This window comes from Scomber scombrus, chromosome 13, assembly GCF_963691925.1.
Source record: "Scomber scombrus chromosome 13, fScoSco1.1, whole genome shotgun sequence".
Classification (NCBI taxonomy): Eukaryota; Metazoa; Chordata; class Actinopteri; order Scombriformes; family Scombridae; genus Scomber; species Scomber scombrus.
Window position 1 is genome coordinate 1,041,975 of NC_084982.1, and position 72,089 is coordinate 1,114,063.

Sequence of the window (72,089 nt, forward strand, 5' to 3'; positions counted from 1 at the left end):
GCCTTTCTACGTAATATACAAATAATGATAAGTGCAGCTTTCATTTCTAATATCATCATTTCAAATAAGTATTATTCACCACAAAATGACTTTATCAAAAGTGCAACGTATCATAGCTGATCATGTTTTTATTATAACTTGACATCTGCAAATAAACCAGAAGCTACAGCTGCCAGATAAATAAAGTGGAGTAAAATGAAGTGTAGAGGAGTCGTGTCAAGTAGTGTTAAATTGAAATAAATTCAAATCGGGCCTATTCAAGTAGTCAAGTATGTATTATGTTTATAAAGAAGTAACTCACTTACTTCAATGGTTTATTAAAAGATGGATGATGTCATTGTTGCAGTCAGTAGAGCTCTCACTTAGTTCAACAGATAGAAGATCAGTGTGCTGCTTCACTCGTAGCCTTCAAGGTGACACTTCACTGCTAAGCACCTGGTCCATTTCCCATGATCCCCCTGTGCATCGAGGTCCCTCTGATTAGAGCCTTAATCAAGGACAAATTTCCACTGTGATCAAATGACATGAAGGCTGTGTGCCTGCTGTGACACCTGATACTGTGTCAGTCCTCTGGGGTGACGACTACAGACACAGGATCATATGATGACTCAGCATGGCAGCATCACTACGTACAAGTGAACAAATAAAGTGGCCAACAGTCAGCATGTAAGTTCTCATGAATGAGCTGTGTGACAGTAAAAGAAAGAGATGATGGTGATTTGTGAAAATGAAGTCATTAGTGTGTTGTGGGATTTTTGTAATTAGGATAGATTCACTAAGAGCAACTGTGTCCTTCAGAGTTTTAATGTGGAGTCACACATGTATGCACTGTAAGTCTGCATTTAGACAGAAACAAAAAGGTGAAGTCAACACTCAGAGCATGCTGCCTCCCTTACAGTATTCAACCTTGGTATTTACTTGTTACAGCAGTTGGCCCTGTGTTCATTACTAATCAGTGTTTCTTTCCTGGAGTTGTGCCTCTGCATCCATCTGCTCGGAACTGGAAGTTGAAGGTTGAATCACACGGCTTCACTTCTGATACACTTTCTCACTCAACTGTTATTATCAAGGTTGCTTCTTCCAGTAAACATCCTTATCTGCTTTTTGTTTTCCCTTCTGTGTTAATCCTGCTACTCTCTGAGGAACCATGATCTTTCATAATGCTCTTACAATGTAAGTGATGGAGGACTAAATCCACAGTCCTCCTTCTGTGTAAACATGTATTTAAAAGTTGACCTGAAGCTAATATGAAGCTTCAGACGTCCATATGAGTCAAATCTTCATCTTCTATGTTTCAACGTTACAGAGTTTTTAGTAGCAAAGTCTTTTTGTTACTATACTTCCACCACAGCTCAACAGGGAAACACTAAGAGGGAATTTGATGCTAAAAAGACTGTAAATGTGTCAGATATCACTTGATATGACTAACTCACACTGATGAAGCTCAATAGAAGCTGATCATCTACTTTATAATGACTGTGTGGACACACTGTGGATACAGTCCTCCATCACTTCCATTTGAAGGAGATCTTTTAATAGTCAGTATGAACAGCAGGAATGATGACAGAGAGGAAATCCTTTCTGAAATATTGTGAAGCTATTCTTAAAAACTTCCTGAACTGTAACAGGAGAAGCTGCAGGTTCACAGAGGAGATAAATATGCTTTCATATGTTGTAAACATGTAACAATATTGAGAAATCTTGACCAAAATTATGATTATCCTGCTACTGTAAAATAGTGTAAAATATGCCTCCATTTTGTTCCCTGCTGTTAAACATAGTGTGCATGCTTGTGTGCAGGAAGTGCCAACATTTTTCAAGTTGACCACTTCCTGCTTTATAAGTATAACCTCAACCAACTGTGGTGTGAAAGTCAGCCATGCTAGCAGCTCTGTGAGGATGTATATGAGCACAGCTGTGCTTTGAGATAAACACTACTGTCAGTTTGTCAAAGTAGAGCTGAGGCTGATGGGAATGGTAGTATTGCAGGTGTTTGGTCATTAACCAAATTATTGAACAATTAGGGAGCTACAGGAAAAGTCAGGGACTGGATTCATCCTGAGGGGAACATGACTGTCTGAACCAAAGAGGTGGACTGACTCCCTAACACCGTCATAGCACTAGTTGATGGGCCTTGCTCATTGAGTTTGTTTGCATCACCGTGGACTCAGAGCAGGACTGGATGAAGGACTGGGAGCAGGACTGGATGAAGGACTGAGAGCAGGACTGGATGAAGGACTCAGAGCAGGACTGAGAGCAGGACTGGATGAAGGACTGGATGAAGGACTGAGAGGAACCACAGACAACAGAATGGCTTGTGTTTTCTCTGTTTTGTTTATTGGTTGGTCTGGTCATATCTTCCAAGAGATTATATACACAAATTAGTAAAACAAGAAGAGTTATCCAAAACGTACACATTCAAAAAAAGACCCTTTTGAAAAAAGACTTTAATATAAGTGTGTTTTCACGTGCACAAAAAAAAATATCAGTGAATTATATTTTTTCCATTTCTTTTTCTTACTTAATCTTTTCTTACTTACATTTTTAAAGCTAAAAAAAAGAAGAAACGTGTCCACACTCTTATTTTAAGATCAGTTTCCAGTTAGAAAAGAACAGGTGCAGTGTATTAATAGCTACAGCAGACGAAATACAAAAATGAAAGTCTCCCTGGGTCTGTTCCAAAAACCAGAGAGTGGTACAAAAAGTTGCCCTTTTTCTTGCTACTTTATACTTAAACTGACTGTATGTATGTATGTATGTATGTATATTAAAATAAATGTTCAGGCTATGCTTACTATGATTTTGATTAAAATAATTTAGTAATCAGAACTCAGAGTCTGAATTTTAACTAGTTATTTTCTGAAAAGATAGCATGAATAACAAAGATCCCCAAACACAAAGTGGAAAAATACTCTTCACCTTTTTTTCACAATCACTGAATAATCATCAAACAGCTTCACATTTCACTCCTCTCACTCACTCAAACTAACCTGAAGTAAAGGACAGAAACAAAGAAGTGAAGATTAAAAACACAATCTCACTGCACGCTAGTGACATTAAGAGTATCAGTGAGGCGACGAGGCTTCTTAAGGGAGACAGATCTCGGTCATCACCACAAACGTGTTCTCGAAGTGGCGAATCTTGCGGCAGTTCCGAGCCTCGCGCTTCTGCATGCCTGTAACACGAGCAGAGAGTTAACGTGTTGAAGTTAAATACACACACAAGTCTCAACTAAAGGACTGATTTGCTGTCCCTACCCAGAATCCTGTCTCTGCGCTGCAGCTTGAAGGTCTCCTTGCCGCGGCACAGGTTGTAGATGAAGTAACCCAGCTGGTCGACGTGCTCCAGGCGCTCCGTCACCACCATCTCCTCATGGATCAGGTAAGACTGAGGCAGGTAGGTGCCGGCCTGGACAGAGACATGAACACAGCAAAGTGTTGGCAATCATTGTTGGTTCTTACTTTTAAAAAAACAACAAAAACAAAACAATAATGCAAGAATCTGAGGGACAAGTGTATTGCTGATTCTTGCTCTTTACTGTCTCTCTGTAGGAGGAGAAAAGGAGGAGCCTGTTTACTCGTTAAAACCGGTTGATTTTGGTCCCAGCTTTGTTTATTCAGAGAGGAGCAGTCTGTTACCTTGACGTTGACAAGCAGCTCCAGTAAGTCTTTGGGAGGCATGACGATGGAGGTGTTGAGCGGGATGACGTAGCACTTGTTCAGACTCAGATCCAGGTAGGCGGTCAACCTCTGAGACACAACACAAACATTCACAGAGTAAGAAAACAACTACGGAGCACTGTGTGTTTTTTTCTTCATCATGAACTGCATTTTTGTGAAAATATAAATAGAAGTCTTCAGAATTCAACTGTAATTGTTCACACAGATCCTCTGTTTAGCTTTTCCTACATTCATTTCTGATAAGATGAGGTCATGAGTGATTCAGACAGGAAACAGAAGATCTGTAATTAAAGGCTGGGGGTGGAATCCAGGTATTTGCATGTGTATGTATGTATATGTGCATGTGTTTATATGTGTATGCGTGTGTGTATTTTTTTTCTAGTTCTTTCTTTCTTTCTTTCATTATAAGTTATGTGGTTATAATTTGTGCATTCAACATGGGCCTGTGATATATAATGAATAATATATAATGTTCAAGTATATCAAAATAAATATAAAAAATGATGAGGAACAAAAAGAAAGGCTGGGGGTAGGAGCTTCCTCCTCTTTGTTTCTGCTGACTCAACTATCTCACCCTCTGGAAGTCGTGGACGATGTCAGCAGGGTCTCCGTCATCAAAGTCAGGCACCGGGACGCTGATCAGCTCCACCTGTTCCCTCTCCAGCACTCGGATGGTCTCCTCCAGCTGGCGAAGGCGGAACTGGTTTGGCAGCTCAACATGCACCTACAAACCAGTAAAACCAGTTAATCAACCGGTCGGTCAGTCAGTCAGCTGATTGGATGAGCGGGCAGCTGTTGGTCAGTCACAGCCGCCATTTAATTCATTAAAGTACACATTGCAGTTTTTTGTACAGAGAGATGAGTTTGACATCAGTGAAGTCTTAAAGGGACAGTCTGACAACTCATTATTGGTGTGTGGGACTGTTTCTTGGTTGGGAGCAGTGACTTCCTGGAGTCTCGTCAGTGAGGTTTCTAAAGCATCCACCTACTGCAGTTTCATATATGTTATAGAGACATGAAGGTGGTATTAATCCTCTCACTTAACTCTCAATATTTCCTAAAATGTCAAGCTGTCCCTCTCAATATTTCCTAAAATGTCAAGCTGTCCCTTTAAGATCCTGTACTCTGAAGCCTCTTTTAGCTAAACCATGTGAAATAATCTCTTTCAACACAGTGAAGCTGAGAAAGTTCATAATAGCAGTTTGGTGTTTGGAAGTTTTAGCCCATTAAGTAAAATGTGTTCAACTTTACATCCCAGATAACCATAAAGAAAACGGTGTGTTGTTCCAGGCAGCCGTTGGTTTTCATTCAGCTTTTAAAAGCTTATTAACACAAACTTGTTGGCGTTGTGAAATCCAGCACAGTTTACACTTTATATGTGTGTATTGGATTATATATGGGGTAAGAATGAATGGGAACAGCAGGAGGATACATGAATGTACAGCTTTACAGCATACTGTTTGATAATGGTCCACAAAAAGGTAAAATAAACATGATTTGAACTTTAATAAGGAGTCAAACTCAATAAAATATAGCAGAAATAGATTTGAATGCAGTGATGTGACCAGTTAGTCCATCAGTAACTGACTCTGTGATTAATGGTTAATGATGAATGATGCTGGAGTGACATGACAAACTAAACAGTGGAATGTCAGTGTGATGTGACAGTATTGTTTTTTTGTATCATACCTCCTCTTCCTCACGGATCATGTAGTCCTCCTCACGGTAGTCCACCCCACACACAAACACCTGGCCCTCCTGCACACGAGAAGGAGGGAAAGTCAGGATATTATTAATCTGTGTGCTCTGGATTTTTTTATGAATGGCTCTGTCGTGTTTGTGTTGAACATTTGCACATGGGTGACATGACAGAGTGTACTGACAGTGGATTCACACACACACACACACACACACACAGACACACACACACACACACACACACACACACACACACACACACACACACACACACACACACACACACACACACACACACACACACACACACACACACACACACACACACACACAGCAGTACTACATAACCCTGTGCAGGTAGTGTAGGTGGAGTCAGCAGCCGATATAAACCCGGCTCACAGTGTGAACCTGCACCAACCTGTCAGGCTGTTCACGTCTGATCCTGCAGGATGTCATTTACATTTCTTTTTGCTGTGTCACTGTGCTTTGACTGCAGAGGAGAACTTATGTGTTTGTTTTCTCTTTGAAAATAAAACGTGTGAAAATGCAGCTGACAGGTGAACCGACTCTGACCACAACATATAAAGTGTTAACCTGTTAAAGCATTACTGAATTGTATCTCATGTATTCTGATGCTTTCACACCTAACATGTCTGTTTGCTCATTTCATGTTTCCTTTAGACTGAAGTGAAATCCATCAGTCCAATTGTGAACAACCTTTGAACAACACACTGGCTAAAAAGCTCATCTGTGGTATAAATGCAAAGTGTACCAACCATAGAACTATATCATAAATATCTCATCTATCATGATCCTGAACTGTTCACTATAATTATCCACCTATCCTACAATGATGTAATTGGATCAATGATGTGATGCAACCCAGTGTCAACTGGTATAAGCCTTAGTTTTTCATAAAAATTAAAGTTAAAAATGTTTTAACAAACCTGATGCTGCTTTTAAAACTATCTTTTCACCCTCATTGTCACTGACCCAACTATCAACATAATCATGTCTATATGGACTTATCATATGATACATGGACGTGACTTTGATCATTTTTTGACCTCAGTATTGCAAGTAACAAGTGTCCTCCATTCCTCACTGTGTACGTCCTGATTGGAGATTGTAGAAGAATTAAAGGTAAATAACTCTGTCCCCAACCATAATGGCGGTCTGCCCACTCTTGTATTATCTTTCATAATTATATTATCATTATATCAGTGGTATAAAATGATCTTCAAATGACAATAATATTGTTTATCTCGATTATTTCTGAGATGATATATCGTCCAACAGAAGTAGTTATCATGGCAGGTCTATTCATGAAGCAATGTAATGAGTGATTTTAAAGCTACTTTAAAGGAGTCAATCAGGAAGTCAGAAGCAGTTACAACCAGGGTTATTATAGTTCACTAAAACTAAGACCAAGCAGTAAAGACTAGCAGTGAAGAAATCATTTAGTTAACTGAAAGAAAAAGAAAAAAAAACAATGAACAAAGCAAAACTAACTAAAACTAAAGTGAATAACAGATAAAATCAGCTTAGTTTTAGTTTTCTTTTCATTGTCTCCATTGTGACTGTATTGTATCAGTAATGGGCTAGTACCAGTAGAGAGAACACAAACACAGTGTCTTTACTTAGTGTCCTTACTTCATCACGTGTTAAACTTACTAAAACTAAACTGAAATAAAAAAGAAAATTGAAAAACTAAATACAAATAAAAACTAATGAAAATTTCAAAACTATAATAACCCTGGTTAGAACACAGACTGATAATGTAAAGTTTTTGGGCCTCAAACCTGATTTTAATAATGTGTATCAGATAATAGCAATCTAATATGTATCTGACACACTGCAGTAACACATCGGATTCCCTGGTTCAAAGCATCATTTACTGATCTGATAGGAATTCAAACTTCAACTGTAAGAAAGTGATGAGGTCACCTAGAGAGAAGACGTATGACTCTGTAGGAGTAATGGGAAGTACAAACACCATGGTGATGATACAGAGTGGAGGATTCATGAACATGAGCTATGAATGATTTAAACTGAGAAACATTTCAACTTTTAAATAGAAGTGACTGAATGTTGGGTACTTTCCTCTGTGCTGTTTAGGAGGATTCTATCAAATACACATTCATTTAAATATGCATGATACAGTCTGGGACATCTAGTAGTATTTCAGTGCTGCAGGACTTGCTGTCAGTAAGATTGGTGATGATGCAGGATGACATCACCATAACTGTCAGATGAACACGTTACCTGTCACTTTATATGACTGCATGCAGCTCTCGGTTTATCTATAATATGTTGAAGAAGATTAACTGGATACATTGACAGGCTGATTTTAATTGTACATAAAGGAACATCAGTGTTTATAATGTCTGATAAGATATGATATTCAAGTAATAGAAAGCCAAAGATAAATGTTTGAGATATTTTATTACCATAATTGCTATGTGTATTGCCAACAGAGAGCGAACGTGTGCTAATGTGTCACAGATCAGCTGACTGCTGCAGAACACACTGGAGTGTGTGTTAGTGTGTGCGTGTATGTGCGTGAGTGTGTGTGTGTGTGTGTTACGTGTCTTCATGACTTAATGATAATATATATTTTTAACCCTTACATACTGTTCGGGTCAAATCTGGCCCATTTTGACATTTGACAGTAATTAAAAACAACCTAAACTACATCCTTGAAGTCTGAAATTTGATGACTTTTCATCAAAAGTGGCTCAGAATGTTCAAAAAATGCCAATATTTTAAAATGATGTATTTTTGTGCAGCTGGTATACATTTTTGCACATAGAAGTAGTTAAAGGTTACTGTTAAACCTACCATTCAAATGTTATTGCATCCTTTACTTTCAGTAAATAACATAAATAATTATTGCTGTTATATTCTCATTTTAGATAAGATAAGATCATAATATAGTGTGATTGTATTTTCACTGTAATAGTGTCAAATCTAAAGAAGACATGAATGCAAAATATATATGTGGTACTAATCACAAAGGAATATGACCAGTATGTAAGGGTTAATGAGGTTTTCCTACTTCTCCATAGTAATCCATGGGTTCCACTTTGTCTTCGACTCTCTATAGATGGAAACAAAAGATATAAGTATAAACTAAATAAATGAATACATGGAAATTAAACAGTCACTGATGCACAGCAACTTCCTTTAAATGTACTTGTCAATTATATTATTTTGTCTTTAAAGAAGAACCTCACTTACCAGCCAGATATTATTAAATGAATAATAATAATATCACTAATAAAACTGTCAATGTAGTTCATTGTTGTAGTTGCAGTAGTAGTGGGGGCCCATATATTGCTCTCTGAATCTTTAATTCCTCTATCATTGTAATCCACATGAGCCTAAAAGTCGGAGTGAGCCTCTAATGTACAGTATATTTATCACCATGCTCACCTCCAGGACGTAGTAGCGGTACAGGTAGGCTCCTCCAACCACCATCCCAGACAGCATGAGGGCCAGACCCAGACACATGCACCAGCACCAGGCCCGAGACTGGTGACGCACGGCAAACACTGCCTCAGGATCCTGTGGGGGGGTGGGGGGGAGAGAAAATGTCTGATCAGATATGATGAGGTTTGGAATGTTTCCACCATATTTACACATTGAGGAATGAGACAGGCCCAACATGTCAACTCATCATCATCATCATCATCATCATCATCATCATCATCATCATCATCATCATCAGGTCACCACTGTTAACTACACAAGTATCCATTCATTCGATGATTTTGACGGCTCCTCTTTTCTTAACATATTATAAAAACAGTTGTTCTTCTCTAGAGGTGATTTCATGCTGCACTAGTCCAATCATAAAAGCTCCTCACTAAATATAATCCCACCTTGCTCCCCAAATCCAGCTGCTTTTCTCTCCATAACTAATAGTCAGGATTGATCTTTGAGGTTTAATGTTTTAACTCAGCATCCTGTTTAAAAAGGAAACACATTGACTTGTGGTGTGGTGTGTGTGTGTCTCATCATTCACTTCTCCTGCTTCCTCAGGAGTAGAATGAGGTTAAATAATGAAGACCTTGCTTCACAGCCCCAAATAAAAGAAACGTATACAGTTATAAGCTTGTTTAAATCAACTGTTCACCATTCTGTATTTACACTATCATACAAAACTGTTTTATTTACTGTAGAAATATCCAATTCTTAGAGAGAATTCTGAAAGTCCCACAAAGAAGGAAAACGATGACAATGAGGTGTAGTGAGTGAGTGGATGAAGGCCTAACCCTAACCTGCTGGCTGTCACCTGCACTGTTTATGTAAAAACACTCACTGCATCATTAACCTCATATCAACAGCAAGAAAGTCACATTCTGCCAAATCTTTGCAATCAAACATACTGCAGGTGTTTCCAGGTGTTTCTGTGAGCAGCCCTGACAGCAGCATGCAGAGATCATTCTAACCAGCAAACAGCTACAACACTAAAGCAGGTAGATTAACTCCAGCAGAGTGAATGTGACACTGATAGTTATGTAGCTTTTTAACACACTGCTAATGATGTCACTTACAGTCATGCCTCCATCAATCTGAGAACTGAACTCTTTGAAATCATGATTTCCATATCAAAACAAACAAACAAACGGGTGTTCTCTCCGCTGGCAGCCAATCACAACGGCCCGCCGTGAGCACAGCGCCGGATCAATACAGAGCAGCCGGTCCTGCCAGGACCCTGGCTACTCTCAAGAGTCATGACAACCACAGGCCACACTGTGGTGTGAGCCTAGAGTGTGTGTGCAAGTGTGTGTGAGTGTGTTTGAAAACAAGGCTCTGTTTAGTTGAGATGAAGGAGGCTCCACACACACAGCAACACAGTGACTCATCACCATGCAAATCAGACAGACAGACACAGACTAACAGAAATACTGAAAATCAATAAAGAATTTAGACTGAAAGACAAATTTTAACTTGGACTTTATTACTTACTAGTACACAATTTGTATATTTCATTTTTTAATGACTTGTATAATAGTTGTGCACTTGAATGTCTGCTTGCCATTATGTTTCATATAATCCTGCTGTCAGAGCTAGTTATTAATAGTTAATAATAATCCATTGCAGAGGCAGCTGTAATAGGACAACACACAGACACATTTATATAGTGTTACATTAACAAGCCCAGGATGAAACTGAATTTAACACTCCTGCTTTAGGCTGTGGCTACCCTGTGACTGACAAGTTGTTACCACGGCGACAACATTGGTTATGTATGTTAAAACTGAAACCCCAGATCAGAACAGGAGTATAAGTGTAGCTGTTACATAAAACAGTGTTGTTCAGCTGTTCAGGTTTTACAGGAAGTGTTTTGTTTCAAGACTGTAAATGCACCATGCTAACCCAGCTAGCAGCTAGCATTAAAGGTCAGCTTTACCCTTTTGTCCACAAGTCCAACATGGTGATGCCCAAACTGCCAAACTGGAGGCTAACAAACTAGAGTCCACAGAGCAGCGGGTGACGTCACGGTGACTACGTCTGTTATTTTTTACAGTCTATGCTTGAGACTTTGAGCTGAGCTGAATGACAGGAAAAGAGGATTGAGGGTAAATATTGAAGAAGCTGGAGCTTATCAGCAGACAAACATGAGTCTGTGGACTTTGGCCAAGCAGATGAAGGCACGGCTTCTTCCAGAAAACTCTGCTGTCTTCTCCTCCTGCTCCAAAACAAAACACTTCCTCTGACTGAGAGAAACTGTCTGAGGTCAATGTGAAGATAAAACAATAATCATTTCTCAGTTTCAAGTTTTGACTTCATGTTAACTAAAAACTAAAGCTGTGGCTTCAACGAAGAAACTGAAGAAACTCTTCCCTTGAATTGAAGATATGTATTTAAAACAAAGAGTTATTTCTGTGGATGTTGTGTCACAGTCAGCACACATTCCTGACATCAGCAAATAACAGCTGACCTCCAGTTTAACATTCACATTCCAGCCTTGTGTTTGGTCAGTAAAGCTATACCATCTGAGGAAAATGCACTTCAGCCTGTCCACAGATTTTACAGCGTGATGAATGTGGGACATGAGTCAGCTTTTTCTGGTCAGAAGTAAAGACAAAACATCTTGAAACAGGAAGACACTGCAGCAGATAACACAGACACAGTTCAGTGACCGCCACCTCTTCCTCACACACAACACAAGTTACCGACAGCACGTAAAAACTGACAGTTGTGCAACAGTTGTAAGGGAAGCTGTAAGCACGCTGAGCAAGAATAACGTTAGAAAAAGAGGAACCAAACAACAGTTTGTTGAAACCAGCTGAGACTAAAAAATGAGAAAAACAAGAGGAAGTGGCTTTAATGAGAACTGCTAACGTTCATGGTGTCAGCAGTGTGTGTGTGTGTGTGTGTGTGTGTGTGTGTGTGTGTGTGTGTGTGTGTGTGTGTGTGTGTGTGTGTGTGTGTGTGTGTGTGTGTGTGTGTGACAGCTCACTGGCTCATAGCAACAGTAAAAGGGAACTTTTCCTCAGGCTTTTCTGCATCAGCTGTAAAGCTGAGGTCACCTCTGCTGACCAGAGCTTTGTAACTGTCACTGAAGTCTTTTTACTTTAAGGAGAGAAAAGATGAACTGATGAAAAACAGGACAGGAAGAGAAGAGGATGTGTCCACTTAATGAACAGAAGAGAATATTAAACAGCTCACTTTGATTTAAAGACTTTGTGGTCCTGAATTTGGACTGACAGGTTTTGTACGTTCAGCAGTAAACATAAGCCACTAAACAGCCTTTCATGATTTTCATCATTAGTTGATTAATCAGCTTATTATTTTTAGGTGGGTCAGTTGTGGCTCGTCGACCAATCAGAAGGTTGAAGTCATCTCTGGCTCTGGAAAAACATACAAACTTTTTTTTATTTTTATTTTTATCTTTCTGCTATTTTAAAGGCTTAACAATGACTTAACCCTAACGTACTGTTCAGGGTCAAATTTGACCCATTTTCACAATTGAGATATTAAAATATGTATTAAAAAAATTATAATTATATATTTGTTTTTTTTTGTTTTGTTTTTTTTGCCTGAAATTGGATGAATTTAACATACAAAGAAGGAAATATATTCATAATCATCCAGAATGTCAAAAATATTCATTCTTCACATTTAATATCATTTGTTGAAATAGTTTTTCCTGTCTTATGAAACATTGGACCATTATATGTTGTTTTTATATAGTTTTCTCCTCATAAAAACAAAACATTAACTTTTTCTGCTCTCTGAAAGCTTCATTAAGGATTAATCTCACATTTATCTGTGAGAAGTTTGTTATTGAGACTAATTGTGAGGACATCAATAACAGAATATGAATAGTATGTGATCACTGATGGAAATCTGTCTATACATTTTATGCCCAGATCATTTCATCATTAGTCCAGAAATGTTTTGTAGCACCCAGAAATCCCAGACTGTGTCTGAGCTCATGTTCTGAAACACAGTTTGACTGTTGAGCTGGAAAAGCTGTAGTAGAAGAAGAAGAGGCGTGTTTTAGGTTAGTAAGTCTGGGCGTTCTTAGAGGTGATGAGTCATGCTGTCAGTTTGACATTGTCCATAGTTCCCTGACTGGTTGGAGACATGTCTTCAGGGCTGTATGAAGGTTTGTTAACTGAGTTATTAAGATGTGAGCAGACATTACAAAGCTGCTTGATGGAATGTGTCTCTGTTAGACTCAGTGATCAGAAGAAAAGAGTCTGTGGATTCAACTCATGTCATTTTTCTAAATTGTCATGAAGTGATCTTTTATATTTCACAACAGGCCGCAGCTCTTCACTAACAAGACACAACAGGCCCTCAGACCAACGTTTCATAACTAACACACACACACACACACACACACACACACACACACACACACACACACACACACACACACACCCTCATTAACACCCACATATGTCAACACGGCTAACACAGTGAAGAATGCAGACTTAGACATCATAAAGCAGGAACAACATGTACACACTCACACTGCAGCTCAGTATCACTGACATTATGAAAAAGTAATTAAAGAGTATAAAAACATCTTGCACAGTCATGTCCTGTTGCAACAGCAGTAACCAGGTCTGTTTACTGTAAATCCATCAATACTCCTCTAATGCTGACTTTATGTTGGAGGAGTGCCTCTCTGGTTTTTGGAGGGGTTGACAATAACTGTAGACATTCTAAATAAAGCAGCATGTTTCATACAGGTGTCAGAGAAGTGATTCTTAACAGTTAATCAATCACATGATCAATAGTTGGTGGAAGACATTTGCAGTGTGTGGCTGCTGTGGGGAGGATGGAGGCTGCTGAGGTGACTGTGTGTGTGTGTGTGTGTGTGTGTGTGTGTGTGTGTGTGTGTGTGTGTGTGTGTGTGTGTGTGTGTGTGTGTGTGTGTGTGTGTGTGTGTGTGTGTGTGTGTGTGTGTGTGTGTGTCTCTCAAACACAACTAACAAATGTTTTCCACTAAATAACGTCAGACTCTCATATGGTTTGAGGGCCATTATGTCAGTGTCATCAGATTAAAGTGGTGCATACTGAGGGATTGATCGAACAAGAACACTGTGTCAATATATATATATATATATATATATATATATATATATATATATATATATATATATATATATATATATATATATATATATATATATATATAACATATGTTACTCTACTGTTTAGCTCAAATATGAGGACGTTTTTGAGGTGGCCGCCTTTTTTTCCTATCACCCAACTTGCATATGTTGCTCAGCCCTACATCACTTTCTTTAGATTTATTTTGTGCTTTTCTGCCTTTATTGAGACAGTAGTTGGCAGAGAGGCTGACAGGAAAGAGAGAGAGAGAGAGAGAGAGACAGAGAGAGAGAGACAGAGAGAGAGAGAGAGAGAGAAGACCTGCAGCATAGGTCCCTGGCTGTATTCAAACCAGGGATGCTGCCATTATGTTTGTCCTTCTGATTGATTGTAGTGTCCAGAGTCATGTTGGGCTACACACACTGATAACGTTCCTTGGATCCAGCCTAAGACAGAGACAATCAAGTGGTGCAGTGAATACACCAGCTCCCCCATTCACTTGAATGTGGGTAGTACATTTAGGCTGCAGCCACAGTGACGCTGTACCAGTGGTGAGAAAGTTGATCCAGAGTTAAGTTGTGGAGAAATGCAACCTAATGTCATGCTGCAGTGATCAATGACAGCTGTTCAGGAGGAGCGGAGGACATTTCTCTTTGTTTGATAACACTAAAAGTAAAGTTAGGCTTTGTGTCAGCTAGTAATAAGAATGTATCTAAACTCCATTTTAATAATACCATATTATGTATAGAAAGTTTTTACATTATATAAAAATGATTCTTTATAATCTTACACATCAACGTTTGCTTTGAAACACAGTTTGTCACCATGTTGAATTCTGCTCTCTGTTCCTCTGTTACTAATTCAGTAGTTACTTTAGTTGTCATAGTGACCGTCTCATTATGTTCATCACTGACTGTTCTGAGCTGTTTGATTTCACTAAGACAAAAGTCTCTCCTCTAGTCAGGACTGAATCAATGTTCTCATGTTGAATCAGTGTGTTAATGCACAATACTGAACTATGAAGCTCATCAGGGTGCTGAGCATCAGTCCAGCTCAGAGCAGCTTGTGTTAGTGTCTGTGAGACAGAGCAGTATCAGTGTCCAGCACAGAATTAAGTTTCAGTGACACATGAAACTCCATCCTCCTCTATGAGCTGCACTCACTGCTGTGAACTCTGAACTGCTGCTTCACTTAGATGGCATAGACACTACACAGTAACCTGGCACACACTCAACTTGACCCAACCAAACACTTTCTCATGTGTGACATGCACACAAGCTTATAAGAGTTGAAAAAACCAGACATTTCAACTCAAATCACATAAAAAGAATGAAAGTGAATCTAAAATATTTAGTCAAAACTAACTGAAACCTGACTGACCTAAAATCCTAAACCACCAGTTCAGTTTGGAAGAATTATTTTACAAATGAAGCAAAAACTAAAACTTAAGTGGAAAAGTTTCATCAGTTCAAGTGAAACAAGTTTCAAAATAACTCCTTCATAATAAAAAGAGAAGTTAAAACAGCTGTGTGGTAGCTGTAAATCTACCTGTGTGCATTATATTATGAGGGAGTTCTATGTGTTAGGTTATGAGGAGCAGTAACTGTGCAGCACTGGGTGAAGGGTGTGAGGGGGGGAGGTCATCCTCTGCTCCTCTAATCTTCCCTCTAGTGGAGTTTTAGAGCTCGGCCCTGTGGGAGGCAGCTAAAGCTCCCGGCTGAGTCTCTGTCTTACTGATTAGTTCTTAATCCTTTTCAAGAGGTCCACGTGCCTCAGACCACACTCACACTACACACAGACACAGAGAGCAGAGGAGAAGCTTTGACCTGTCATATTGTCATTATCACTGTATCTCTAGTTTCAGTGACTACAAAGTGAAACAAAAAGGTGGATGTAAGTCGACCACTGAAAAAATGCAGCCACCAGCAAAGCTTGGTGTAGCTGAGTGATTTGCATAAAGGAAGTGGCAGCCACATATGAAAATACTTTCCATTTATTTCTATCTAAACCAACAGCTGATAGAACAAGCCCCCACTAGTTTGCACCATTATTCAATATAATCATTATCATTAATCTGACTATTACTCTCTACATGAATCATTTGGGCTGGACTAAACTACTGAGAGGCCAGTAATAGAGAGTGTTTGTCATTCTGCATTAACTAATCAACTCAACAGCGAAGCTTTTAGCTCTCACTGAGTCATTATGTAGTTTAGTTAGTGCTGCACAGAGCACTGATGGAGACCTAGTGACTGCCTGCTCTGTTTTAATGCAGTGAAGTCAGGTAAAGTAGTTCTGAAGCAGACACTGGTACGACCTCCTCTCCTCTACTGCACAGTGTCATCAACTGTTTAGCTGACAGTGCTCAAGTCCTGCAGCCAGCAGCACAGACACCTTTCATTCCTCTCACTGTGTGACAGGTAATGAACTTCCCATTCATTTAAATGGGGGCAGTGTGTCCTCAGGATGGAGACCGCATTGGGCTCAGCAACAAACTGCAGCAATAAAGTTAAACCAGGCTCAACTTTTGCCAGAATGCATTTTGATGTCATTAGACAAGGTGCTGCATTGACTACATCACAGAAGATAACGATCAAACAAGAAGCTTGATTACCACAACCATATGTAACATTGTAGCATTCCCGTTTACCGAGGAGCTGTGAAGATGAAGAGACTCATCATCACTGCAGTGATCTTCACAGAGTTGTACCTCTGTCATGAGGGGAAACAAACACATAAATGACTGTGAACTGGCCTGGTGTTATATCAGGCTCCAAGTCTAAGTTTCTGGTTAGTATTTCTACTTGAGTTATGATCAGATAGGTCACACACTCACACCTCTGTGGAAGTCTGTGTAGAGCCTGATTTGGTCTAATCAATCAATCATCAACAAAAGTCATCTCAAGACACTTTACACATAGAGCAGGTTCTAAACCGTACTCTTCAGGTTTAATTCTAAAGAGACCCAACATTCACACATGAGCAGCACTTGAAAAAACTCCCTTTTAACAGGAAGAAACGTCAGGCAGAACCAGGCGGCCATCTGCCTCGACCAGTTGGGGTCTAACACAACCTAAATGTGTTACTTTTTGAACAGAACATATTTGAGCATGTAAAACCAACTGGCAGCTCAAAGTTGCCCACGGTGGGGCTGAAGACTGACCCAAAACTGGGAAATCTTGTTGGCCCTGTGAAAGCTTTGGCTTTAATCCAACCATATGTTAGTATGAGTTGTGCATGGGATGAAGCAAACGAACCTACTGATAAGCTGTGGATTTATCCTGCTATCACTAAACATGGATAACAGACGTATGGAGACTACCTGATGGTCTCTATCTGGGTGTGGAGTCAGATTTGGTGACATGCATTCATGGTGGTCAGTACATTCAGCTCATCAGCTTTTACACTCAACTCACATCAGCTTCAGTAAAAACTGCTTGTATGTGGGAACACAGCAACAAGTGTGTGCATGCAGCTGCTCTTTATCTGAGCATGTAAAAATAGTGTTTGAATGCAGCACGCCTACATTATCAGCACAGTGAGACCACAGCTACACAGCTACTGCTTCCTGTCTGAATCTGCACTCACAGCACACTGCCTCACATTAAATTCACCTCCTATAAACATACATATAACATTCTACACTGTCATCACCAGCCTCAGCAACTCACAGTGATTATTATACTTTCCTTTCTTCATATGACTGATTAGGGTCTCTAACCAACTGCGCCACCTAAATTCATTTGCTGTCGGCCAATCAGGCACCAGTATTTGGAGCACTTCAAATGTATACATTTTTCTTACCATCAGCCATCGGACTGTACAACACCACAGCTCCCAGTAGCTCCCACTCCCACTAATGTATTGTATATTTATGGTTTATTGTATATAGTATTTGGATTGTGTTTTATTGTATATTTTATTTATTCATTTTTATCACTTTTAAAGAATACTGTTGTATCAATTTTGAATTCCCCCCTAGAGGGATCAATAACCCTCTCTTACCCTGTCTGGTTGTCAGTATATTACTCTTAGCTTAGCTGACTTACCTGACTGTTCAGACTATAAATATAACATAATAAACAAACATTGTAAAATAAATGTCAGAGCAGTTCTATTGTGTTTCTTAGCCGATGTTAATATACACAGTGTTTTAATTTTAGTTTAGTGCTCTTATCTACACTGAGCATCTGTTTGTGTTTCCTCTCTGCTGCTGTGTGTGTGCACAATGTGTGTGTGTCTGGGATCAAAAATATTGATCTCATTTGAAGAAAGGAAATATCAAATAAAATGGACTTTTAATGAGTGCTGCCCACCTAACAACACAGTGTGCAGCAGGAGGTTGAACACATCACTTTGGGTTCTGCTTACTTTTGATAGGATTTGGTTCATATTGTTACCGTTCAACTACTTTTGACAGGATTGTTTTGGCATCATTCACCTTTATTTCAGTTACGTTTCAGTGAAGTGCTATGAGTCTTATTCAGCAGGACACTGGTGCACTTGTTTCTAATGAAGCAGAGCTCATTAAGGACTGGATCTATAATAAGTCCAAACACTGACAGCAGGACAGCAGGAAACTAATGATTAATTTACACAAAGTCAAACTGTGTTTAGAAGAGCAGATCAGATGGTGATTAACCCTGATGCTGTTCTGGATCATCTGAGTGCAGCTCATGTTAGAACTAGTGAGAATGTGCAAGAATGAAACCTTGAAAACACATTGTAAGCCTTAGGTCTGAAGAGGTCATTTAGTTGTAATGTTAGTGATTTAATGAGGGGGGGGGGGGGGGGGGGGGGGGTCCCAATATATACATCTACTTTATTACACCTGGCACCAGAGTTCCTGTATGTTTGAAATGAATGAAGCACACTTGAGGGAGAACTCCTGGCTTACTGGGGAAAAAGCTAAACAGAGCATTGAGACGTACTTAGCCTAAATATTTAGCTCTGTCTATTTTCCGTGTCTATTAATGTCTTAGCAAGTGTCTTAAATAACAGCCAGGCTGAGGCTTTAGCTGACTGCAGAGGAGAGGAGGCTGTTCATTACACTTTGTACTGTGTGGTTTTTCCCTTCAATCATCACAGAAAACATCATCTACCTGTGTGGAGACTGATAGTGATCAAACTACACACAAACCACACACAGACACACAGCTGACAGTTGATTGGACAGGAGGATTTCAGACGCTGTTACAACCCTCAGAATGAGTGGGTGCCGAGCGTCTCGCAGCAGGTGGATTCTGAATGTTTCTCTCTCTCTCTCTCACTCACACACACACACACACCACACACACACACACACACACACACACACACACACACACACACACACACACACACACACACACACACACACACACACACAAACACACACACACACACACACACACACACACACACACACACACACACACACAGACAGACAGACAGAGAGAGAGAGAGAGACAGACAGACAGACAGACAGACAGACAGACAGACAGACAGACAGACAGACAGACACACACAGACAGACAGGGTCTCAGACCTGATGTGAACCTTTCCTGTCTACAATGAACAGAGGTTAGTGTGTAAAGCAGCATCACAGTGTGTACTGAAAGCATTCTGTTCTATGATGATAGATCATGGTGTAATTGTGGAGATTGGAATAAATAAAAACTAGTGCTCAACTGATTTATTATTTAACACAAAGTTAACCAACACATGTTTATAAATTAAAGTAAAAATCCCAAACATTCACACACACTGTGGTGTATGTGTACACACGTTTTTTCTATGGTTTTGATATTTTCAGATAGTGCAGGACACTTTTTCAACTACTTTTCTGCACACTGAGTATGTTGTTATTGTTTTACACACACACATACATACAGTACAGTACAGGAGCATTCTGTGTGGAGCACATTTCATCAGTGAGCAGGACAACCATCCTGACCAGACACAGCAGCCACAGAGCTTCTCAGTGTGAAGAGGTGGAATATGATCAGCCACCTGATCTCCCTCTGAGCTGCTCTCTATCTACTGAAGACCAGACTAAACACACACACAGACCACAACAAGCCACAACTGCAGGAGTGAAGGTCAGTGTGTGCTGATGTCTACCAGCCCAAACACTTCAACATGACAATGCTGTATTTGTTCTAGAGCCTCACTGATATATCAGCCAACCAATATATATATATATATATATATATATATATATATATATATATATATATATATATATATATATATATATATATATATATATATATATATATATATATATATATATAGCTATGGGCTAATATGTCCAATATGTACTGATATTTTATTACTTTATGTAGGCAGCATTTAATGTACATATGATCCTTTTTCTTAATTGAAGTTTAACATAACAAATAACAAAACATGTTGTTTTTGTTATTTTTAGTATAAAATGTGAGGGCTGAGTCATACTTCACTAACCTGTGTTCTTTTCTGCAGACATTTTAACTAGAGCCCGACCGATACATTGGTCAGCCCATATTAGGGGCCAATATTGGCCTTTTACAGATATGTATCAGTGTACCACAAAGCTAGCGTTCATCTGTGTTTTATATTGTATTTTAAACTTGTTTTTATTTAGTTTCCTATTTTAAATCTCTTTGAACTCTATCTCTCTCTCTCTCTTCTTATTTGTTTTAATGTTTGTTTTTAACCCATGCTGTTTATTTTAACTTGCTGTACTTGTTTGCTCTTGTTTTATTACTTTAAATGTAAAGCACTTTGAGCTGCATTTTATGTATGAAAGATGCTATAGAAATTAAGTTATTATTATTATTATTATTATGATGATGTTGTCCAATGTGCACCAATATTTACATAGGCAGCATTTTATGTCTATGTGATCCTTTTCCTTCATGCAAATGTATTATACATGTAAATATTTTACTTTCTAATATTGGTATCCGCATCGGCTCCAAAAGTCCAGTATCAGTTGGGCTCTAATTTCAACAGTTAGAAATGATCATGTGTGCATCAGTAGTGGATGTGAGGGTACACACACTCTTTCTAAACACAACTAAAAAGTACGTCTGCTGTGACTAACACTTCTAACCTCAGAAGAGAAAGGTTAAGTTCCCATCACTGAGATAATAGTCTAATCTGAAACTCAGAGGAAACTACCAGCACAGAGTTTGTATGTACAGTAACCACACAGGAAGATGAGGTCAGAGATACAGATCACATAACACAGAAAGACTAGAACAAGTCATGACAACAAATCTCACATCTCTATAAAAACCTGTTTATCAACAACTTCACTTCCTGCTTCTACACTCCACTGACACCTTCTTTTCTTTAATAAAGCACAATATGAACTCTCCTCACACAAACACAGTCAGAATTATACTGACTTCACAGAGAGACAGAGTCAGTGTACAGTATCAACCTGCAACAAACTTCCCGTGAAAGCCTGAAAGAAACGGAGCAGCTCCTTTCCCAACAGGGCGGAGGCAGGAAGAGCTTTCACTCAACTTCACACACACACACACACACACACACACACACACACACACACACACACACACACACACACACACACACACACACACACACACACACACACACACACACACACACACACACCTCATCAGTCAGCATTTTAAAATCCATAACAGCTTCAAAGGGCTGAACGTTCCCCCAGCAGAGAGGATCAGTAATGTCACACAGCTATCAATTATTACATTCCATTATATAAAGTGACTTTTTAAGAGTTTCCCTCAGCAGATCAGCCCTGGATAAACTTTCCCACCGCTTCTCTTGGACCCGCTCATGAAGTGAACTTGTGACTGGAAGCTTCCTCTTTCTCTGTCACACACTGTCCAACTTATTCTGCTACACTCATTTCAACTCCAAACTCTTCATTCCCAACAGATCAGGCTGTCGATTCTTTCCAGAAAGGAGCAGAAAATAAAGAGCTACCAGTGTACCAGATGTAATGTTGGAGGATTAGTGTGGTGGATGATGAATATTTCCACACTTTCTCTTTTACAAGAGTGACGCACTTTCACACAGAGCGACAAGAAGCCAGCTTCCTGTCTAATGTAAACTCACACAAATATGAAAACACACATGAGCTCATGTGATGGAAAGTTTGTATACAGTGCAGAGAACAGGTTTAGACTCTGTTTGAAGGGAAGTCAGGACTATTGTAAATGTTGAGACAGCAAAATGAAAAGTTGAAAGAACACGTGAAACATGAGTGAAACAGTCTATCTATGATCATGAACTAAAACTGATGATGACCTTTGTTTGAGATTCACCTGCATTCTAATGATATGTAAGAGTCATTAAAAACACCGCATTAAAGGATAACTTATATACTGACATGTATTTTACTGTAACCTACAATAATATGGAATGACTGAGTACAAGTACATCATTTGCATAATAAGCTTTAAACTGTATAAGGACAGCAGAACAAGGAAAACAGAAAAAAGGCTGATGAGGAAGTAGCTTAACTCCTCACACACTGTTCAGTAATGTTACTTTTATACTGAAAAGTCCTCATTAAAATGTTACAGTAAGCACAAGTTACTGAAACAGTGACAGTGTATCGATGACTTGGCTCAACCAAACAGTAGAGCTTCCCAACCTGTATTTAAACTGCGTGTTTCTTCCTGCACCGAGCACAAAGCTAAGTTAACGTTAGCTCAGTTAGCCATTTTCTACTTACTTTGTCCTCCTCGGGAATGAGAGTTTCAGCGTCTTTCTTCACATCTTTCTGTGACAACGCGGCGTTAAACGACACCTTCACCATCCTGGAATAAAAAAGTGCCAAACTCCTGCTAGCAGAGAAACAGAACGACAACAAACTGCAGACGACTAGACAGAGAGAATTTGCTCCGAAGTGAAGAAGCCGTACTTCTGCCCGCAACTCAGTCTGATCTGTTGTTGTGATAGCAGAGCCGTCAAGCTACGCACAGGCACACGTTGCTACTTCCGGTTTGAGTCCAACATAAAAGCACAGCTGCTGAAACAGCATTTACTAGCTCTGAGGAAGAAGAGATACTACAGTCAAATACAGTAATGACTCAAATACATAAGTATAAAATGTTGCATGAGTACACAAGTATTATATTTTTTAAATGAAAGTTCTTCTCATTATTATCATCATCATCATCATCATCATCATCATTATTATTATTATTATTATCATTACTACATCTCGTATTAGTATAGAATCTGAATCTACAAGTAACCAGTAGTTGTCACATAAATGTTTTAGAAGTTGTTTTAAAAAGTACAATATTTAACTCTAAAATGTGGTAAAGAAGTACTCCAGTACCTCAAAACTGTAATAAAGTACAGTACTTGAGTGAATAGTTTCATTCATGACTGTCTCTGAATGATGTTAGTGACAGTCAGAGATTATATTCTCACTACCACTATGGATCAGAGGGGAGGTGGTGGAGGAGGTGGAGGACTACAAATACCTTGGAGTGGTGATTGACAACAGACTGGACTGGAAATCTAACAGCGAGGCTGTGTACAAGAAGGGGATGAGCAGACTCTTCTTCCTGAGGAAGCTGAGATCCTTCAACATGTGCAGCAAGATGTTGGAGATCTTCTACCAGTCTGTTGTTTCTTTGCTGTTGTGTGTTGGGGCTGCAGCATCAGAGCCAGCGACACCAACAGACTTGATAAGATCATCAAGAAGGCTGGCTCTGTACTGGGTCTCAGGCAGGAGTCTTTTGAGACCGTGGTGGAGAGGAGGACACTGAATAAACTGTTCTCCATCATGGACAATGACCAGCACCCTCTCCATCATGGACAATGACCAGCACCCTCTCCATCATGGACAATGACCAGCACCCTCTCCATCACACAGAGGACAGACAGCCGAGCACCTTCTCACACAGGCTGCTCCAGCTCCGCTGTCGAAGGGACAGATACAGGAAATCTTTCCTGCCTCATGCCATCACACTGTATAATAACAGCTAAAAAAGCTCTGGTCATAACTTATAGTCACTGCGCACTTTATTTTCTACACACATCGCACATTTACTTTGCACTAAAATCAACACTGCAAATCTGTTGTATATACTTTTTTACATTACACATTACATTTGACATTTTATTTCATTTACTATTGCTATTTTGCTATTTCACTATGTATAGCCTATTCTTTATATTTATATTTTGCTATCTTAGTATGTATAGTTACCGTATTTAGTATAGCCTATTCTTTATATTTTGCTATCTTAGTAGTTACCGTATTTAGTATATCGTAGTATATGAATCGCCACTATGTGTCCGTGTAATGCTGCTGCTACACTGTAATTTCCCAGCTTGGGATCAATAAAGTATATCTATTTATCTATCTATCTATCTATCTATCTATCTATCTATCTATCTATCTATCTATCTATCTATCTATCTATCTATCTATCTATCTATCTATCTATACTGATGTGTTTCTTTAAGCCTTATAACTACATGAACACTTGAGAGTAGACTATTTCACTAGGAAATAATAGAGAATTAGCACTCAGTTCATAAAGTGTTGAATGTCTGCCTTCATCTGTTAGTTTTTTTCTCCTTTGTACTAAATGAGACATCTGTTCCATTTACTTCCATGACATTCTTCTTCAAGGTTTTTGCATGTGTCCCTCACACGAGGCTGGATTACCAACCACAATAAATTAACCCAAGACCACCAAGAGCCCCAGATTGACTTTGTGGCAGATTGAGATACTTTTTTTTTCTTCAGACAACATGGTCACATGAAATCATTTATGGAATGATTTGGTAAATTATAAGGCAGAAATGTGTGTGTTCATTGCCTTTTAAGCACACGCTCTTGTTCATTGGCTGAAATCAGGAGTTTTCTCTCTGTAGGGCCCCTTTTTTTGACCATTTTTGTCCTTTTATTTTGAAGTCAAATTTGCTGATGTTCCGGATATGACCTCCCTGTCTGTTTCTAGCTTGAGGAATCTACAACATAACTTCCGCACCAAATTACCAACTAAACCAACCAAACCTTAGAATACTCTAAGACGAAAGGAAAATACATTGGAACTAAACTGAAAGCAGTAAAACTTCAGACTGGAAGGCGGTGAAGTGGGAATGCCACAGTATAAGAAAAGAAAAGAAAGAAAAAGAAAAGTCAAAGTAAAGTAAAACCCTACATTCAAAATCCTGTTTATGTAACAGTACAGAGGTTTTATTACAAGTAGTAAAATGAACTTAATGTATCAAAAGTGAAAGAACTGGTTCACTTTATGTTATAGATGTCAATAAAGTGGAACAATTGTACTACTTTATATACAGTGAGGTAGTTTAGTTCCAGTTCCCATAGGGGTCAGGCCCCTCCAGAGGGTCACGGGATAATCTGAGGGGTCATGAGATGATTCAAGTGGGAGGAAAAAAGTCCTGCCTCGCTAATTTATAGTCTCTAATCTTTTCTTTTCTGTGAAATATTTGATAAATATTTAAACATATTTAAATAAAACCTTCTAAGAGGTGAAATATCTCTTTGGTGGAAGTGTTAAACAACTCAAAGACATCTCAAACATGACAAAGAGCCCAAACTACACACTGCTTTAAGTTATCACAAACCAAAAATAATGGAAACACAGGTTTAATCTATGATTATACAGTTTATAACAAGCTTTTGTAAACATAGATTATTATTTCAAATCTTAATTTAAATTGAATGAACAAGTGCAGCTGTCAGATAAATGTAGTGGAGTGAAAGTCTAAAGTGGAATAAAATAGCAATAATCAGGTTAAGAACAAGAAGCTCGATGTATTCGAAAAGTACAGTAGTTGAGTTATTATAAAATCATGTGTCACTCAATGCTTTCTTTTCTGAACTTGGCTACATTCATATAATCATAACTACTTCTGTTGCTTTAGAGGAAGCAAACAGATTTCTGTTAAATTTGGGGACGTTTGAGTCAGGTCACATTTCACAACCTGCTGAGACTAAAACTGTCTCTCAGAAAGCACCGGTGACAAAATGAAGAGAAACTGAAGGCTTTTCTCTTCAGGATTTTCTCCTTTTTATTTCATTGTATAGCAGTTGACTCTTACTGAACCTGTTCTGCTTCAGATTAAAAACTGACCCTTTCGTGAAAACAAAATACTTTAAAGACCAAACATCTTGCCTTACTTTATAAAATGAATGATTCAAGAGTTGGCATCATTTTCTTTTCCTTTGAATCTCTAATCTCCTCAAACATTCTTTCTTTTCTTTTTTCAAATTGTGCTCATTTGTAGCTTGACTGGGTGGAAACGTGGGCCTCAGTTTCTCACCACTGTGGTAAAGACTGATATATTTCAACATTTACATTTATGGATGGATTGTCATAACATTTAGTCCAGAGATTCATGTTCCCCAACGGATGACTTTGATGATCGCCTGATTTTTTAAACTGCTGCCAACATGAGGTTGCCATTTGTGATTAATGAAATATCTCCTCAACTATCAGCAAATTATTACTGTGAGTAAAAGTCAAAGTAAAAGGGAGTTAATTAACACCAGAAGATGGCAGCAGTGCAACATTAAGTATCATGCCCATGGACATGCAGACTGGAGGAGCTGGGAATCGAACCTCCGATCTTTCGACTGGTGGCTCTACCTCCTGAACCATAGCGGCCCCAAATCTCAAAAAACCCAAACCACATAAAACCTCAAAGAACAGGAGGTCAAGTATCAGAGACTGCTTCATGTTTTATTCCACTGTTATAAATGTTCAGAATCTAATCAGAAAGAACAAAAGAGAGGAAATAAATCATAGTATAGTATCATGTTTTAATGTCATTTATGTGCTCCTGATTTTTAACAGTGTTCTATAGAATGTACATATACATAGATAATGATAACAAATGATATCAAAGAAAGAAAGAAAGAAAGAAAGAAAGAAAGAAAGAAAGAAAGAAAGAAAGAAAGAAAGAAAGAAAGAAAGAAAGAAAGAAAGAAAGAAAGAAAGAAAGGTGGTTATGGTGATGTGTTCATTTAGCTGTTTCACTTTGAATGAGACAACCTTCTCCTTCAGTACTTTAATAAAGCACAGAGCATCATGTGGGAACGCAGACCCTCTGTGTGTGTGTGTGTGTGTGTGTGTGTGTGTGTGTGCGTGCGTGTGTGTGTGTGTGTGTGTGTGTGTGTGCATGTGTGTGTGTGTGTGTGTGTGTGTGTGTGTGTGTGTGTGTGCGTGTGCGTGTGTGTTTAAACACAGATATCAATCACACATGTCACAAAGACTGTAGAGCAGGGGTGTCAAACATACGGCCCGCGAGCCAGAACAGGCTCACCAAGGGATCCAAGCTGGCCCACTGAATAACTTTACATAGTATGAATATTGCAGAACAATAATTCCAGTTTTTTTGCTGCTTCAGACTTTTGTTCCACTCTGACCAGAATACAGTTATCAGAAGAACCAATGAATACATATTGTGGTCATATCATATTTAAACCATTCATATATTAAACATCAATCAGCAGCTTCTGTGCAAAATAATGTGTAAAAAACTAAAACATGATATTGTTGAAATTGCTCATTTTTCTTGAGACATTTCTAAATAGATGGATTTGTTATAGTTAATAACTCATGAGATCTGCATTCTGAACAAGCTGCTCACATGAGAGTTACTGTCAAAGCTGCTTCTTCCAGTAAACATCCTTATCTGCCGTTATACCCTGCAGACTGTGGCAATCCTGCTCTGACGCACTATTTTAACCTTGGCCTTGCTAAACACTTGAGTAACTTCTCTGCTCACACTGCCACAGACTCACATCTCTTACATACACATTCATACACATTCACTGAGCCCTTCTGTGACATTGATAGTAGGCTAACGTTCTCTCAGTTACAGGTTATATGGTAAGATTCAGAATAATTAAACATAGTGGAAATGAAGTGTGATTACATGTGCAGAAACTGTATTCAAAATAGCTTCCTTCACACATGGCTACCCTTTTACCTCATACCAAAAACAATACATAAAAAAACAATAGCCCCAAAATACAAAAGCATTTCATTCATCATTATGTTTATACTCCAATTTCATATTTGTTTACTGTTATTTTTGAGTTATTTTCAGTTACACATCTATTCTTTATATTTTTCCTAGCCCTAAACATACCTAAAACATACATTCCCCCAAGTCCACAGTGATTCTCTGATTTTAAACATATTCTAATATTTAGGAGCTACAGTCAACCAGAACAGGAAGCACACGTGTTAAAATATGTGAGGAGGACAGGATTAACTGACAGGATTTAAATATAAACGTATATAGTAGGGCTGAATTTCAATAGTTAATAATGATTAATCACATTATTATGGCATGTTTAAAATTCTATTATTTTGAATTTCACACCAGTTTTTAAATCCACATCAACAATGTAAAGTAATTCTTACCAGTGTATCTTGATTGGAAATCAAATGAATGCAAAGAAAGCAACTTTATGAACTTGACTTTTAGATTTATATCAAATCAAAAGAAGTGTGAGTCTGAGGTAACACAATGTCTACTTCAAAAATATAACTCACCTTAAACAGAAAAGAAATGTTACAACAACAGTGTGGTCTTGAGGTAGGAGACAACTTCAAAATGTTTATTCTGTGAAATACCTTTTAGTTTGGAAGGATTACACTGTTCCACATTGAGAAATAGTGCACAAAACATACAGCACGTTATAATAAAGTGCATAACAAACACAAAACACTCCATAGCTTCATTATCTCTGAGTTCAGTAGAAAACTGAGAAACTTGCCACATATAAATACATAAATATGCAGAAGTAAAGGACACTATGCAGAAACATGAGCAGCACTTCTCTGAAGCTGCAGAGTGATGAGACATTGAAGGAAAGTCACAGCAATATGGCAGCAGCAGTAAGACTCCTGTCATACCAACTCATACTGTTTACACAGAGTGAGTGAGTCAGTGAGCAGCACCATTAATGCCTCTTTTTTCACCCGCCTTAGTCCGATCAAATCTACAACATATTACTCACATAGCTACACATACATACAATACCACCTTTCCTTTAAAGTCTTAACATATTTTACATAGATACAAACAACACTCTCTTAATTCTCTGACTTCTCCCTGGGTTCTCCAATAGTACAGATAGGTGCGCTTACAAATCCGAAACAGGTGCTAGTTAGAAAATAAATATAAAAGAAAAATAATAAATAACCAAACATAATACATGTAAATAAAATTAACAAACAAAAAAAAGAGGTGTTTGGGCTCTGATATCACTTGTGTTATTAGTTTCCATCTTCTCTCAAATGTTTCTAGTTTCAGCTGCTGTAGTTTTTTCTATAATAAACTCCTTTTTTACACCGTCTTTAATGAACACCATTAAAAAGCGTTATGCCTGGCCCCTGGCTTCTTTAATACATCCATGATATGACCGTGCAGTAGAGGGCGCTAATGCTACACATCTAAAACCATCAGAAGAAGAAGAAAGGTTTTTTTTGGTATAACCTCACTTCCTGTGTTGCGCAGAATCGGCGGAAGCAAACCATGGCGGCTGTGGCAGAGAAATCAACGAAAGAGCGGTTGCTGTCTGTGTTGGATGATTTAGAGGTTTTATCCCGGTAAAGTTCAACTTGGTGTAAAGTAATGGAGACGTAGAGATGACTTATATGTGTGTTAGTGAATTGTGTGCCTTTGCTGCTGCTGCTGGCTCAGCTGCGAGTAGCTCATCCGGCGGGCAGACTGGGAACTACTTTGTTTGTGCGGAGTGAGACCTGACTGACTGACTGACTGACTGGCTGTGTGTGTGTTTCAGGGAGCTGATAGAGATGCTGGCTCTGTCCAGGAGTCAGAAACTACCCCATCAAGGAGAGGACAGCCAGGTAGGAACACACCTACTACACATACACTACATATGGAACGTTACTAACACAAATGTATGAGTTAAAGCCACCGTACATGCACTGGTGGAGCTATAAGGAAAGTAGGTTCAGATGTATGCTACTTTACACTCCTGTACATTTATTATAGAGCTGTAGTTACAGTATGAGTAACCCTATTTAATACGTTTTTCTTAAAAAACAATCATTGTGTTGACAGATAATGTTACACTGTCATAGATAAAACTACCCAACAGTATATAAGCTACTTTAACAACAGTAAAATACTGCTTACACATGAATGCATCAGTACTAATAACTCAGTAATTACAGAGTAATGTAATAGTGTGATACTCACAGGTCCACCTTTCAGCAGTGGGTTCTTTTTTTCCTTTGATACTCAGAGTAATATTGCTATTATTACTAATGTGGTTTTTCAGTAAAGCTGCACAATGAATCGACTTTTAATCACAATCTCGATTTTGCCTCCCCACAATCAAATTAACGACATCGAGCAATATTGGTCCTCTGTCCATAGAGCGCTCTGTATCAAAGCACTTTCCACTTTCCACTACAAAGCAAATCAAGCGCTCCTTAGACCATTGTCTGACCACATGCCTGCATGAGCCAATCAGAGCTGTTCCCTGCATTGCACAGTCTGAAGTGGATGCAGGCTGAAAGAGTGACATGTGAAAAATCCATCAAATAGCAGTCGGTCCAAATAAAATCTCTCTAATAAAATGTCTGACATAGCAGAGGGCGAGGAGCTTGTGGATCATTATCCATTGTTTGGAAATATTTCGGTTTTAAGGCAATGATGTCAAGCAAAAACAGATCATATGCAAAGAGTGCTGTAGAGTTGCATCCGCACCACAAAGCAACACAACTAATTTATTCAACCACCTGAAAACACATCACACACTGCAATATGATGCCACGAAAAAAACAGTTGCTAACGTGATTTGTCCAACATCAACTCATTGGTCCATAGAAGCGAGTCTGTACAGCACATCACTGTATCCATCCAGCTCACACACACATCGAAATCACTAATGCAATCGCATTTCATTTGGCTAAAGGCATGTGTCCAATAAACACTGTGAATACTGAAGGCTTCAGGAAAATGCTAAAAACTCTGGACAAAAGATATGTATTATTAATATAAATATTTGTATAACTTCAGTGCTGTAAATTACAAGTAACCGGTATAATTTTTCATCACAGCCGAGCTATATGAATATATATGCTGTTGTGATATCATGTGACATAATAAAAAGATATAGGACCAAAGAGTAAAAAAAGATTAAAACAGAATTTGAGTTTTTCAAGATTTTATCAATTTTCCACAAAACGAAACAATGTGCAAATCAATACTATCTTCACATTTGTAGTCCAAAGCCTCAGGTAAAAACATACATCTCCCACACATTCCTTTGTATGTTGATGCACAGAGCCTGAAGAACAAAAAACTGTTCAATTGTCTAAATACTTCAAGTCTGGACTGTGTGATGTTTGTTTTGTCTCAGATCCTGGAGCTGCTGGTGCAGAGGGACAGGGAGTACCAGGAGCTGATGGAGGTTGCCCAGCAGCAGGGGAAAGTGCACGAGGAGATGCAGCTTCTGGAGAAGGAGGTGGAGAAGAGAGACAGTGACATCCAGCAGCTCCAGAAGCAACTGAAGGAGGCGGAACACATCCTGGTGGGTTAGGCCATAAGATGGTGGAGCTATTTAAAAAAAAATTTCATTACCTTGTAGGGCTGGATAATATGACCAGAATCTCATATTCTGATATAGCACATTTTAATTCATTGAATGAATAGTTGGTCTGTTTGTGCTGTTGAACATAACCGCAGTGAAACAATCAGAAAATAAGTAAATAAGTTTGATTGATCTGATTCACCGGCTTTCACGCTGTCAGTGCTCCCTCTCTCCATCCACTCCCTAGCTTGCTCGACCACAACAGTGTCAGCTCGCTGGGAGCAGGGGAGCACAACCAGAAAATGACAGCAAATGAAGCAGACACTCTCACACTGAGCTGAAATTACACATCGTGTGCACATAAATTTGTTAAATAACATAAATAAAGACAGTCTGTAATGTTTTGCTGTCATTTATAGTTGCCGTCTCACTGCTTCCCTCGCCTTCACTTTTGTCAGTGGCGGCGGGGCTGAGTCCTCTGTGTGTGCAGCAGAGAGACAGACAACAGTGGACAGTTGAGACAAAAACTCGTTATGAAGAAGAGTAATGTAACAATGTTATCCACACAAAAGATAGAAATGATCTAAATGATGAAAAAATACTGCTGTAAAGAGTGTGATTTGCATCACGGCAATATAAACAATAGAGTAAAATATGAAAAGAGAGATGTTTTTCTCGTGTCACACCATCATATCACACATCCCTACTGTACTATAATGTTGGATGTCCATTTTTTGGCTAATCACATTATTGAATGGACATTCTTGGTTTTGTAGTTTTGGAGACAAATCACAGAGACAGGAATCAAGGATTTTAATAGTTATTCCAGCCATGTATAAACATGAAAGAGAACCAAATACCACACTCAGGTATATCAATATTTAATAAATAAAGGACATCTACACAGCATGTATAATGAGTCAATACATAAGCAAATAAAGTCAAAGATAGAGTGATAAAGTGAGCAGTGCAGTGAGAAGTATGACAGCAGGCCCTTGAGGGATATATCAATATTTAAAATCGTGATAAAAGTAGCAGCAAGATGGTAGCAATAGCAGCAGTTGATTGCAGTGTTTCATTTTCTGATGCTCTGTGTTAATAATGACTTCACAAACATAGACCTCAGTATGTTTCACACTGATGAGTTCTTCTTTTGATCTAAACCGGCTCCTTCTTTCATTTTTAGGCCACTGCTGTTTACCAGGCCAAAGAGAAGCTCAAATCCATTGACAAGGCTAGGAAAGGTGAGCTAACACACCTGTGCAACACTCTGGTCAGCACTGGTGGTTGACTCTGCTTCTGTGTCTGTCAGCTTGTTTACCATTTACAACTGTTTATTGTTTTCTGCAGGAAGCATCTCATCAGAGGAAATCATTAAATACGCTCACAGAATCAGTGCCAGTAACGCAGTGTGTGCTCCTCTCAACTGGGTACCAGGTAGGAACCTCACAAACACACACACACACACACACACACACACACACACACACACACACACACACACACACACACACAGGCTGCCACAGTTGCATTTTTACTGACTGTTGACACAAATGTGTATCTCAGGTGATCCTCGCAGACCCTACCCCACTGACCTGGAAATGCGCAGCGGTATGCTGGGTCACATGGCCAACCTGCCCACCAATGGTGTGAACGGACATCTGCCAGGTGACGCTCTGGCTGCTGGGAGGTTGCCAGGTAAGTGTAGCTGAAGGTTTAGCTTAGTGTAATGATACAGACCTCTAGTTGTTTCCTCTGCTTGCTCATAGTACACTAACTGATATAAAAGAACGAAAAACTCATGTAGGTGTGTGTCCCTTTTGTGAATAAGCAACATTAATGTGCAACCTAAAGCAACAATTGTACTTCTTGCTTTAAGTGGTAACGTGATTTTCCTTAAATTCCTCAACTGCATCAGTGTAATGCAGTTGAGGAATTAATTGTAAATGTCTGTTTTGTTACCACGGTTACTCAGTATGATGCTACCCTCTTGTTACTTATTTTCAATGGCAATAGAACTGCTAGGCTAGCTCTTAGGAAGCTAACAAGCCAAATAAGCAAACTAGCAGCTCATCTAATCCAGCTACTTCTTCATGTGTAATGTTCTGACATTAAACCATAGATCTGTTTATTACATTAAACTAGTATGAAATGTTATCACAGTGAAGCAGATCACGTTGTTTCATGTCTAATAGTCAGTTTTAGTGTTCACAGGTCATATAAGAGTTAAACAGCTGAACATATAACTAGTGGTGATACATTCTAAAGTAGAGGTGTGACTCTTCACATATCTAATGATCCAATTACAATTCACCTCAACAATTACATATTATAGCACATGGCTGCTTTTTCATTCATTAATACAAGCAGTCACAAAAATCTGAACTCCCTTTTTATTTAGAAAGTGCTTTTAAAAATCACACTTCAACAGTCTATAATATAAAAAGTTGCATCTTTTCAATATGAGTATGTGTGTCAGCCACCTTAGTACATAAACATGGCAAAAATACACATTAGCTTTACTCACTGACTCTATTACCTGGGCTTTAGTTTCACTGTAGAGTGAACACACAATCTTCACTTGAGAGTTGGTTTACGCTGTTTAGTGTGTGTGTGTGTCCTTTTATTACTGCTGGAGTTCACAGCTCCACTCCACTAACAGTAGTCATTGAGTGACATAGAAACTTCACAGTATACTTCAGTTTCTTCTTCAACATTAAATCAAATCATCATTATATCAAACAATGCTTGCAACTGCTGCCTTTTCTGCAGATGAACTGCAAGATAACTGAAGTGTGTGTGTACACTGTAGACTGTCTGGTGCTGCACTGCCCTCACAGTTGAGCTCCACCTTTTTCATTATGTCAGCATCACATTGTTAACTAACATTTAGAAAATCAGTTCTTAACATTTGTGAATTGTTTTTAAATTGTCCACGTCCCCATCATGAAAGTGTCAGCGTGTATTTTTAGTATTATATTCCTCCTTTCTGTTACTGTCCCTCTCCACAGCAGCTCAATCGTCCAGGCAAACATAAAGAGGGAGTTTGGTACTACTAAGACCATCTGATTTGACCACCTCAGACTACTTTTTAGTCATGATATGTGTGAAGCCAGATGTGTCTTTGTGATAGCCCAGACCTGACTAACAGCATATTTATGAAGCAGCTATTGACCAAATAACCCACATCTGTCCTCTTTCCCCCCAGACGTCCTGACACCTCACTACCCCTGGCAGTCCTCTGACGTCTCAGTAGGGATGCTGCCTCCTCACCACGGCAACGATTTCGGCCTGGAGCCCCCAGGTCACAACAAAGAGAACGAGGATGATGTGGAAGCCATGTCAACAGATTCTTCAAGCAGCAGCAGTGACTCTGACTGAGTGTGTGTGTGTGTGTGTGTGTGTGTGTGTGTGTGTGTGTGTGTGTGTGTGTGTGTGTGTGTGTGTGTGTGTGTGTGTGTGTGTGTGTGTGTGTGTGTGTGTGTGTGTGTGTGTGTGTGTGTGGCTCATTCATACAGTGTAAACATGTAGTTTAAATGTTCCATATAAAGACTTTGGTCGATCATTAAGCATCATATATATTGTCAGCTGAGGTCTTTAGTTCCCCACTATCATCATTTTATAAGAGGTGCTGTATGAATCTGTGAGAAGGTGGCCTGACAGCTGAAGGTGCTCTGTGTAACTTCTACACCTGAAGAATTATTAGTTGTTCATTTTAAGACATTTTTATCCTTCATAAGCAGTCTGCTTGTTTCCACAACATTTTTCTGAGATGTATTTGGAGGTTCATCTGCTGAGCGAGCCGCTCCTCCAGAGTAAACAACACCAAAGCTGTTTCCCACAATATTGAACCATTCCTTTAACATCCTGTATTTGTGGGAAGAATGGTGTAAGAATGGTAGCGTTAACAAACCACAACAAACCAGGATGGTGTTTGTACTTGGATGGCAAGTTCCACCAGACTGTGCAAATAACGACAAAATACACAAAAGTAAGAACCTACAAAGATGAACAAGTCCCATTCGGGACTTTTAAAGTGAATATAATGATCCTAATATCATTGTAAGGAACACTGACTGGACTTAAAGAGAAACCAAACATAAGATGAAACTTGACTTTGGTGAAGGTGTTTGAATCTGTATGTGTGACTTCATGTCTGATTTTTGTCAGTTGCAGCCTGTATGTTTGTAGTGTAGTGTTAGTGGTTGTATATCAATATGGACAAATGCTGTTAATTTACCTCTGTGTAAATAACCTTGTACATACTGCCTTGTAAATAAATACATTTGGAATAGAAAACGTGTTTGTTTTCTTATCAGGTTGTATTTCTTGCCCTGGACAGGGTTAAACAGACATGTAAAGGTCAATAATTGATCATACAGATAGTGATCTGTCATAAATGTACAGCAGCGTGTCAATAACAGAAAAAACTTTATTCTGTCCTTTCATTTTGGACCATTCATCAAGATTCAATTTTATTGTCATTTAGCATAGCATCCAAGACTTTTAGATGCAAGGAGAGGACTGTTTGTAAATGGTACTTTTCCATGGTGTTTGTTATATACACACTTCTCTGGCCATGATGGAAATCTTATAAATGTTGGGAAGATCAGATCTGGTTGATACTTCTTGTTTGAATGTGTTGGCGGATCTCATCTTGGATTTAATATCAAACATCTGAGTGACACAAAGATACATGCAGTACTGATAAAACGCCTTAAATTACATTAAAGTGTATTCTCCATCTACAGCTATACGTACACTCTGCTTAGCCTATTTATTGATTCTAAGCTTATTTATTTATAATACTTATTTTAGAAAATCTTGCAATGGCTTGCCTTGTATCCTCTTTTTATTTATTCTCTCAGTTTTATTTTAAGGAAACATTATTTCGTTTTTATGTATGCAAATGCATGAGAATGACCATTCAAGTGAAATTCGTAAATTTAGGTTAAAGGCCAAAATGAGGTAACATGCTGTCCTTGACAGTGCTGCCTTCAGGATCTTTTTGTAATCTAACGCTGATGATTTTCATAAATAAATATTTTGTATTTTGGTTAAAAATAAACAGCAACATATCCTAACTTATGTTGTCCGTTTTTGTCATACATTTTAGTTATCATATAAATCATGCAGTGCGTGAGGTTGAAATGTTAAGATGACAAAATGTCTCCAAGCAATAAAGTGATATTCATTCGCCAAAAATCGTTGTGTGTGAAGTTTACAACATTTTACATCCAATTTAGTGTTTTCCGTTCAAGTTGCTCCTCACATCTCAGCATCTTTAACTTTCCCAACAATGTACTGGACTATTTGAAATGACTGCATTATGTCCGACGGAACCTGAAGGCGTCACTGTGGAAGCCGACATTGCAGTTCACGACGCATGCGCGTTCATTACTCTGCTTTAGAGGGAGACATGGCGACGTCCCTGATCTGCGGCCGTTTGACGGCTAGCCTGAGAAATTCAGGGGCCAGAAACACTATCAGCTCCGCTTCCAAGGTGAGTGTGTATCAGTTTTGAAGTCAAAGTCTCCAGCTTTCGGAGCAGGTGTGTGTGACAGCGTTGCGTCTTCCCACACGATTAGTGTCCCCCAAAAGTGACAGGGTTAAATTTGACATTAGCACCATCCTCATTGAGTTTCGTTGTTTTTGGCTAATGTGCTAACTGGTGCAGAGCTAGCGTTGTCGTGGCCGGCTGTCACCGCTAGTGCGCTAAAGTGACCCAGAAAAAACACCAGCTTAATTACACCTAACCTCCTTTGACCTCAATTTCTTCTGTCCAGTGTGTGTGTGTGTGTATGTTACTGTGCGCGGTGTGTTTGAAGCTCAGAGATGAGCTGCAGCTCAGTGACCTCCAGCTGCTGCTGCTGCTGAGCTCTGCGCCATCGCTACTGTCCGGCTGTATGGTCACTGTAAATTATGTGTAGGAATCCTCTGAACCTCACAGAGCACTAACAAGCTTTCACTGCAGAGAAGTATGACAATACACAGTAGGACCACAGCACCAAAACCAGGCGAGATATCAATAAACATAAACTGTTGGGTAGCTCTGGTGCACGGTAAATATATTAACCAAAACCACTAATCTGTAGCTATTATACTCATGTACATCTCAAATATTGTCACCCAGGTTTCCTATAAATCCCCAGTTACATACCTCAAAGGGAAGTCTGTAATTTTGGATTTGGGGCTTCAAGTGGAGTATGATACATTAATAAATCTAGATACCTGCTATTTTGGTTATTTTAACACTGTGTCATAGCCTTTATGGTCATGTTTGTGCTACATGAGACTGCTTTACAGTTATGAAGTGATATATCTGTGTGAGTGTTTTTGAAATTATTCAGACATTAGTCGAGCTGAATACTGAATATCCCAGCCTGTTTGATCATCACATCAGCATTACTAATAACTCTCTTTACAAGGTATCTTATGTCAGAATCTGTTTTATTGTTCTATTGATATATCACAAAATCTATTTAATCCTAAAGTCTGTTGTAAAATCTATTGATGAAAGGTTTATAGATGCTGATTTGTTTTTGATTAAATCTGACAAATCAAACTCCTTCATCACATGATGCAAAAAAGAAGAAGAAAAGAAAATAAACTGCTTACTGGGGATTTTCAGCATTGCCCACAATGGTTTAATGTGACCAATAATATTAAATGAAAAGGTCTGGCACAATCTCTAGTGACTGAGTTGTATTGTCATGCTCTATATATAATATATTGTATTAGATTGCTGCTGTATTTACTCATCATAGGATTAGTTAAGCATAAATGAATGTAGGATAATTTTATGACAGACACTTAAATGAGAACACACATCTGAGGATTTTAAAGGTCTGGAAGCAGAAATGTTATTTGATTTCATTGTGTTGCAATGGTGTGAAGTTTGGACTGATTAAACTGCACGTCTAGACAGGTGTGTTCAGTTCTTTTACACTGATAATTACACTGCTGCTAAGGTTTGAAATGAGTTAAAGCCACATTGATCTGTATTAGAGGCTGACCAATATATCGATCAACTGATATTATTGGGCGATATTGACCTATCACAAATATATCGGTATCGGCAAATATGTTGTCCAATATGTGCCGATATTTTTTATTTTTTAAAGTTATATGAGCAGCATATTATGTATACTTGAATTTTTCTTAATTCAAGTTTAATATATGAATGTTTTTAATCATAGCTAATTATAATAATTAAACACACAGTGAAGTTTACGGTTTCAGTGAGCTGAAGTTTATCCTTAAACTGTAAAATATCAAACCATCATTACATATGTTTGTCACAAGTGTTTGATAACTACATTTGAGGGGTCACTGCTACAAAATGTGTGTTTATCTATTTATTTTATATATATATGACATCAGCTAATGTATCGATATCTTATTGGCTGAACATACATGAAGAGCTGCAGGAAATGCTGTGTTGTGTTAGTGATGACATTTCCCTCAGATGCTTATAGCTGTATGTTATTAATACTGTACACCTGTATTGTGACATGTAACAGCTGATGTAGACAGACATATGTCCATACTTTGCAGATTTCTTAGAGAACCTGCTCTGTATTATTAGACAGTGGTTCAGATCAGATCAGCAGTTTGTTGTGTAAACGTCCTCACAGTGACACACACCAGCATCACCGTCTTCTGTGCTTTTCCACAATTATGATATTTTCCTGTGCTGAAGTAATCTCTGTGATATCCAGCTGACTCAGTTTAGAAATACTTCTTACTGGAATTTCCTCTTCTTGTCTGACCACATTGTCTTGGTCTCACAACCTTAATCAAGTGTCCACTTCTGTTATGCTGCACACACAAACACTTCAGAATCACAATAGTCTTTATTGTCATTGTACATGTACAACAAAATTGAAATCAAAAAAAGAAAGGAGGTGCTTGTAAAGGAATAAAATGAAACTAATTAAATACTAAACTAACTAAAACACATAATACACACACACACACACAGACACACAGACACACAGACAAATACATTCCATTCTGTTGTAAGGTAACTCAGGATGGTTTAGTTTGTCTCTACCTCTACCTGTTGCTCTCATTTATTAAGCAGCAGTGTTACAGACCATCATCTCTGTGTCTGTGCTGCAGGTCTGAATACACACTCATATTAAACACATATTTCAAATATACATGTAACAACATATTCTCTCATTTATACTGACTCTCTTATAGTCAGTTAGAGTGTGGAGCCGTGCTAGCAGCTCTGTGAGGCTCTGCTTTTCAGAACAGCAATGCTTTGTGCTAAATGCTAATGTTAGCTTTCTAACAATGCTCACAGTTGCTCACTGACAGCAGCCACTAACAAGTCACCAGAACTGCCTTTTACCTAAAAAACATCATAACATCCAGAAGTCTTTATGGCACCTCATCTACAGTCTTATATAAACTCCAGTATATCCAGAACTCTCACCTGCTTAGTTCTGACTCATTACTGCTCCTGTGACCACATCACCCCGGTCCACCAGGACCTCCACTGGCTCTCTATCCCACAACAGGTCCAATTCAAAGCATCTCTCCTTACTCACACAGCCCTCCATAATTAGGCCCTCTCCTACCTTACCCACCTGCGTCACAACCCCTCTCCCTCCCTTCTGCAACCTCCGCTCCTCTGGTGCCGACCTCCTGTCTCCACCACTCAGGACTACGTACTGGACCACATAGCTTCTCCATAGCTGCCCCCTCCTTCGGGAACTCTACACAAACACATCAGAGACTGCACCCTCCTGTCCATTATCAAATCACCAAACTCACCTTTTCAGAATGGCTTTTAATGTGTGATTAACGATGTATTGTCATATACATTTTAGTGTGTTGTTTTCTATGCTATATGTTGACCAATATGACCAACAGTCCACAAAGCAAACATATTCAGTTTATTTTCTAGAGGATTTAATGCAACCACCTCATTTACAGTTACCACTCCTCTCTCCGTTCTGTTCCTCCAGGTTCTCGGTGGGTCTTCTGGTCTTTTTGGAGGCCATGTGTCCCAGCTGCTGCCCCCCCACCAGCAGCAGCAGCAGAGGAACCTCTCTCTACATGAGTACATGAGCATTGGTCTGCTGAAAGACGCCGGTATTGCTGTGCCAGCTGGCATGGTGGCCAGCTCCTCAGATGAGGCCTACGCTGTGGCCAAGCAGATAGGTAAGCCTCACTGAGCATGAGAACACTGCCTCTAATAAAAACTTCATATTAGTATCAAACATATTTACTTCTGCAGAGGAACAAAAGAACTGTTTCACACATGTAGGGTGAGTGTGTGTCTCCTTGGCTCAACCTGAAGACACAGACTCTCCTTAATCTGTAAACAATAAACTTGATCTAAATCTTAATCTTAATGTTTCAGGCTGGCTCACAGCAGCAGCATTAATGTTCATACTGATGCATTCATGTGGAAACAAGACAGGGTCAAAAACTACTACATGGCAGGGTTGTGTATGAAACACTACAGGGCTTTTAATTCGTATGTCGCCTGGTTACCATCAGACATGGATATATCATATCATTTATAAGATGTTAGTTTTTACACAAAAGTGCTTTATTTTAAAAAGACATGAACAGGAAGTCAGGTGCACAGATCCTCTCCTCTGACATAAATGTCACATGACAGTCTTCTTCAATAGGTGATTGTGGAACTATTTTCAACTGAAAAACATTTTAAAACTTAATGAAGTGACATAAAGCTGAACAATGGTGTGAGCAGCCAAAAGAGAAGTGACTGAGAAGATGTTTGACTCAAGATCAAGGCTGCAAACATTATCAATGTTTTTTATTACTAAGCACAAATAGAACTTGTACGGTATTTAAACTGTAATTTACATGTAGAATTATCAATTGCATGTTTCAACACAAGTCAGCACTATCATATAAAATGACCATGTCTTTTTAGATAGTCACTGCTTTTATGATCTTTATGTGTTTGTGTCATTAAATGTCATGGACTTCATCCACTGTCCTTATTTTCATTACTAGTGTGTGTGTGGGCTTCAATAGGTACAACTAAACTATTGAGTTTCAACAGTCAGCACCAGCCCCTTATCAACAAACCCTGAGTCTATTACTTTCCTGCTGACACCAGGAGGGACCTGAATACCACGCTGAGCCTTCACTCACATCTCATGACCTTTGTGTGTGAAGGTTTTAAATAGCTGAACCAAGGCTGCTCAGTATGGGGACAAACACTCACACTCAGTCTAAACATAGCCTGCTGCTTCAGTGGTTTCAGTTGACACTCAACTTATATAATTCCAGGATAGTAAGAAGGTTGAAACAAAGTAACAATACAGTAAAATGTGCCCAAAGGTGGTTGAGCATCTCTATGGAAACCCAGCATTAATGACATATCATCAGGCCTTGCAGTGGGTGTCAGGCTGTCCATCATAAATGCTGATAGGTGACATCACTCTCTGACCTTGACTTGAGTTGCCTTTAAACTGCCTTGAGTCACACTCAACTGTTTAACCTGGCCTTCTATTCACACTGTATCTGTATAGACTGAGCTGCAACGTGCACCATCTAACATCTAATCAGTGTATTTCACACTTCAGTATCATTTCTACCTTTCTAACTATCACCATCCAGATTAAAGTAGCTGAATAGATGAAGCCCCTGAAGTTAAGAGAGAAACGGAACTTGTTTTTATCATTTCCCCTAACCTCTAAATAACAACACAGAGATAACATTACTGAGCTGATCCACACAAACTGTCCAGCACTGTTTGCCAGAGTTTCAAATGACTCTGACCAACAGTCCAAAACACAGAAAGATTCACTTTATAATGATTTCAAACAGAATAAAGCAGCCACACATTTTAATAAGAAGCTTTAGTATTTGAGGTGCAGAACATCAGTCATCTTAGTCACTTTCTGTGTGTGTGTGTGTGTGTGTGTGTGTGTGTGTGTGTGTGTGTGTGTGTGTGTGTGTGTGTGTGTGTGTGTGTGTGTGTGTGTGTGTGTGTGTGTGTGTGTGTGTGTGTGTGTGTGTGTGTGTGTGTGTGTGTGTGTGTGTGTGTGTGTGTGTGTGTGTGTGTGTGTGTGTGTGTCACACAGGTACCAAGGACCTGGTGGTAAAGGCTCAGGTGCTGGCTGGTGGCAGAGGGAAGGGGACGTTTGAGGGCGGACTGAAGGGAGGAGTGAGGATCGTCTACTCGTAAGTGTTCCAGCCTCTGCCATCAAACAGAACACAGTGAGAGGAGCTGTTAGCTTGTCACCTGCAGCCTCTCACATTCTTTTTCAACATAAGTACTTGCAGAAGTAAAGTTGATGCTCAACTTTTGAATGGCTGCAGTAGTTTTAATTGGCACAGCTGACTGTCTGAAATGGTAAAATAGCACCTACTTGTCAGATGTCAGCAGTGTGGCAGGAATGAGCTGCAGAAAGGGTGCTAGAACATGAAAGAATGAAGAATAATTTCAACCAGGCTCTATTTTAAGTACAAAAGAACAACAGAGGCTATATCTAGTCTTCTCTTTATGAATGTTAGAATCAGCAGTCCTCTAGTTAACTGCTGTTTTTGTTCATCTATTAACCAGCAGCTCTCTGAGTCAGTTTGGGTGATTTTCTCAGATTTCACTTATTAGATATAACAAGAAAGCAGTATGCATGGTGTCTCCCTCTAACAATCTTCTCTTCAGTTTACATTCGGATCCTTTCTCTCGCTCTTCCAGGCCAGAAGAGGCCCGAGACATTTCATCCCAGATGATTGGTCGAAAGCTGTACACCAAGCAGACCGGAGAGGCGGGTCGTATCTGCAACCAGGTGTTTATCTGCGAGCGCAGGTACCCACGCAGAGAGTACTACTTCGCCATTACTATGGAGAGGTCCTTTCAGGTGAGGAACAATCACACACACGTATATGTAAAATGATGTGTGAGGAGTTTTGAAGCAGTGGATTTGAGCATGAATATATCCTGTTCATTTTTCTGCTGGTTGTGCTGAATGAGAGCAGCAGATGGCAGCACAGTACTAATGATGAAATGTCAGACTATTGTATAGATGCATGTTGAACACAGATGAACTAGTTCTTTAAGAGACACACTGTCCAGGTCAGAGGTTTGATCCTTTCAACATCCAGAGAGTCCTGCTGAAGTGTCTTGGAGCAAGATATTACAACCTGACTGCCTCCCTCTCTCACTTAAGGCCTGATCAGATCAGCTGGATACAGAACAGGCATAGTGTAAATACAGTAGATGTGATAGAGACCTTTATATTCAACAATCTGCATGTGACATTCACATAGTTGTTAGAGAATAAAAGGTTGGAAGGTAAACGTGAAGTTAACAGATATGTACAGTACAGAGATATGTACAATATAATAAGATAATGACATCATTATTATTATTATCATCATCAGACATTGGTGACTTGCTGTTCATCTCCACTCCTGCAGCAGAGAAAAGACAAATGAAACTTTTGCCAGATGGAATTAAACCTTTTTATCATGTGGTGACCTTATTTTATGAATCAGAACAACTTTTACATTTTTGTATCCATAATTCTGACATTGTGCTGCTTTAATTGAATAATGATTATCATTGCACAGGTCAGGTGGTAGACAGAAACATTGCTTCTCTCTAGCTTGCTTCTTGGTGAACTATCTAACTAAAATGTTGCTCTTGGAGTTGGTGATGTTTGGTTTGTGTTAGTGATGCACTGATCTGATATGTTGGATCAGTATATGATCAGATGACTGTATGAAGAGGACTATCAGTCAGACTGATTAATAGTAAATAGTTTTTCTCTTCGGCTCTATTAATTTGCTACAGTGATGCAATAAAAGCATTTTAGTGTGAAACAATCCAGGCAGTAGTTGATCACCAGAAACTGAATCAAACTATTTAATGGCTTGTGTCATTTATCAAGAAAAGTTTGTTCCAGCTTCTGTATTGTGTCTCAGTTTTATATTTCTTGTAAACAAAATAATGTTGGGTTTCAGCTCTGAGGAATTAGGATGAGAAAGCAACTAATCTATAAATGGAGATAATAATCAGCAGATGAATGGAAAATGAATATAGTCATTAGTTGCAGTTCTAATGTATGTTTAATGTGAAGGTAGTCATAGCCCTTTACTGTGAAGCCAGAAGCATTGACTCTGACGTGAAGTGGTTGGCTTACATTGTATAGTGACTATACTACTTTCTGTTGGAAGCTTGTTGTGGTACATTGCATGAATGAAATCAATGTTATTTTATCTTTAACAAAGCTTGATGAAGTAAAACAGCTCAGATGTTATATCTTACTATTAAAGAGCATGTGGCAACTGGAGTTAAACAAAAAAAAAGGCTTTGTAATGTGTGTGTAGTCTGTGTAAAGCAGTAACACATATGTGTTCTGAGTTTGTCACACCCCAGAAAAATGAGTAATTAACCACCCAGCCAAATTTGAATGCTTTTTTATTTTTTTTAAAGCTAAGTCTATAAAATAAGGTTTCAAATTAGTGTAAAAATAAGAAGCATTCTCAGCTCTGAAACTCTGGGGGGGGGGTTGGCTGAACTGCCTCTGAGGCTGGGGGGCTGGGGGGCTTTCATTTCATCAGCCCTCAGACTGTACAACACCACAGCTCCCAGTAGCTCCCAGTAGCTCCCAGTAGCTCCCACTAGCTCCCACTCCCACTCCCAGATTGAGACTGTCATTACTGTTTAATCCCAGGAACATTGCACACTTGTATATAGTATCAGGGATTTATGTTTATTGTAGATTTATATAATTACAGAATATTTTATATAGAGATTGTTTATTGTATATAGTGTTTTATTTTATTAGTATGTATTTGTTATCACTTTCACCATTATGAGGCTACTGTTGTGTCAATTTTGAATTTCTCCCTAGGGGGATCAATAAACATACCTTACCTTAACAATGCTCACACAAAAGAAATGCACCATTTCAAATAAGCCTTGTTTGTAGGTGTAATGCAGCAACATAAATGATATTTTAAAAATAAAACAACATCAGGAGACACTGTTTAACTCAGCCCATGTTTGTAGGAAAATTGAACTTAAATGACTACTTAACAAGCAATCCATCATCAATCATTGTTATAAATTCAGTGCACTTAATGTTCAGTCCTTGGCAGCTTCATTATGGCCGTCACCCTTTGGCTTATTGCCTCTCATGCCATGCTTTTTGATGTAATGCTGACTAGCAAATGCTCTCAAAAAATCACAGCCGCTGTACATTGTCCTACATGCTTGGAAAGGGAGGGGAGGGGGTGAGGGAGGGGGTGAGGGAGGGGGAGTCAGTTGGCTGTAATCTGCAACCTCACAGCTAGATGCCACCAAATCTTACACACTGGTCCTTTAAATTGTCAAGCAGTGGCTGGGACAGAGTGGAGCAGGCCTTCATTTAGGATAGGCTTATATTAATTCTCTCTTTTCCCCAGTTAATGCAAAGTTAAAAGTTCCTCGGTGTTGAGGTGCTGTCTTGATTAATCCAATATAATTTCCACAGCACAAATTAAAAGTAAATCACTACAGTTAAAGTCATGTCAGGTATTCTATTTTGCCTATTTCCCAGAATGAATAATATCTTAATCTACCATGAGTTTTAATGTGGAAAAAGTATCAGGAAGTGATATGCTATTATTGCTATTATTTGAGATTTGAATAGCAGCTTTTCTATGAAGACTTACAGTATAGTGCAGTATGTAACTCCTTATCTCTCCCTCTTGTGTTCCACAGGGCCCCGTGCTGATTGGCAGCTCGCAGGGGGGCGTGAACATTGAAGATGTTGCAGCGGAAAATCCAGACGCCATTGTGAAGGAGCCAATCGACATTGTGGAGGGCATCAAGATAGAGCAGGCTATCAAGGTACAATCACTAGTAGATGAAATGAGCCACAGACAGACTGGAGATGTTCCAGCTGTGTGTTTTGGACTGCAGCTGAAATTGAAAAAGAAGAGGAGGAAGAGAAGAGAGGCTTTTTCATTCTGCAGTGAGTGAGCTGTGTAGAAATCACAGAGGAAACTATTCTCTTAACAAGATACATGTCCAGTAGACTTCATTCCTCCCTCATGTGTTTTAGGTCCTGAGGAAGAGAAAGATATTTAAATAATTTAGTATTTATGATTTTCTTTGGGTCCCTGAGAATATCACGTCCTCTCACTTTGCTGTTTATTTCAGACACCAACAAAGTTCTAGACTAATCATCCTCCAGACCTGCAGTTTAAAATTGACAGTTGATTTGAAAATAATCATACTGTCTGATGATTGTTATTAACAGCACTCACATCTCCATTACAGTCAAAAATATAGGAGGAGGAGGATGTGACATACATCAAATAAATCAAATGTCCAGGGACAAGGAATCTTTGGTTGTTTTGGTAGTTTGTTTGTTTGTTGTCAGATGTTCTCTCCTAAAAGGGGAACTGATTTTACAGATCAGTGTGTTTCCACGTGTTGGCCAGTACTACTACTTATGTGAAAAAGCAGTATAAAAAGGACTGCAATATGTAATATTAATATGTATGGAGTTAACTTCTTTTCTGAATTTGGTTGTATAAGTACTGTTTCCAAATCTCTCCATGTTTGTCTCTTTTGTGCTTTTCCTGAGTTTCAGTGTAATGTGTCAGATCTGTGTGTCTGGCTCTGGGCTCTGGATATTGGAAATGTTGGTTGTCATAGTGAGAGCAAAGACTCAATATATCTGACAGAGAGCAGAGGGGCTGATAACAGGGCTCTCAGAGTAGATGACAGTGTATCGATGTTCTTTCACCTCTTTATTTTTGACCATTAAAACTTCAATTGTAAAGCTGCCTGGCAATCATGAAGACGTGTCCACTGCAGGAGAATCATGATACATATAGAAACCTCTTTTTCTGTGGTTCAGCTTTTATTGATGATAATAAATGTTAGACCCTCTAGGATAAGTGGTAAAGAATGTGAATAAATACATGAATGAATGAATGGACACATCAGCAGGTTGGCTATGACTGATTTTTCTCTCTTCTGATCTCTTTATCGTTACATGTTGGTGCTGCCGATGCATTCCACATAAGACCTAGCAGTGTTTCTAATATACCTGCAATAACTGATTTTTAGTCCACTTGCTGTGAACCTATTGCCATATCATGACCTTTTAAGTTGATACAGCTGACATAATGGCAAACAGCAATATTGCTGTTCATTTGTGTCCACCTGATGATGATAAGTCATGATCATCAGGTGGACACAATCTTCACTCTTTTAGCTTAATAATAATAATAAGCTCAAAGACGCTCAGACACTCGGTAGGGCTGAGAAAGATGAAGTGCAGAGTTGGGTGATCATCACTACAAGTGATACCTGTTATAGAAATATTGATCATAGATGCTTGAAATATAATGTTTTTCTGCTTATTTTAACCACAGTAAATGTCTACAGTTAAAGAACTGTGCACTGGCAGTTTGAAGTCTCCACTGTGCAGGTGTGGAAATGATGTGATGAAATGTTTTGTGTTGCTGTAGGTGGCTCAGAAGATGGGCTTCCCAGCTGCACTGATCAACGAGGCAGCAGAGAATATGGTCAAACTGTACAATGTGTTCATGAAGTACGATGCCTCCATGCTCGAGATCAACCCCATGGTGGAGGACTCATCAGGCATGGGTACATGAACACACACACGCACACACACACACACACACACACACACACACACACACACACACACACACACACACACACACACACACACACACACACACACACACACACACACACACACACACACACACACACAGGTCATACTGAATCTTTTTTCAGCACCTTTTTAGAAACTGGAAAACAGGTATTGTTTGTGTATTGAGAGCCTCACATACAACTCAAAATTAAAACACATAAATGAGCCACGTTGTCAGACTGGGTGATGTGTTTCTTAATTACCATGAACACAGACACTTTAGTTTATCCCACGCACCGTCATGTTTCCAGAGATGCCCACTAGAGCACGGAATGTGTATTCATCCACCACTGAAGTAGTCCCCAAGAAATGCACTTTTTACATTTGTTTGAGGAATGTTTGCCAAAAAACTGCAGTACCCAGCTCTTTTAAGTCTTCAGTCAGAGTAAGCTCTCTATCATGCACATTGATGAGCTCTTCAGACACTCTTGATGAATTGAAGACCACTGACCTTTTCTGCTAAATGATAAATAAAGATGTGCTAAGGAAGGACTGAAGTTGGGTGCTTTCCCTGGCATTTAAATACTATTTAATATTATTGTTAATTGCTGTTATGTTTCAGGAGAGCCTGAAATTCATGTTGTTTATTTGTTTAGTCTGTAAAATGTCAGAAAATAGTGGAGAATGCTCAACTCACCATAGCCCAAGGTGATGTCCTCACATGTCCCAAAACCCAAAGATATTCAGATTATAAAGACATTAAACAGAGAAAAGCATCAAATCTTTACATTAAAGATGCTGGAAACAGTTTTCTTTGAAGTAAGTTACCCCAACAGTTGTTAATCATTGATTTATAATTGATTATAAAAATGATGATTTCTCATTTGATGGACTACTGGTTTCAACACACAACTCATCCACAGTGATGTGCATGGACGCCAAGATCAACTTTGACTCCAACGCAGAGTACCGCCAGAAGAAGGTGTTTGATATGCAGGACTGGACCCAGGAGGACCCCCGGGACCGGCAGGCTGCCAAGGCTGACCTCAACTACATCGGCCTGGATGGAACCATCGGCTGCCTGGGTCAGTACACACTGAATGCCACAAGATTGTTTATTCTACAAGAGTCTGAACTCCTTCACACTTCTTTCCTTTTATAAGTAGGTGAATCTGTAGCAGATTGGTAGGTCAAATAGCAAAAACAACCATGTTCATTAAATAACATATGTGAGATCAATGTAAATCTGTTGGACAAATCTGACAATTCAAACAATAACCTATTACATTATCTAATTAATATAAACCAGGTTACAGCAATCTGCCCACAACTTAGATGTTAGACTCTTGTTTTCTTGTGGAACATCTTGTTACAGGCCAACATCTTAACAGCAACATACAACAACAGCTTCAAAGCCAAATGAACGACATCAAGCAAGACACAGTAATATCATATACGGTTGAAGTTTATGTACACTGTAGCCGTACATTTAAACTCACTTTTTCACAATTCCTGAAATATTATCCTCCTAGTAATCATTCCCTGTCGTAGGTCAGTCAGGATCCCTACTTTATTTTAAGAATGTGAAATGTCAGAATAATAGTAGAAAGAATGATTTATTTTAGCTTTTATTTCTTTCATCACAATCCCGGTGGGTCAGAAGTAGGGGTGTCACGATCTCGATTGTAAATCGAATATCGATCGAAATGATGTCACGATCTCGACCTTCGAAATCAACAGAGGAATCGAGGATGTAGCCGCGCCCCCAAAGTCAGGTCCCGCAGGCGAGTCAAGAGGGGAAAAAAACACCCGTGTTGAAATGCAGCAAGTCAACATTACCTCCTCTAACCTGCAGCCGGTAAAAACATACCATGGCAACAGCTGATAGAGGAGAGATCAACCAAACTCAAACTGGTTGTCGGTCCGGGGGCGGGCGTCAGGGAGCCGCTATCAATATGCTGGACACTCCCGGGAACTTCCGGGAGAGTTGGGATGTCTGCACTAAAGCAGTAACTAGCGCTGTAGGAGTATTTGTAGCACCAGAGATGCTACTGTTAGGATACAGTTAGGACACTGTTAACACACTTAATTGTTCAGTGATGGCTATGGACATTAGGCTGTTTTAATTTAGTTTTAGTTTTATTGTGAACTTGAATATCATCTAAAATGAAGAGTGCACACTGCAGTTACTAAAAGGGTCACTACATGATTGACTGCTGAAACAAGTTATTGTTACATTATATTGCTCATAAATTATTTAATTTTGACAGTAGGGCCTTAGTGTGGTACATTGCAAACAACTGATGGAGATTGTATCACTCATGACTAGTCTAAAGATGGCATATGTGCTATAAGGACCCAAAAAAAAAGAATCAAATCGAATCGTGACCTTAAAATGGAATCGAGGATTTGGAGAATCGTGATACCCCTAGTCAGAAGTTTACATAGCATTTCATAGCAGCTTCACATAATGCGTTGCTGCAGTTTTGTCTCATTTCTCCTGACAGAACTGGCCTCAAATGTTCTATTAGATTTAAGGTCAGTGCTTTATGATGGCCACTCCAGTACTTTGGGTCAGTTGTCCCATGTGTAACCAAGCTTTAACTTCCTGGCTGAAGTCTTGAGGTGTTTCTTCAATAAATTCACGTAATTCCTCATGATGCCATCTGATGTGTAAAGTGCACCAGTCCCTGCAGCAGCAAAGCACCCCCACAACAAACATCATGATGGTCGTTATGACCAAACTGTCATTAAACCAGAGGACATGTCTCCAAAAATTTGTCCTCGTGTGCAAACTGTAGTCTGCCTTTTTTTATGGTGGTTTTGGAGTAGTGGCTTCTTCTTTGCTGAGTGGCCTTTCAGGTTATGCTGATACAGGACTGGTTTTAATGTGTCTACATACTTTTGTATATGTTTGCTCCAGCATCTTTACAAGCTCCTTTACTCTAGTTCTGGGATTCATTTGCACTATTTGCACCAAAGTACATTAATCTCAAGTAAACAAGACACATCTCTTTCCTGAGCGGTTCCTGGTTATTCTACCTATGTACCATTATTTGTACAGACGAATGTCGTACTTTAAGGCGTTTGGAAATTGCTCCCAAAGATGAACCAGACTTGAACCAGGTCCACAATTTATTTTCTTGAGGCTGATTTTTAAATTTTTAATTTTCTCCCCATAATGATAAGCAAAGAGGTAGTGAGTTTGAATATAGACCTACATCCACAGCTACAACTCCCATTGATTCACATGATGTCAGTTAACCTATCGAAAGATTCTAAAGCCACATTTCTGGAATTTTCCAAACTGTATAAAGGCACTGTCAATGTAGTGTATGTAAACTTCTGACCCATGGTGATTGTGATATAGTGAATTAATTGAAACAGGAAGCATTAGTAGGACACCCGTGTTTCAGCGGTGTTCAGACACAATACACCTTTTAAAACAGTGAAAAAAAATCAGTTTTTCTAATGAAGTATGTAACTTTGTACTGTTTAGTAAATGGAGCAGGTTTGGCTATGGCCACCATGGACATTATCAAGCTGCACGGTGGCACGCCAGCCAACTTCCTGGATGTAGGAGGAGGAGCCACAGCCCATCAGGTGACTGAGGCCTTCAAACTCATCACCTCTGACAGGAAGGTAAGAACAGAGCACACTGCTTTCTCTCATGGTGCTTGTGTTACCATAACACTTGGGACACTAAGTATTTAGAGAACTATATCTCCCACCAGTTCTCTCTATATGAATGTAAACCTTCTCAAATTAAAGCTTAGATTTGGCACTTTGATGTAGTATCCATGACTTTATTTCCAGAGGAATGTGCTGAAGCACAGAACCTGCAGAACAACAGATGCCTGTCTATGTCTGTCTATGTGTAAATGTTTGTTTTTAATTGTGTGTGTTGTGGTGGTGTTGCTCAGGTTCAGGCCATCCTGGTCAACATCTTCGGAGGCATCATGAGGTGTGATGTCATTGCCCAGGGTATCATCATGGCAGTGCTAGACCTGGACCTCAAAATCCCCATTGTAGTGCGGTTACAAGGTAAAACAAACACATACACTCCATGCCGATAATGAAAGTATTACCTAAAAACCTGAAAAAAATAGAAGTCTCCATTTTGGTTTAAATTGATTAAAAATGATTGAAAAGAATTAGATTCCCTGGATTAAATATCTTTAATAAATGATCAGATTGCTGTGTTAGCTGACTAAGGACCATCTTTATTGTGTCAGATGTTTGTCCAGTAGATTAACTCCAGCTTTGAACATGTTTTTAACATTCAAATGATAACTTTCAACCATCACCACAAACTCACACACAGTAAGTAACTATTTAAATGAATGAATCAATTCAGACTTGTCAGAGATTGAGAGAACCTGATTTTATTATTTTAGTACCAAAAAGTTTAATTGGTATTTGAAATATGAATTTATATAATAGGTGGTCGATAGTTGGAGTTTGTGTATTGATACAATATCAACGTGCAAAATATTACGATACCATGCCGTGTTGTTTTTTTCCCCCTATCCCTCGCACTCACCTGACCTTACTTTGTATAGTCTTCTGTTATCTTGAGCCATCAGACTCTTAACACTCCTGGAAACACACACACACACACACACACACACACACACACACACACACACACACACACACACACACACACACACACACACACACACACACACCTCCCACCGTCTGGAGTCACATGAGTTAACAGGCAGCAGCTGGCAGCACTGAGGGATAACTTATCGGTTCTGTTTGATCCTCTGATTTCCGAGTGTGACTCCTGGAAATATGCTGGGAAAGATGACCTCCAGTGATCTATTATGTTTATATATCTGCTTGTGTGCATGATTAGGTTATTAGTCATTTATGTCTGTATAGGGCCTCCTACATAACTCGACAGTCCAGACTGATCATTGCAGAACTGAATCTACAGCCGGTGGACATTTTTTTGCCGCTTTTTATTCACATTTTTATTCATTGAGAATGTAGCTCAGTGCGAGACAATAACATTTGCAAGCACATAAAACAGGGTGACAGTTTTCTGCTCCCGGTCTCTATTTTGGAATCAGCACACTGTCTCCTCAAACAGCTTCTGCTGAGGATCTGTGCTCTAATGCTACAATTTAAATAGCAAAAGAGCCTCATAAGTTCCAGTCATCAGGTCGTCCTGTCTGATGACTCAGTCTGCAGTCAAACATCACTTGGTTTGGGGGACAAACTGCATAATGAAATGTATTGAGTAACACTTAATATGTCAAAACACTGACAGTTGGTGCATCTCACAGAGTGTCAGAGATTTTTAATTATGCAGCCCATACGTCACTGGAGAGAGTAGACAGGAGTCCAGGATGTCTTTCATTGAAAAGGTTTATTTACTTGATCAAGGAGAAGTGAATGAATGATCAGTACATTTTATGTTCTGATGCTCCCTTCACTTCTGAAGTTTCTGTCCTCCGGGAATAGACTTTAAACCACACAGATAATGCCACAGGTTCAGCCATGCCCAAATATGGGCAGATCCAACACATCTACAATATACAGAATTTGGTCTACTGGTCTATAGATAAAACAGTGCTTAGGGGTCCGGTTCTAAATAAAAATACAAAATACAAACAAATAAAATGATCAAATGGCAACAACAGAGAAAAAACCAAAGTGTAAAATAGAGTGAAAATGTAACCAGTTAGTGAGTTATAGTTGTTTAAATGGGGGACAGTGGCTTCTTCTCCTACCTTTAAATCCTTTGAAGTTAAAGATGAATGCAGTGGAAGGTACACAGAAGCATTTTGGTATGAAAACCATCATTTTTGAGTTCTCTGTATTACACATACATGTCCTGTATGCTGTGACAACCCAAACTGCTGGAAGTTTGATTGACACTTAATGAGTTATGATGACATATTCTCTTTATAGACTTTAGTGTATTCAGAGGGCCAACCTTAGTTTTGCAGGTGTTTGGTCATTAACCAAAGTATTGGACTCAGTCACTAGTATGACTAAAAAGTAGAGTGACAGAACAACAAACTATTGGTTGCTATTCTGTTTCAAACTGCAGTTTCCTCCTGTGAGTGTGCACTAAAAAAAAGGTGAAGGTCATCACAGTCAAACCGCTTCATTCTCTTGAAGGCAGAAATGTGCTCATAGAGACCTATGGCTGTGGCTCAGGAGGTAGAGCAGGTCGTCCACCAATTGGAAGGTCACTGCTTTGATTCCCGGCTCCTCCAGTCCATATGTCCATGTGTCATTGCTGTGCCAACAGTGTATGAATATGTATGAATGGTTAGTCTCCTCCTGATGAGCAGGTTGGTACCCTGTGTGGTAGCTCCTGTCATCAGTGTATGAATGTGTGTGAATGGCTGAATGAGACGTAGTGAAAAAGTGCTTTGAGTGATCATAACGACTAGAAAAGTGCTATATAAGTACAGTCCATTAACTATTTATCTGTTATATTATAAAACTGTGAGTTTATAGGATGGTTCTATGAGGTTGGACTTGCTATTTAGGATGTGTTCTCATCATTCAAGCTTACCTACTGCTGCCTTTAACTTGAACTACTGTAAGTACTGTTAGATTTCACATTTAGATGTTTCATGAGTCCAGGTGGACAGTTCAGGTTGTCACTAAACCAGAGACCATGAATATCCACAGTCAGATTAATCTGTGAAAGCATGACAAACATCATATTGAAACATATTCCATTTTCTTTTTTTTTCTTTTTTTAGGGACAAGAGTGGATGATGCCAAAGCTCTGATAGCTGCCAGTCCACTGAAAATCCTGGCCTGTGATGACCTGGATGAAGCCGCCAAAATGGTACACGCACACACACACACGCACGCCAGACGCACACACAGCCTCTTCATTAAGTTGTATCTTTTTTGTTTTTAATAACACATTCTAAATTAATTGAACTGGAACATACACCATGAGTTGAGGGTGAGGAGAAGTCTGTCTTTGGTTCTCAGCCCTCTTTGCTTTTCCTGGAGAGCATCTGTCAATCAGTCAGTGTGGGTGGAACTGCACCTCTTTTTTTAGATTAACTTCCTATACTGTTTGAATTTGTGTAGGTGGTATCAGAAATACTGAAAGCTTCACCAACAAGAACCCAACAACATCAGCGGCAGTAAAAAATCTGTCTGTAAACATTATAAAATAGGTTATTTTTCCTGACCTGCTCTATGTGTAAAGTGCCTTGAGATCACTTTTATTGTGATTTGGCGCTATATAAATAAAGATTGATTGATTGACCTAGCATATACTTTATATCATGGAAACAAACAGCTTAATTGACTTTAACCCTTGTACCTCACTAAGTGCATTTTTGGTTTTTTCTTGATAATCTGGACTGTGTTCATGCATATGGCATCAAATTCTCCAAGGATATTCTTTTTAATATATATATTTTTAATGTCAATCAATGACATATAATAGGTCAATAATACACTGTAGGGGACAAATAGGACTGTGCTCCAAAACGACAGGCCAGAACACAGGAATGCATGAAATAGTTATATATTTTGGAAGGGGGACCAAAAATGAAGTTTTAATGGTTTTCAATGGAGACATTTTGTCCCAAAGGATCCCAGAGGGAGTTTATTTGATTTGATTTTTTTGTTAAATCTGAAACTGCACAAAAAAAAGTGGAAAATAATATGAATTTGTAATATTTTTATGGCAGTCTTTTGACGCAGACTTTTTTGTCCCTAGGGAACTCTAAGTTACACTTTTAAGTGAGGCACAAGGGTTCAACCCAAACTGTAATTTGACAGTGCAGTTTACCTTATACTGAGCTCCAGTCCTCTCCCCCTGGGTTCCACTGAATAGTCACATTTCAGTGACTTTCATCAACAGTGGGAACTTTCCCCAGAGACAAAGAACCTTTTGAAGACCTTAGCTCCTCTCCTGTTTCCACCAAAGGAACTAGAGTATAAATGAAGTTCCAGGAAGATTATTTCCCCCCTGTAAAGTCCCTGCTCCAGGGGTAGAACTTTCTAAAAGTACTGGAACTTTGAGGGTGGGGTTTGCAGGGATGACCGTCACCGATTGGTAAAGTTTAGGAAGATGTATGGGCATATGTCTTTGTGTATTAATAACAGAAGGAAAGATGAGTTTCATTTGTCCTTTTCATTGAGTCTTTACATCCAGCTCATGCAGCAGTAAATACAAAGAACAGCAGGACAAATCTGTGTTTTTTCCTCACATGTGAATACTGTGTTTTGAGTGGAGCTGTCATTTTTAAGTTCCCATGGTTCTAATCTGCACATCCACCTGGTTCCTCAGATCTGAAATGCACAACAGGGTTCCTGAGATCAGTCCCTGTGGTTTCAAAGTAGCTGGAAATGAGGATTTAAACAGGGCTTATGTTGGTTTCAGTTTATGTAGGTGAATAAACTAGAGCCCACAAAAAAGCCCACAGCATCCTCAAGGACCCATCCCACCTGGGACACAGTCTGTTTGAACTGCTGCTCTCAGGCAGACGTTAGAGGGGCAATAAAAACAAGGACAAACAGGTTAAAGCACAGTTTCTATGCTAAAGCCATAACTGTTCTAAATTCTCCAAAAACCTGATTTTGTAGATTTTGTGGACTTTTTTGTGCAATATTAAGGGAAATTGTGCAATAATAACGGCAGCATCTGGAATATGTGTTTCACCTTACTTTTAGTTTCAGTACTAAATATTTATTTTTTTATAGTTATACTTTTTTTAACGTATGGCACCAATAAGGATTGCTTTTAATTTGGTTGTACATGTAAAATGTCAATAAATACTATACTAGTTCTACTTCTAAACAGACAGAAACTAAACTTATGATACTCTGTCCATCCCAGTCTCAACAAACAGCTGCTGTCTGCTATCATCAGCAGCAAATCTTCTCTCTCTCTGACAGGCTCATATTAGATTAGTCCTGCCCTCTAGCTGGGCAACCAATCACAAGTGACAAATGATGACCTGTGACTGATACAGATCTAAATGGCTAAACATCTGTTTGATTCTTTCTGTGATGGATTACACATGAGCATGTTTAAGAGTCTAATAAAGTTTCATAGCCTGTAGAAACAAAGTACAAGGACTGCTCAGAGGAACATTTCTCAGACACATTCAGATATGTAGTTGTCTTCATTTGCTTGTGTGTGTGTGTGTGTGTGTTCTCAGGTTGTAAAGCTTTCTGAAATCGTCTCACTGGCTAAGGAGGCTCAAGTGGACATCACCTTCCAGCTGCCCATCTAAGAAACCTCCATCCTGACGTCTGTGACCTCCTCACCCCAAACGCTTCCTCTGCCACCCACCCAGGACACACTCACAGCGGCCCGCCACCCCTCCCCCGCCCCCTACTCCAACATCTCTGAGACACTTAGTTTTTTTTCTCTTTCCTAGTCTGTGGCATGGTGGCATGACTGTATGCAGACGACCAACACAAACAGAGAGAGCATAGCCTCCTTTTTAGTCACACTGCAGTCTCCATTTCCTGTCTCCACCCTCACCCTCCCTCTACGTTTCCTCAAACCTACAAGCTTATGTTGCACTTGAGTCGATACGCACAAACCTCCACCTTCAAACCCCCCCCTCTACTCCTCTTTCACTCACCTCCACACTCTGAGAGGGAGACATGTAGGGAACCAGTCTGTTTACTTTGGTACTTGTTGGGAGAACTTCCCTCACTCCGTCTAAATAAATAAAAACACTTTTTGGTTTGATTTCAGAGTCAGACATGATTAATTTTTTTCACTTGAATTAAAAGGAATCATTTTTGGTCAGGAGTCAGAGTTGCTGCAGATCAGTGCTGTTAACAAAAGCATGGCTAGAAGGCCGATGAACAAGCCCTCTAGTTTCATAAATACACACACATAGATTTGCATGAGTGCCTTTTGAGTGTGTAAACAGGAATGTAAGAAAATAAAGAACGGACGTGTTCATCTATGCAGAACTTTGACACATTTCATCAAACAAGCTGAAGTGCTGCAAACACACAGAACTACACACTGTAAAAGAAATGAATGCACTGATCTGTGGTGTCATTGGAGGTAATGGCCTCAATTCTCTTCTTAATAACAGAACAAAAAATAACTGCAAAGCACTGACTTTGTTAATAGTGTTGAGACATCTTCAGATGATGTGCTGTTCTTCCCTGAAGGTCCCTCAGAATCATTTCTTGACTTGCTCGAGGCAGAAGTGTTCATCAGCTGTGCAGCTCTGGTCATACAGCCGTTACGTTATATTGTGACTGATAATAAAAACCCTTCTTACTGAATGCCAGCTTAATATATTCAATGCTCTAGTGCTATTTCAGACTAAAGGTAGAGCTGACTGAACATTAAATTAATGACGCTGTGATTTCACATTAAAAAAAGCAGGCCCATCTCTTTTTTGATGCACATATCACTGTGCACCTTTATGCCACCTTCTCTCTATCATCACAACATTGGGAGAGGTCTGTAGACCCTGTGCTGCTGACGTGAAGCAGACTGTGTTATGTTAGCCAGTGGGGGGGAAGTGGATGTGAAGTGCAGGATGATGCTCATGAGTTAGAACAACTGAACAGAGGAAGCTTTAAAACTGCCCCGTCTTCTGCTTTATTGTGTGTTTGTGTGCAGGTTTACGTTGGAGGCAGCCATTGTAGAAGTCCAAGATTTAAACTAAACTACTGCAGCACTTAAGCTTCATCCCCTCAGAGTGTTTCTTTTTCTTTTTTTCTTGGATGTTGAAAGTTACAAGCTATGGACTGTTAATGACTGGAGACACTGGAGCTTTGTGTTTCTCTTTATTTATTGGGTTCTACTGTAATCCCCTTCAATGAAGAAGTTGCTGCTTCAGGGTTGAGCAGGAACCTCTGCAGTGGTTCCTCTGTGTTCTGATCTGCCATCATGCCACACAGTGGTAGCCATTATGTCTCAGCTCTTTTGTTTCTGTATGTAATGTAATGGCAAACCACGTGGTCTGCAGGACAGTAAGATGACTGTAGTTTTTGTTTTTCTTCCTCCTCCTCTACTTCCACTTTTCCTCTCCTCCCTTCTCCTCCTCCTCCTTCAGCGCTCCGAACACAAGCAGACATTGTGAGTTGTACGTCATTTATTATATCTTGTAAATAACCAAACCGATGTTCTCAATCTGTAAAATATTTATGCTCCCCTCAAGGAGTATGACAAAGGAAGAAAATAAATAAATACAGAGAACATCATCATGTTTCAGTCGTTTCTTTTTTGTTTGTGTTGTCTTGAACATCTACGGAAGCATATTACATTCATTTGAAAAAAAATTTAAAAAAGCTCTGAATTAATGAGATCATTTTTCCAGTTTTTCTGAATAATTTTCCTGTTTTTCTGAATAAAGGAGATCATTTAAAACAACAGATGCTTTCATTCCCTTCTTGAGAGCTCGATTTAATGGAAGAAACACGGCCCGCTTGTTTAGTTGAATCCAGTTTGACTTTGTTTTGGGTTTGAGACACTGGGAGATGCTCCTGTCTTTAAGTCATAGATGCTACTGTCATTAGTTTGTTGACTTTGCGCAGGCACCTCAGGACTGTGCGGTTGTTCAGGTCTGCTGGACATTGCAATGTTTGTCCAGGATCAGTTGGACAGATATGACATGCTCCATGGATACAAGATGATGCATATGAAATGCATTCAGGAAAAATTATTCAGAAAAACAGGAAAATAAGAAAAACAGCCTTTTTATTTATTTTTTTTAAGTGAAAGCAACACGCTATTTCTTATCAAACAGTCAGGCATAGTGACTTTGCAGTTTCATTTTCAACTGTTGTTAATCAAGAAATAATTACAGCACCTGCAACTAAAATGATCTTTACATTTCTGTTTGTGTACAGATTCATCAAGGTGTGTTAATGAGCTTTAGAGGTTTTCACTTTGGACAGAGTCAGGCTCGAGGCTGTTTAACCCTGTCTCTAGTCTTTATGCCAAGCTAATTACCTTCCTCCTCTATGGATCCTACACATTGTTTTATAAATGAGCCTGCAGATCTCTGGGAAAAGACTGGAGGAGGTGTTCTAATCACTTCTTTCATTCTGAATGGTTTTACTGACAGTAATGCAACGTTTGAGCGGTGGTGTTACTAAACAACACAGCAGGAGATCTGAAAGGGTTAAAAGTCATGTGGTTTCATGACAAACAAGGAGAGAAGACAAAGGTACTTACACCAGGTACACTTTCTTTAGCACTGTCTGGACCCAAGAGATTTTGAGTAACTTAATAGCACATTCATCAAAGTACAATTAATGTGCTTATAGTCATAAATGCTAAATGGACTGTACTTATATAACACTTTTCTAGTCTTTTTGATCACTCAAAGCACTTTTACACTACATGTCACATTCAACCATTCACACACATTCATACACTGATGACAGGAGCTACCACACAGGGTGTCAACCTGCTCATCAGGAGGAAACTAACCATTCATACATATTCATACACCGTTGGCGCAGCCATCAAGAGCAATTCAGGGTTAAGTATCTTGCCCAAAGACACATTGACAGGTGGACTGGAGGAGCCGGGAATCAAACCAGTGATCTTCCAATTAGTAGGCGACCTGCTCTTCCTCCTGAGCCACAGCCACCCTTGACCATCCTAAAGTGATCCCTTGACCTTTTTAGTCAAGTAAATGAGGCCATAGCCATGGTGTTATGTACTTTATCAAATGAAAACCCCTACTGTCTCATGTGAGATTAACAAATAACAGTATCTTAATTATGTATATGACTTTTTCATTAAATCTCTATAATGAAACATTTAATAATATCAATGATTAAATAATAATATATTATTGATAATAATCTGTATTATTTTTTTGTTTCTTTGCTTGTTATTTGCATATTTAAACTTATTATAGAGGGGAAAAAATAGATTTTTGGAAATATAACATATTCAGGAAAGTGTCAGAGGCCTGAGAGGTCTGCCAGAAATGATGAAGAGGATAAAGAGTGAGCAGAAAAGGAGAAGTATGGTCCAAAACCAAAAAAATGTAAGAAGGGAGATGGAGAAGACAGTAGTAATGACAAACAACAAAAGAGATGATTCAGATGTCGACACGTGGAGAGATGACCACTGGTGAAGAGGTGAAAGACTGGACAGGAAGATAAGAACATGTCACACACACCGCAACCAGAAGAGACAAAAAAACAGGACGGCAAAGGTCCAACCAAAGAGATGCATCCAGAAAGCAGAAAAGAGCACAGCACAGTGAGGACAACAAGATAAAGATGTATCTGATTGTCCTGGTAAACACACACCTACAGTAGAATCACAGAGAGAGACGGTACACAGGCTGATACACACAGATGTTGTCTTGACCAGTAGCAAGAAGCTGACACAGAGAGTGGTGAGGAGGACAGACAGGAAACACAGGAATATAAAAAAATAACACTTATGGAATTAAAAGGAAGAACTAAAAGTAAGAAAAAAGACAATGAGTACAGATACTGTTACACAGTTATGCACTTTAAGATTCAACACAAAAGCTGTAAAAGCAGATGTCAGCAATTCTTATTACAGCATGTTGAGGAAGAGCTCTTTGCTGGTAACATGAGTAGAAGCCTAACCAAGACTGCAGGGATGCACAATAACACACTGATTGAGCTCATACTGACACGAAAAGTAATGAAAGAGAGGAGCAGTCATACAACATCAGAGTGCTCTCTATAGCAGTTACAGACTGACTCACAGAAAGAATCCAAATCCAAAGACCATCTCTGCAGGGGTGGCATGAGGGGGTGGAAAGTTAGGATGATTCTAAGGGCCCCTGACTGACAGGGGCCCTAAAAAAATATTAGAACATTAGTTTAAAAAAAAAAACTTTAATAGAATATTTTATTTAAAATTAAACTAACACATTAAACTAATTTGTATGCAGAATGCTGCATGCATGTCTACACAGTGTTATATTATCACAGCTCAATGACAGTAAATATTGTACAGTTAGTTTTGGACTACAAAAGAGTTACAAGCCTTCACAGGTTCAGAGGTGTGGTTACATTAAATGCACATGGTTGGTGTGACCTGTGTGTGATGTGTGTGGGCCCTATGTGATATCTTTTCAAAATCTCTAGTGGCGCTCCTGCATCTCTGTGACCTAGTTTTATTAGACATGGGCAAGGATTCATCTCCTTTACCTGCTACACAACTTGTTTCAAACAGCCATTCAATCTCAAACATTTCCTACTGACTCATGTGGCACCTTTCATACAGGTGAGTGTAGTTCAAAGTGTAAATAAGTTAATAGGTTGTTGAGGGCCTTGTAGGTGGTGAGAAGGATTTTGAAGTTGATTCGGTGTTTGATTGGAAGCCAATGAAGTTCACGGAGGACAGGTGTGATGTGTTCTCTGGAGCGGGTACCGGTGAGGAGGCATGCAGCAGAGTTCTGGACGAATTGGAGTTTATTGAGGACTTTGGTGGTGGTGCCGTAGAGAAGACTGTTGCAATAATCGAGCCTGGATGTAATGAAAGCATGAATGAGTGTATCAGCAGCGGTAGTTGACAGGTTGGGGCGGAGGCGGGCGATGTTTCGGAGGTGGAAAAAGGCGATTTTGGTTATATGGTAGAGGAAGGAGAGAGTGGGGTCCAGGATAACTCCAAGGTTACGGATTTTGGTGGAGGGGGTGATGGTGGAGACGTCAGTGTTGAGGGAGAAGTTCTGAGTGGAGTGGGTGAGGGAGTCAGGACCAATGATGAGGACTTCGGATTTGTTGGAGTTGAGTTTGAAAAAGTTATTTTGCATCCAGGTCTTAATGGCAGTCAAACAGTTGGAGAGGGTTGAGAGGGTGGAGGCAGTGATGGTTTTGGAGGGGAGGTAAAGCTGTGTGTCATCGGCGTAGCAGTGGAACTGGAGACCATGGTAACGGAGGATCTGACCAAGAGGAAGCATGTACAGAATGAAGAGGAGTGGACCAAGCACAGAGCCCTGGGGGACACCGTGGATGAGAGGAGCAGTGGCTGATTGACAGTTGTTGATGGCAATGAATTGGTGTCTGTCGGAGAGATAGGATCTGAGCCAGGAGAGGGCGGTGCCAGTGATGCCGAGGGTGGATTGAAGACGGGAGATGAGAATGGGGTGGTTGATCGTGTCAAAGGCAGCACTGAGGTCAAGGAGGATGAGGATATTGAGGGTGCCGGTGTCAGAGGATAACAAAAGGTAATTTGTCAGTTTGAGGAGGGCAGTTTCTGTACTGTGTTTGGAGCGGAAAACGGATTGGAAGAGTTTGAAGAGTTTGTTGGAGTCTAGGTAGGTGATGAGTTGTTTGGCAACAACACGTTCCAGGATTTTAGATAGAAAAGGCAGATTGGAAATGGGGCGGTAGTTGTTAGGGGAATCGGGATCCAGGCCGGGTTTCTTTAGTACGGGGGTGACTGATGCAAGCTTTGGGGAGGAGGGGACATGGCCAGAGGAAAGAGAGGAGTTTACAGTGGTTGTGATGAGGGTGGAGAGAGTGGGGAGACAGGCCTTTAGAAGTGTGGTGGGAAGCGGGTCCAGGTTGCAGGTTGATGATTTCATGGTTGAGACTATGGAGGAGAGGTCAGAGGAGGTGATGGTAGCAAAGGTGGAGAAGGATTGACCGGTGGTTAGGGGGGGCCCAGGTTCGGGACGTGGAGCGGGGTAGGTGGTCGACTGGCTGTGGATTGTGCTGATTTTGTCATTGAAGAAGGATAGGAAGTTATTGCATTTTTCAACTGAGAAGGATTGTAAGATGGTGTCCATTGGCTTGAGGAGTGTGTTAATGGTGGTGAAGAGGGTCCTTGGATTGCTGCTGCCAGACTGGATGATTCCGGAGTAGTAGGAGGAGCGGGCAGAGTTCAGGGTGTCTTTGTATAGCTGTAGATGTTGTTTGTACATTTCCTGGTGGACAGTAAGACCCGTTTTTAAGGCAAGCCGTTCCAGTTGGCGTCGTTTGGATTTGAGATGGTGGAGTTCGTCGGTGTACCATGGGGCAGAGTGGGTGAATGAGACCAATTTAGACTGAACGGGTGCAAGCTGGTCAAGGCAGGATGAGAGTGATGAGTTGTAGCAGTTGACCAGGTTGTCGGGGGATTTGTTGTGGGTGATGGTGAGTTTTGAGATGGACTCAGAAAGACGTGGAGAAAGAGGATGGATTGATGGACTTGAGGTTGCGGAAGGTGATGGTGCGTTGTTGCTTCTCGTGGGGGGAGGGAGTGTGAGTTTGGAAAGTGATGGCCAGATGGTCGGAGATGTGAAGGTTGTTACTGGCCAGGTGACTGATGGTGACTCCAGTGGAACAGACCAGATCCAGGGTGTGGCCTTTGTGATGGGTTGAAAAATCGACGTGCTGGGTGATGTTGAAGAATGAGAGGATTTCCAGAAGTTCGGTTGCTGGTTTGCAGTCAGAGGAGTCAACATGAATGTTGAAGTCGCCCAGGAGGAGAACAGATGGAGATATAGCACAGAGCTGGGTAAGGAATGCAGATAAATCAGAGGGAAAGGCAGGGTCGGGCTTGGGGGGACGGTAAATGACCGCGATGACCAGGGGCTTGGGACCAGATAGTTTAAAAGAAAGAGATTCGAATGATGAAGGGGTTGGGATGGATGTTGCACTGGTTTTGATGTCATGGCGATGGATGATGGCAATTCCACCTCCAGTTCGACCATCCAGACGAGGTTTGTCAATGTAGGAGTAACCAGGGGGTGTGGCTTGATTGAGTGTAAAATAGTCCATGGGTTTTTGCCAAGTTTCGGTGAGACAGAGAAAATCCAGCGCTGAGTCAGAAATAAATTCACTGAGGAGAAGTCCTTTTTTATTAAGTGAACGGGTGTTGAGAATAGAAAATTTCAGGGTTACTATTGGTGATGGGTTGAGGAGCTCTGGGTAGAGGAGTGAGGTAAACAGTGCGCACGTTGTGATTGTTATGGTGATGACGTCGTGCCTTTGGAGGGTGCTGATTGGCCCACAAAGAAGGAATTGAATTCCCTGAGCCGGAGTAAACAAACTTTCTCCGGCTGCCTTTATGGACGTATCATGGCCGACAAGGAAGTCCGAGTTCTTTGATGCTTCGGAGATGGGATACCGGTGTTTTAGCACCATGCTGTCGCTGGTCCTGCTGACACCGCTAGTAGCGTTAGCAGCTAGCCAAGTGATGCCAGCACTCACTAGCTGTGAGCTCGCTGGCTAGTAACGTCAGCCAACTCGTGGAAGTGCCAGGGGGCAGTGATGGAGGGCCGGGTTGTAGCAGCCAGCCAGCCGTCGACCTGCTAGCATATAGCCAGTCACCCGGCAGCCAGCTAGCCAATGGCCCAGTGGTCCCGGACAGCTGACAGCAGTGGCACGGACAGGTAGCAGCCAGCTAGTCGTCAACTGGCTAGCTAGTAACCAGTTTCCAGCTAGCCCGCTTTCCCGTGGGCCACAGCAGCCAGCAAGTCGCGGGCAGAGATGGAGAACAGAGAGGCAAGCGAGGACAATCCAGACCATGACAGGACGACAGAAATAAATGCGACTGGAGTGACGGAGGTCGGCAACCCGACGGGGACGGAGGTGGTTAGGTCCGCAGAGTTTTTATTTCCCAGAGGGCGATGTTGACAGCAGGAGATCCAAGCAGGTAGGTGCCTACTCCACGGGTAGAGGGGGAGATTGTAGTCAAATCCGAGGTCCAGAAAGGTGTAGAACAGAAGGTATTGAAAGTAGACACAAGGAGAACTAGTAGAAGAGTTTAAAAGACTAGTAAAATTAAGAAAATTGCGGGTGGAGAAGCGGCGAACAGAGCAGCGCCAGCGTCCTCTCCACACACTTGCACGCATCAAAAGTCCACCAGGGTTAAGCCTGGTTGTTAACCAGATAAGACAGAGGGAAACATAAAGACAAGGATCAAAAACAAAGGCTCAGATCAACAGTGTGCTCTCATCCTTTAACAATGACAATGTTGTCATGAATATTTTCAGTTACATCTTTACTGTGCTACACCTGTGCTCTTCACACATCATGAAGACTCACAATGTTTGCAACATTCACTTTTGTTTGCCTCCTGAACTGTTCAACTATGCAGGAAGCCTTTAATATTTTTATCATGTGTGTTTTCAGGGCAGAGGATACACATTTAGTACAAAATAGAACTGTCTCAATGAATGTGTCCTACAGACAAACAAAAGACATGAAAGTAGAGGACAGTTAAACACATTTAAGTGAAGGTAAGTGCAACATGGAGACACCATGGTTGCTTAGTTGACGATTACATAAGCATTTCATGTCAGCCAAGCTTAGACTGTGATATTCTGTCACAGGATGTCCTTTGTGTTAAAAAACAGTTCTTCAGTCCTGGTCATATACTTAAAAGCGACAGGCAGATCTTCCCATAGTGGACTGGCTTGTTGCTTGGGAGAAGACAGATGAGGGACATGAACTCTGGTTTGGTTTGGTGAAAAATTAAATTATGTTAAAAATACATCAAAGACAAGCAGAGTTTTAAAACATGTAAAAATGTGTCCTCATATGGTGATGTGTGGAGCATATTGAGCAACATCATCTTCCAGTGGATCTCTTGACCAGGTCAGCTGATGATAATATTGTGCACTAACTTGTAATTCTCATTGTCAGTTTGCACTGTAGGAAAAAAGGACAGACTGATGGGGCGTTCAGACCAAATGCATCTGACGTGAATTGAGCAGCAAGTCTACATAGAAAATCAATGTAAATGGGGCGCTAACGCAATTTCATATCAGGCGGCGTGAATGAAGCGAATGAAACGTCTGAAGCGTCGCGAATAAAGTTGGAAAAATTTTACTTTTCAGGCGACATTGCGCCGCGACATCCAATCAGCAAATCACAAATCAGATTTGTTCTATGTACTCTGGTTATCTACGTTTTTAATCACATTGCATTTGGGACATCAACGACCTGAAGCAAAACATCACTGATGCCATTGCCTCCATTGATGAGGCTATGCTAAAGCTAACATGGCAAGAAATCCAGTACCGTCTTGATGAGCTTCGTGCAACTAATGGAGCCCATATAGAGATGCATTAAATGATTACATTTCCACAAATGTGTCTATTCATTTGCTTTTGTATTACATTTGTTAAATTGTAAAGAGACTTCATGGACACCCTGTTTGATAACTGTGTTGATAATAAGCAAATCAATTAAATATTACAAGTGTAAAATGTGAAATTAGGAATGTTGTCATGTCCACTGACTGACTGTCTGAAGGCCTGTTCCATGGATGTGGTAAACAACAAACTACTGACAAACTTTCAGTTGTTTTATTTACATGAACTTTCTATTATTGTGTATTGCACCGGTAGGAGACCCCGGGGAAGACCCAGGACACGCTGGAGAGACTATGTCTCTCGGCTGGCCTGGGAACGCCTCGGGAGCTGGACGAAGTGGCTGGGGAGAGGGAAGTCTGGGTTTCCCTGCTTAGGCTGCTGCCCCCGCGACCCGACCCCGGATAAGCGGAAAGAAGATGGATGGATGGACTTCCAATTTTTAAATCAAAGAATGCCAACTTCACCTTTCTTTCAGCAGACCACAGTTACTGAAAAAGACTTTACTCTTTCTCAGTCACCTCTCCTGACCTCTGACTGTCCTCCCTCCTCTTCTAAAGTAAATCCCTCTAAGTCTGTACCCTTCTGCTTCTTGCTTTGATTTAGACCTCATCTGTTTGCACTTATTCACACTTTTCTCTACACATGGTGTCTTTTTTCAAAGTCCATGACACATTTTTTATCCCTCAGAAGTAGGTGAACAAAATAAAGCTGAGTTAGTTCCTTTCTCTCCTCTCTTCATGCTATTTCTGCTGTCAGACTCTACTGCTTCTTACCTTCAGTTCCTCCATATGTTCTGCAGAATGTACTGTACATACATCTTTTCCTGTCTTCGCTGAAAACCCACTTACACTCAGAGCCGGCCCGACGCATAAGCCAGATATGCGGGTGCTTAGGGCCCCGATGACTACCAGAGGGCCCCCAAGAGCATGTAATTTCTTATGATTTTTTTTAGTAATAATAAATTTAACAATGTGATCATGTTATGAGAAAAAAGGTCACATTTGTCTCCAAAACGATACAATTTTTATTCTACAAATTTGATCATCTATGGCAGCCTACTTGCTGACTGACTCCTGTCAGTCAGCAAGTAGTCAGCAAGTAGGCTGCCATATACTCCATAGACTCCTGTCAGTCAGCATTGGGGTTGTTTTGTAGAGACAGACATGCGTGATTGCAATGGCCCAAGTTTGTTCTGGACATTAGTAGGCTAAGTTTGGGTTGTTTGTGGATGAGGCTACAAGAATGCAATGTCCCAGAAAAGGACTTACCACTGTCGGGAAAATGAGAAAACTGCACTACAATCCCCAAATGGGCCCATAGCTAGCTGGTTAGGCATCGTATTGATCCAGACTAGCGTTTGTATCAACTACTGTAGTTGATAGTTATCTTTTTTCATTCAATCAATCAATCAATCAGGGTAGGTATGGACTGTATATGGTTCTTTTAATAATAACTTATTGTGGAGGCATGTGCATCCTTGCAGTGAGCCTGATGGAGTTTGCTCTGATTAGAGGTTCTGTTGTGTAGCAGTGTCAACGAGACTACAGCGGATGCTTGATTACTTGAGTGGGTGCTCAGTGTTTTTTAGCGCAGCAGCAGGTTGAAGTGCTGTTGACTTTGTTTGTGTTTATGAAAATTGACACTTGATGATCCAAACTCTGTTTATTAAAATGTAAAAAAAAAAAACCTAAACAAAACCCTGAAGGAGCATCCATCTGTTGTTCGAGGGTTTGATGAATGCACACAAAACTTAAACAACACTACTGATCCGCAAAAGTTACTGCACACATTCCAAAAGATTGTTGGATGACATTAGTTCTTCAAATGAAGACATTCAAATCTATGCTGAAAGCTGTAATCATCTTGTTTCAACTACATTTTGTACACATGAACAATGACCAAATCCTGAGAATTCTTGACTTTTTTTAAAGGAGTAGTTGAACATTTTGCTCTCTTGCTGAGAATCAGAGATACTGACACCACTCTCATATCTGTCGTTTCAATATGAAGCTTCTCAGGTGCCTCAGTAGTTTACTGGATAAAATACATAAACCACAGAACTGTAACGTCTGTGTCTTGATTCCAGCTATGTACCTTTGCTGCATGTTACACCCATAGACTGTGTATATATAATGGACGTAACATCCGTGAAGTCACCCATTGGTTTGTGGACTGCTGCTTGGAGGCCAATAGTATCGGATCTGAGCAGCGCCATCTTGAAAATTTCAGGTGCATGTCGGGAAAAAAAGAACATGGATTCGACTTATTTGGGCATCAGGAGGAGCAAGAGGACGGAGCGGGGGAGGTTGGGAGGGCTGGATCTACCACAGTCTACACCAGCAACCTGGTGATGCTAACCAAGTTAGCTCCCACAATACGAGGTAAACTCATAGACTGTGTGAAACAAGTTCACGGCTATTCCTGCAGTCTATCTGTCCGCTCTCCTGAACCTGTGAATCAATCAACCTGTCAATCACGACGTAGCCACGCCCTAATGCATACCCTGCTTTATCGTCAAATATAAAATCAGGGAGACCAAAATTTCACAAATGAACATCATACTGCATTGAAGAAGGCTTTAAACTAGCGATTGAGACCATAAACACATTTTGAAAACGTTTACTGAGGTTAGAAATCAAGTGAGAAGTTGGTGAATTCTCCATTGACTTGTATAGAGACGGAAGTCCTTTGGAACACAAAAGGTCGCCCCCAGGTGGCGGTGGTGGTGCATAGAATGCAGTTCTAAGTTACTTCCGTGTTGGCATCATTGCAGAGGACCGGAACTCATATCATATAGAAACAAATGAAAATATAATTTATTAAAAGCATAATTTATTGATACATATAGGGTCAAAAAACAGATTAAAAACATGATTCAATGACATTAAAAAACAATTACCTGAAAAAGAAGGAAAGAAAATTAAATACTTAACGTACTTACCATTTGAAATCTGTGGAGAGAAAAAAACAGAAGAAGTTACGGACGGAAGAAAAGGGTGAGTATAAAAGGGGAAGCAAGGAAGACTCAGTTTGACTCAAGCACTTGAAGGAGCTTAAAGCAACAAGCATACCTACCTGTGTCCTAGGCCTGAAGAAGACTTCAACAGCAGTCGCGCCACCTATAGAAACAGAAGACAAAATAAGAAAGATGATTAATCATAAAAAGAAAAGATAAAAGGCCAAACAAAAAATGTAAATATACAACAAAAAAACAGAAAAATACAAAAAAACACATTTATATTTGATATGTTTTTCAGAATAAGTTTTATTTAAGGGAAATATCCTCATTAGAGCGCCTTTAGTTGTTTAAAGTTAAATATAACCATATCTAAACTAAATAGACTATAATAAATATAAAACTAACCCAATTAAGGGATACCTGAGTATAAATAAATACAACCTAATTAATGGATATCTAATATAATGAATATATAAATAAATATAACCTAAATAAAGGATAATACCATGCACTAGGGCAGGGGTGCTCACACTTTTTCCTTTTATTAAATGACCAAGTCAAAATGATCTACCTACCACAAAAAGGCAAAACATATATTTATTTATAAATATATTGAGAATTCTTTATATGTACAATGTATGTTAATGTACCTTGCATTGAGCCCATATTGCACAACACAACACAATTAACTATGTACATTTTTTGTCATTACCTGAGTTTACTCTGATGACTTGCACTGAATGGAAGCAGCCAGGGATGCATAGTCCGGACAGTAGCTGCTGACAGCCAGCCTCAAGCACACTTCCAAATGATCATCAGTCATGGTGGAACAGTACTTGGACTTCATGATCTTCATGTGGGAAAAAGCTGACTTGCATAAATAAGTGTAGCCGAATAATGCAGTCAAGGAGGTAAAACCAAACCGGATTTATCAGAGGAAGGCAGTCATCTTATAACACATGGAAATGATTTAACTTAATGCATCTCTCAAACAATAAGAAAACAGAAACCATAATCCCCTCATTAGACGCACAAAAAGCATTTGATAGAGTCAACTGGTCCTTCCTATTCACAACATCACAAAACTGTGGATTCGGAGAGTCATTCATTAACTGGATTAGGGCACTATACACCTCACCGACAGCCACTATCACAACTAATGGGTTAACTTCACAACAATTCACGCTTCACAATGGCACTAGACGAGGATGTCCACTCTCTCCGTCACTCTACTTTCTCCGTCAGTTTTTGCAATTTTCTTGGAGCCACTTGCAGCTAGCATACGACAAAACAATAACATCAAAGGTGTCAATATCCGATCAATATCCACGGAACACAAAACAATCCTCTATGCAGATGATGTGTTGATCGTCCTCCAGGAACCCCACTGATCACTACAAGAATGTCTGTCAGTCATTAAATCATTCTCATCTCTATCCAACTACTCCATCAACTTATCAAAATCCACCATTCTACCCCTCTGCAGGGACCAAAGGGATGTGGCAGCCCTCACCTCACAGTTTCACCTTTCCATAGGAAATATTCAATATTTAGGAATCCACATATCCCCCAAGCTGTCAGAGCTGTTCAATCTAAATTACACACAATTACTCAAATCAATACAAAATGACCTCAGTCGCTGGACAAACTTACCAATCTCACTGTCAGAAAGAATCTCAACAATAAAAATGTCAGTCCTCCCTAAAATTAATTACCTATTCACCATGATCCCTTCACTTCCAAATTCACCCTGGCTTAATTCCCTTAATACGGCAATATCTCTAAAGACTTTTTTAGTGCTTTAACTATTGTCACAATCTGCGGCAGCTGCACTTCCATCTTGATGAGATGAGTTCTTAAGTCCAGGACGGTGGGGCCACCATGCTGATGGTAACAACAGTGTCTCCTTCCGTGAGGTCTGTTGTCTCAGAGAAAGGCTCAAGCAAAGCACAAAGGTCTTTCAGCTGAGCCCATTCTCGAGCTGAAAACACTACA

At 39.7% G+C, this 72,089-nt stretch overlaps 3 protein-coding genes across 4 annotated transcripts; 2 read left to right on the forward strand and 1 right to left on the reverse strand.

The window, feature by feature from the left end:
* Positions 1 to 2,311: 2,311 nt before the first annotated feature.
* Positions 2,312 to 22,875, reverse strand: itm2bb (integral membrane protein 2Bb). Of its 2 annotated transcripts, XM_062431708.1 has the most exons (8): positions 22,657 to 22,875; positions 8,814 to 8,945; positions 8,437 to 8,478; positions 5,370 to 5,438; positions 4,255 to 4,404; positions 3,639 to 3,749; positions 3,258 to 3,408; positions 2,312 to 3,175 (listed from the first exon to the last, which is right to left on the reverse strand). In XM_062431708.1, exons 1-8 carry the CDS (start codon positions 22,738 to 22,740, stop codon positions 3,087 to 3,089), a joined length of 828 nt encoding a protein of 275 aa, XP_062287692.1. In that variant the 5' UTR covers positions 22,741 to 22,875; the 3' UTR covers positions 2,312 to 3,086. The 2 variants fall into 2 exon arrangements, with proteins under 2 accessions (XP_062287692.1, XP_062287693.1); XM_062431709.1 differs by lacking the exon at positions 8,437 to 8,478 and having other exon boundaries at positions 22,657 to 22,874.
* A 6,591-nt stretch (positions 22,876 to 29,466) lies between these two features.
* Positions 29,467 to 35,787, forward strand: med4 (mediator complex subunit 4). The gene is made up of 7 exons (XM_062431773.1): positions 29,467 to 29,542; positions 29,737 to 29,803; positions 31,327 to 31,497; positions 32,684 to 32,741; positions 32,848 to 32,934; positions 33,064 to 33,195; positions 34,706 to 35,787. Exons 1-7 carry the CDS (start codon positions 29,469 to 29,471, stop codon positions 34,876 to 34,878), a joined length of 762 nt encoding a protein of 253 aa, XP_062287757.1. The 5' UTR covers positions 29,467 to 29,468; the 3' UTR covers positions 34,879 to 35,787.
* A 1,096-nt stretch (positions 35,788 to 36,883) lies between these two features.
* On the forward strand, positions 36,884 to 59,309 carry sucla2 (succinate-CoA ligase ADP-forming subunit beta). The gene is made up of 11 exons (XM_062431980.1): positions 36,884 to 37,000; positions 40,479 to 40,674; positions 42,579 to 42,678; positions 43,196 to 43,358; positions 46,208 to 46,336; positions 47,971 to 48,109; positions 49,046 to 49,207; positions 51,622 to 51,764; positions 52,046 to 52,166; positions 54,857 to 54,945; positions 57,287 to 59,309. The coding sequence occupies exons 1-11, from the start codon at positions 36,884 to 36,886 to the stop codon at positions 57,359 to 57,361; spliced, it is 1,434 nt and encodes a 477-aa protein (XP_062287964.1). The 3' UTR covers positions 57,362 to 59,309.
* Positions 59,310 to 72,089: the final 12,780 nt, after the last annotated feature.

What these genes read in the sequence shown, in the direction of transcription:
- med4 (XM_062431773.1), top strand. Translation starts at nt 29,469, where the DNA reads ATGGCGGCTGTGGCAGAGAAATCAACGAAAGAGCGGTTGCTGTCTGTG. An exon ending in AGGAGGCGGAACACATCCTG is followed by an intron (nt 31,498 to 32,683) that starts GTGGGTTAGGCC and finishes TTTCATTTTTAG; the next exon opens with GCCACTGCTGTTTACCAGGC. An exon ending in GGCTGCTGGGAGGTTGCCAG is followed by an intron (nt 33,196 to 34,705) that starts GTAAGTGTAGCT and finishes CTTTCCCCCCAG; the next exon opens with ACGTCCTGACACCTCACTAC.
- itm2bb (XM_062431708.1), bottom strand. Translation starts at nt 22,740, where the DNA reads ATGGTGAAGGTGTCGTTTAACGCCGCGTTGTCACAGAAAGATGTGAAG. An exon ending in TCATTCCCGAGGAGGACAAA is followed by an intron (nt 8,946 to 22,656) that starts GTAAGTAGAAAA and finishes ACCCCCCCACAG; the next exon opens with GATCCTGAGGCAGTGTTTGC. An exon ending in AGCTGCTTGTCAACGTCAAG is followed by an intron (nt 3,409 to 3,638) that starts GTAACAGACTGC and finishes GTCTCTGTCCAG; the next exon opens with GCCGGCACCTACCTGCCTCA.
- sucla2 (XM_062431980.1), top strand. Translation starts at nt 36,884, where the DNA reads ATGCGCGTTCATTACTCTGCTTTAGAGGGAGACATGGCGACGTCCCTG. An exon ending in CATTGTAGTGCGGTTACAAG is followed by an intron (nt 52,167 to 54,856) that starts GTAAAACAAACA and finishes TTCTTTTTTTAG; the next exon opens with GGACAAGAGTGGATGATGCC. An exon ending in TGGATGAAGCCGCCAAAATG is followed by an intron (nt 54,946 to 57,286) that starts GTACACGCACAC and finishes GTGTGTTCTCAG; the next exon opens with GTTGTAAAGCTTTCTGAAAT.